Source organism: Cebidichthys violaceus, unplaced genomic scaffold (genome assembly GCF_023349555.1).
Source record: "Cebidichthys violaceus isolate CVI_PGR_0920_01 unplaced genomic scaffold, fCebVio1.0.p SCAF_187, whole genome shotgun sequence".
Lineage (NCBI taxonomy): Eukaryota > Metazoa > Chordata > Actinopteri > Perciformes > Stichaeidae > Cebidichthys > Cebidichthys violaceus.
The window spans coordinates 92,768-158,927 of NW_027176358.1; the positions used below are offsets into that span (position 1 = coordinate 92,768).

The following is a 66,160-nucleotide window of genomic DNA, read 5'->3' on the forward strand; positions in this document are numbered from 1 at the left end:
TTCTCTCTAGTGTCCACCAGGGGGCGACTCCTCTGGTTGTATAGAAGTCTAGTCTAAAACGACTCTACTTCTCTCTTGATTTATTCAGCTTTGGTTGTACTTAACTTCACCCTCTGGTGCCAAAAAAAAAAAAACCAAGATGGCGACGGCCTCGAGGCTTCAAAACCACCGCTCTCATCCACAGTCTGTGGTTCCTGGTGGAGAACTCCTCCTGTAATGTTGGCTGGTTGACAGCAAGCGAAGAGCAACTCGACAGACACTTGTGTGTTTGTTGTGACAAACCTAACTCTGAAATATGATTTTAATATTAAACAGCGGCAGATGGCTCCTTCCAAAAAAAGGGCAGGAAGACGAGCCTCGGAGTGTGTGCAGACGCAAACAGGAAGAACTTAAAGAGGAGCGACTGCGAATATTCAGAGAACATTTTTTGGAATTCAACTCGGTGGGAAAGTCCTGGGCGACATCTTCACGCTCCGCTGTTTGTGTTTAAAGCGGCCCGACAGGAGAGGGAAAGGTTTCAATCTGACGGAGAGGGCGAGTCGTGCCGAGCCACATGTTTTAAATGTGAGTTAACGTTGTGTAGCTGTAACATGAGGTGTGTTTCATTTCCTGAAGCTGTCACTCTTTCTCCAATGACCTCACTCTGTGTGTGTGTGTGTGTGTGTGTGTGTGTGTGTGTGTGTGTGTGGGGAGGCCCTCTATGACCGAGGGGCTTAAGTGGCCTCAGAGACCCCAACCACCATGTAATCACACACACACACACACACACACACACACACACACACACACACACACACACACACACATATGTGCCTTGAAATTTAATGATCATGTGAAACATATAGAATGTGTGTGTGTGTGTGTGTGTGTGTGTGTGTGTGTGCAGACTAAACACTGACCTACATTGCTATTTTTACTGATTAGACGTTGTTCATAATGAGACCTATTAACATCAGAGCTTAAATACATACACACACACACACACACACACACACACACACACACACACACACACACACACCTCAGTGGTCCATGTAAACCTCAGAACACACTCTCTGTCTGGTCGAAGGCTGTGGGTGATGCTGTTGTTGCAGTTAGAAAGGTAAGTTTCTTTTCATTCACGTTTACTTCCTGTCATCTGTTGTTAGTCTCTTCCACTTGCACCTGACACACACACACACACACACACACACACACACACACACACACACACACACACACACACACACACACACACACACAAAACAGTGTTTTTCTTAAAGAAGATTTCAGGGGCAAACAATCCAATCCACTTTAAAAAAAAAAAAGCAGATGCTGCCTCAAAATGTTCCTTTTTTTCTGTGTTCTGTAAAAAATCAAATGTCTCGTTTTAAGTCTTGATAACATCAAACACTTTATCTGGTCGTCTCTAATTTCCGGTGTCTGGCTTTTGGATGCATACGGACAAAAATGAATGCAAATGTTTTACTGAGGCATTACCTTCATTTTATTTTGGAGGAAAAGGATGCCGGGCCTCTTTTTGTGTTATTCATATGTGTGTTCAGCACAGCTGGAACAACATTGTGTGTGTGTGTGTGGCAGAGAGAGAGAGAGAGAGAGAGAGAGAGAGAGAGAGAGAGAGAGAGAGAGAGAGAGAGATGTTTACTGGAAACATGAGTGCAGAAAGAGAAAGTGTGTGGAGGAATGTATTTCTCATGTACTTGTCATGTTCACATACTGTACAGCGCACTGATGTCGCCCTTTTTTCCGTTTCCCCCTTTCATTTCATCCGTCCTTTCATCTTCTATCTCAGTCGCTACACGGGAAAAACACTCTCGCCGTCATGTGACGAGCTTTTGAATGATTGGGGTCAAACCCTGACCTTTATGCTGGCGAGCATTTCTTATTCCCACGTGATTTTTTTTTTTATGGATGGCGTATGAATCGCACGCCCCTTCCATGCGCGTCATGATGCGCATTTTGAGCTTGAGTAATTTCATCACGTTATCGTGAAAAAGGGGGTGTGGTTACGTTTAGGCATCAAAGCCGGTTGTATTGAAACCGATGTGTAGGACATAAGAGGCAGAACCGGTACGGTAATGTACTCAATGCGGACGCAAACGAAAAACGAGAGCCCACAAGTCTAAAAACGGAGCTTCGATGTGAAAGAATATCTTTAAGATATGCAAAAAGAGGCTACAATGTGACACACGCTACACGATAGCGACATAATGCATCTAACCTTTAGATAAAGCTGATCATAATCATCAACCATAAAACTAATCTTCCCCTTTGGAGGAGTAAAGTCCAAAAATCTTAAATCTCAAGGTTAAGCTTAAATCAGTCCCCACAAAGAACCACGCACACAAACAATCACTGACATTGTACAACTGGCCAGGAATCGCTTGTTAAAGCAAATGGCGCTTGTATCGTTTATTATACCAGACATTAAAACACATTTCATTTGTCCGGCCCGGTTTGAAACGACCCGTGAACGATCGTTAAAGCTGACATTGAGCCAGCGGTTTACGGACTGAACTTCACTAATTGCGACGCCGCGCGACGAACTTTTCACTGTTTACTTCTAACTATCACAGTCCTTACCGACGCTCTGAGAAACTTCTCTCCCACACACACACACACACACACACACACACACACACACACACACACACACACACACACACACACACACACACACACACACACAAAGTGGGCAGTGGTCTAGAAAAACCCAAATGATGCTAACTATCCAGATCCTCTTAATGATGCTAATGTCATTATTTCTATGGGAGATTAATGAGAGCTATTTATAGCTCATTAATCCATATTGAGTAGGACTGCAGATTAATTTGTTAATCACGCATCAAATACAACCGCTGCCCCCGGGCCGCTGACTAAAGCCTTATCCCTCTGGCTGAGTGTGTGTGTGTGTGTGTTTCTGATAGTGCCCACCAGATATCCCCGCCTCCAGCCCTGGCTTCTCTCTGTCTCACTTTTTTTTCTTTTTTTTTTTTTTCAATCGTCTACCTTCTCATCACGCCCGGCTGAGCGTCTCCCCGGTCCGATTAGCCCGTAGCCCGTAGCCACTAGCCCCGGAGACTCTGGGCCTCGGCGCTGAAATCCAATCCTTCCGCCTCCGCTGCGAGCCGCTTCGCCGGATATAGCGACTCGGGTGAACTCGGCCTTTTTGCACGCTCGGTGAACGTGGCCTTGTCGGCCTTCTCTCCCTCGCTCTAGAAGCTTCTGTTTTATTTGAAGCTAACCTTTATTTATCGGACCGAGCAGCGTCTCTCCCCGCCTCACAGAAAAGCGTCCCGCTCGAGACCCCGGACCTCTTTTTAAAATGTGTCCGTAGACTAGATAATGAACTACAAACACGGGTGGCTGCATCACTTCCACAACGTTTTCTCTGCTGTCATGTGAAGTTTGTGCCACAACAGCAGCGATGACATTATGCAGCTGGCACCGAATATCACACGACAAGAGAGGTAACAGGAAAGACATGCGTCGAGGTGTGGTGCTCCTTTGCAACAAGATGCACGATTTGTGACGACAACCCATTTAAAACCCACACCCTGATCGTTATAAGGAGGCTTTTAATGGTGGTGTTTCTGTAAAATACTGGACTTAGTGGCACAAACATTTTCATTTAACTGAACATATTTGCTTTTGTAATAATCCAGTTCTTGCATTTGAGGTCAAATATCGGTATTGAATTTAAAAAGTGTAAAACCTACTTTCACTTTGTGTTACTGTAGAGTGAACTTCTTTTCTCGTTTTTTCAGTTCCTTCTTTATATGGTGGACTGATATTTGCATGACATACTGTTTCTTCCTTTTTTTAATGCGTTTTGTGTGTGTGTGTGTGTGTGTGTGTGTGTGTGTGTGTGTGTGTGTGTGTGTGTGTGTGTGTGTGTGTTTTTTTTTCCATGACGCTAATGTTGTGGAAAAAAAGCAAACACTGAGCACAAAACTTCAGTCTGGGAGTCCATCCATCTCTGATGGATCACAGACCTCAAAAACTATTCTCCCACACACACTTCATGGTGTGATTTCAGACTAAAGTGCATGTGTGTGTGTGTGTGTGTGTGTGTGTGTGTGTTCTATTATTTGGGCTGAAATATGAAAATTGCCAAACTTACTTCACTGTTTTGACACACGGTTCAAATAGAAATAATATGTGTTTCAAATACTTCCAACCGGCAGAATAAAGTCTCATGGACAATAAATAAAACCGACAGCGCTACCTACGCTCAGACTTGCCGTGTTGTACAGAATGCATATGGTGCGACACACATTGTAAAGCCGGACTTTGTCCTTTAACCCTGAAATCTCTTCGCTCTCGTAGTTTTAAGAATCTCTTGTCCGTCGATGATGAAAAGCAGAGCGCAGGTTTTACGGCTTGTGCTGCACTTTGTTATAATCCCATTCCTTTGGATGTGGGGAGTGGTTTTTCTTTTTTTTCCTTTTTTTCTTTGCGTGTGGACATTAGCACCGGCTTAACCCTATCACAATCAATTTTCTGTTGCTTTCTGGGAAACGCTGCTTATAGTAGGAGGGGTGGAGGACGATAGATTGGGTGAAGGGGGGTGAGGGGTGAGGGGGGAGGGGGGGGGGGGGGGGGGCACAAACTCCAAATCCACAGAGAGAGATGAGACAATCACAGAGACAGGGAGGGATTTCCTGTCCCTCTCCAGAGGATCGGACTGGTGTTCCTAATAACAAGCTTACCCACCCTCCCCCCCTCCCCCTCCTCTCTCCTTTTGGTGGATGTGAGGGCAGATCATCCCACTCCGCTTTAAACACACACTCTGCTCAGATTAACACACACACACACACTCCAGATGCTGTTGTCGCCTGGGGTAAAGCCAATGTCAGACCCTCCCCCCCCCCAACGCCTCCTTTGTTTATGACTGGACGTCATCGTCTTCTACCTGCAGGCCGTTTCTGACCTCTCCATGGTGGTGGTGGTGGTGACTGAGGATGGTGACGCTCCAAACAAACGCAGGGACACGGATAACAACGAAACAGGCTTTAATGCCCCTTTTTTTGGGGGGGGGGGGAGACTTCAGGAAATGTATGAAGTCCCCATGAAGGGCCGAAAAGCACCAAAACTGGAAACGTGAAACCACAAGAGAAAAAAGTCTAAAGGCAGCCACGCTAGTCTGTACAGTAATGCTTTGGGTTAAATGCTAACATCTGGACGCTAACATGCTCACAACGCCAATGCTAACATACTGTTTTGCATTGTCACCATCTAGCATGTTAGCACTCACTCAACATGTACTGATTAGCACCAAACACCTAAGGCACACCAGCTGTTTATGTGGTGTTTTATAGGTAGAGGGAAGTGAACTCAAAAATAACTTTATCGACAATAAATTGCACGCATTTGTCGGCCTAATTGTGGAGGAGTTTACTGTAAAAAATGTACGAGACCTGCCCAAAACCGAGACATTGATTCACAAAAACATAAAAAAAACCTAAAAAAAACGTGGTTCCGCCCACCAAAGTCCTTTGATTCTCTGCCACCTCCGTGTTTCTGTTTGCTTTGGGGAAGTGAAACTTGAGCGGGGTGGCTGGTTCAGAGGTGACCCCTGACCTGTGCCAATCACTTGCTAAATGCCCTTTTTGGACACACTAAGCCCACCCACATGTCAAAACAAGACACAAAAAAAAGGAAAAGAGAAAATATTGCAACTAAAAAATAATAGTTAAAGAATTCAGAGTAAGCAAAGAGACAGATTTTATGGCTCTTGCTTGCAATTCCTACAGTCATTTTGCCCTAAATTCATATATATAATTATTTATTATCAATCTATATCTCTGCACCAGCAACACATCTTGGCTTCTGGAATTCAGCAAAACCATAACAAGCACAACATGAACACAAGACGACCTTCCACCTTCTCACACCTCCATCTTGGAACGCACCCTTTGGACACAGATTGAATCGCGCCTTTCTCAGGCAGCGCCGGGGGCCAGAGAGCGGATAGTCGTCATAACAGACCAACGCTGTCGGTGATGGGACTCTCGGGTAGCCGCACACGCACGCACGCACGCACGCACGCACGCACGCACGCACGCACGCACGCACGCACGCACGCACACACACACACACACACACACACACACACACACACACACACACACACACACACACAGATGTTGAGAGGAGGAGGAAGGATCACTCTGACCGAGACTTTCTTTTGAACTGTGTACAACTGGGGCAGCTTTTTCTCCTTTTCAGAAAGCAGTGGTCCCTGTTCTGCACCAGATACACATTTGAGTTTATTATTACTTGCCAAGATTCTGAGAACTTTCCACTTTATTATTTTTTTTTTGCATCACTTTAGATTACTAAAACTAAAAAACGCATAAAAGCTAACAGAGCTGACTCTCTGACTGCTTTAGTACTTCTACTTCTCCGGCCGGTTTGTTATATATATATTCACAAATTCTTTTTTTTTTTTTTTTTTGTCCCACAAACTCCCCGGTGGATTGTTAAGATAGCCTGGCAGTAAAGCCTCTCTAAAGTAACAAGTATTAACTGCAGGGGAGGGAGAGGGAGAAAAGGGAGATAGAGGTGAGGATTTGTGTAAATGGGGAGGGAGAGAAAGAGGATTTGTAGCATGTAAAAGTGAGGCTTGGAAGCTTGAAACCCCTCTCAGCTCTCAGAGGAATCGGTTTTGGGACAGAAAGTCCCCGTAATGGAGTCTGAGAGACTCAGAGAGAGAGAGAGCAGAGGCGTCTCACGAACACACCCAGACACTCTGTGTGGGCCGTGTCCTCCATTAATGATCCACTGCAAATTGATCTGAGCTGAACAAATAAAGTAAGGACAGCCAAAAATAGTCATAATGCGAAGCATAAGATGCAACTGAAATATGAAAGTGAATCATTCCGTCCGAGGAAGGAGCCCTCCCTGCGGCCTCCGCTCAGAAAGTCAGGAAGTGCGCGTCTCGGCTTGGCGCAGCAGGAAAATATGCATCACAGGTGAAACTGATATGATATTAATGATGGCTCTGTTCCATTTAGGTGTGCCAGGAAGCCACGCCAGTGACGGCCCCGAAAACCAGCACAATAAACGCTATTAGCATGTTAGCATTAATTAGCACTAAACGCAAACTACAAGTGATCCCGAGGGGGAACATGAATGCGTGAACTGAATTTCATGACAATGCATTCAACAGCTGTTGAGATGTGTCGCTCGAGGAAAAGTCAGGATTGCAAAAAGTCAGTTGGGTGCATCCTCTGAGGACCATGAGTTTCTGTAGAAGACTTCATGGCATTCCAACCAGCGGGTGGAAAGAACGACTCGACGACGGACCGACTGCAACGTGTTCGCGGGCTAAAAATACAAAACATTAGATGCATGAGTAAGAGAAAAAGAAGAGAGATCAGAAAGATGGGATTAAGAGAGAAATGTGCGTCTGACTTCTTCGGTTTTAAGAGATTTTTGCAGTGTGAAACTGGAAAGGAGCTTCCAAATCTACTGTCTGTGTAATCCTGTTGGTCCACCTGTCAGTCATGCATCCCGGCTCTGTGCCTCTGAAGACACTGAATCATATTACGGGACAACCTGTACAAGGAGAGATATCGAGGGAGATCTTATTAGGAAAGAAACTGCCATCCACTTAATGGATTTTGGTTTTATCCATTAAAGCCTACATTGTGTTCCGTTATATTCTGTTGAATTCAATTCTATTTTATTCTGTTCTATCAGGCGATTTGATGGGGAGCGTGGGAATACAGCGGCTGAAAGGGGAAACTCAGCGTTTCCGTTTAGATCCATCAAGTTCCACTGAACAAAGAAGAGAAACTGCAAGCGATGGGAAAGAGAGAGAGAGAGAGAGAGAGAGAGAGAGAGAGAGAGAGAGAGAGAGAGAGAGAGAGAGGGGTAATGCATGTCACAAGGCCACTGAAGGACAAGTGAGGGAGACGGATAGAGAGAGAAGTGAGATAAGAAATTAGTTTTTTATTCAGACAGCAATTTTTTTTTTCATGACTCAATTTGTGTTTTAGGGGCATTTCCTTTTTTTATCACTTTCATGGCCATTTTATTTAATCATCACATAATTACACTTCTGGATCACATCTTGGTAATTCAATTCTAAATTTATACTAATAACACTTACTTAATATTTAAATTATAATATGCACATTCCATTCTTCTCTGACACTAATGCAAACTGGCAGCAGCCCCTGCAGACTGTTTGTTGAAGTGACCCCCAAAGTTCGTTCGACAGGCAAAGAGCAAAAATGTGAAATGAAAGTAAGAAGTCAATGATGACTTTTGGTTTCACACGGGTCACACACGTCCTGTGTCTGCGTTACCGTCCATCCATCCCGATACCTCCTCCACCTGTCGCTCTTTAAACTACGTCACCTGACTTCCTACATTACGTTTTGCAGGTATACCAATGACCCATAGACTGTATATAAGAAGTAGACGTAGTCATCGTGATCCATTACATTTTACATTACATTACAGTCATTTAGCAGACGCTTTTATCCAAAGCGACTTACAATAATCCATTGGTTTGTGGACCGCCGCTTTGAAGCCTCGAGTTTGGCGATTTCGCCGTCGCCATCTTGGATTACGGCCACGTTGTTGTTTTTTAGCAGCCAATAAACGGAAGTCACCATATTTGGAATGTGGAGGAGTGACGTAGCGACGCCGTATACTGCTCTACAACCTGTCAATCACCGTGTAGCCCCGCCCCTAAAGCATCCCCTGCTTTATGGTGTGTTTGACTCTAAATGGAGCATAATGTACTAAATGAACATCATGCTGTATTGAAGAAGACTGTAAACTAGAGATTGAGGCCATAAACTCATGTTGACAATGTTTTAAGACCATTGCATCTTTTAATACAATTCATTTGCACGTCAATGTTTTTCTCCCCAAACCGTTGTTTATGTCATAAATAACAATTTTTTTGAATTTATTTTAGAATGAAGGCATCGTGAAATTAAATAGTTAAAGCTATATTTATGAAGGATTATAAAAACAACAACCTCCTTTCAACCTTTACAAAGGCAGTGCAGACCAGACTCACCCCTCCCGTCCTTAACTTTCACAATAAAAGCCCTAACATTCGCAGGCCAGTATTTTTGCACTTGCTCATTCTTCTCATGAATCACCCACAAAGGCCAACAAGACAGTAAATGTGAGTAAATGTCAACTCAACAAAGTGACGTGAGCAGGGAATTTTTTTTTCCCCGCAGCTGTGGACCGAGGAATTCTTCTACTGTGTTGGGTCACACCGACTTCCGCCTATTGAAACAGTAGCAGCATGTAGCGCACACACGTCAATAGAGCCCTGTGACCGGCTGACCTTTGCCTTCCTGTGGAGCCGATGGAAACTAGTGACCGGTCCACAGCTGGACAACGGCGATTTAAAACGGCACGTTTAAAAACTCCTCAACGACGCTTCGATACACAGGTTTTAAATGCATGTTAGTTGGTCAAAGTTTGGATGGATCAGTTGATTTTTATTTGTTCATTTATTTATTTATTTTACATTTAATTGTCACAAAATCAGCTGCAGATGTTTATGATCCACAGAGAATTAAGCTTAATGTTTTTCATGTAGCGCCACTGTGAAGCCAAACAGAAGAAATATCAAAATCAAATTAGTTTCTGAATAAAAGTATTTCTTCGCTCACAACACCAAAGGTAAACATTAAGAGAGAGACAAACACACACACACACACACACACACACACACACACACACACACACCACCAGATTAGGGGATACTCTGAGGAATTGAAGGGTTGTTGCTAGGGATACCAGGGGATGGACTGGAGAGTCCTGATTAAGGATTGGCTAGATGAGATTAAGTGTCTCCTAACACACACACACACACACACACACACACACACACACACACACACACACACACACTACTCTATCGCAGTGGTCTTCTAGATGTGAGCAGGGAGGAAATCCTTTTACGGAGGTGACGTTTGATGTGCGCCTCAATTCCCCGGATGTAACAAATCAAACGCGGTGGGTTGAAGATAGCAGACGGCCAGCTGACTATAGTGTCAGACCGGTGTGTGTGTGTGTGTGTGTGAGACCGTAAATGCCACAACAATGAACTCACTAAGTGTTCAGGTCTGCGTCAGACCTGTGACCCATATCCTTTTGTACACAGCGTGACAATGAAGTGACCTCACTTGTAACATCACAGAGTAATTTGAACGGACAAAGCTGAGTTTCCCAGTTGTTTGTTGTCAGTCTGTGGCGAAGACGGAGATGTTTGTTTGCCAGTGTGAGTCTGACACTTAACCTCAACCTCTGGTGTTGATATTCATGGCTCCCAGAAGATAACTCCTGACGTTTTAGATTGCCATGAAACTACTGTCACAAACCGGGCCGAACGGCCTTGACAAAAAAGGGAGATGCATTCAAATGAATCAGTTTAACAGTTATTTATTAGGTTTAAAAGTAACAAAGACAAACATAAACTAACAGTGACATGTGAAGTCAGTAATTTCAGCAGTGTTGTATAGTGTCGAAACCAACCATAACCTGAACCAAAACCAAAATGGATGTCTTGAGTAGGAGAGAGAGGCCAACTGAGGATCCAGAGGGTTTTTATAAAGGGTGCACAGGCCCAGTGTTGTTCATGGCCTCAGGTGTCTCCACTCTGCCTGACGATCCTGTGCCACACCCACCTCCACGGAAGGCAGCCAAACAGGCACACTACTGAGTATATTTTTGCTCCCCAGAGGATGAACCCTTTCTATTTTGGACATTTACTATTAAGCCAAAGTCATACTTTCCGCGTCCAATAGTATGTGTAAATTTAGCAATTTGTAGATATCGCCCAAAATCAATTTGTGGGTAATTCAAGTGGATGGATCAAACAAAAACAACGGGTCTTTCACCCAGGAGACTGTTGCTCGTTCCCCGTGTGACTTGAGAAGTCAACGTTGATTTATTTGTCATGTAACTTCTCTACTTAAGTAATCCGACCACGATCTTCTTCTAAAGTTCTAGTTTTTCTGCAAAGAAGAAGTTTATCTTGAAAATACTGTAGGCGCGTAACGAGCGGATATTGACCTGCGTTGCTGTACTTCTTTTAAGAAAACGTACGAAAAATGTGAACCGTTGCGTGAGAATGTGTTGGGCTTCCGAGCGACAGCATAAGCAGAACATCTCAGATCCTCTTCTGTTTAAAGAACTACATTTTTGATGCGTCACTCTTTCATTGTGAAGACCTGCCAGGTGATCGGATGACAAAACAGACTTGTGTTGCAATTAAATAGATTCCTTATACTTGCATGCAGCTGGTGAAATAATAAGAATGAATGGCTGTGGTGTATTTTTCCAACAGCGTTCTGAAAAGGAGAACCATCCAGGAGTATTTAGCGATTGTACCTGCATGTCAATTTGGTTGAATATATTCATGTTTGTGTGAAAAGTGGTTCGTTGCAGCCGGAGGGAGAGCAGTGAGCTCGAAACGCGTTGCCTTCCTATTTGCATGTTATGTTCCAGTCGTTCTTATCTCCCTCCTCGGCTCTGTGTGCCTTTGTTGATTTGTGCACATCAGACGCTTCGACAAATATTTCTGCGCTCTTTGCAAACACGGAACTCCCAATTTTCCTTCTGTTGTTTCTGTTTCAGAGAGAGAGAACCGTTTTTTGACATGCATTTGTTGATAGCTACCCCGAATAATAAGGTTCTGGTGACACGTTAGCATGAGCTTGCGTGTGCGCTAGCGTATCTTTTGTGTGTGTGTGTGTGTGTGTGTGTGTTTGGCAGGAGGCAACAAGGGCAGTAAGAGCAGAGTGGGGTTTTATGATGAAATTCAGTGGCAATTTGAAGTCTCCAATCATTGAACCAGAAAGTGAGAAAAATAGGGAAAGGGGGAAAGGGAGCGAGGTGGAAAGAGGGGAAAAGGTGGGAGGAGAGAGAGAGAGACAGAAGGAGGATGGGTAAGAGCAAACAAGAGATTGCGAAAAAGAGGAATAAAGTAAAGAGAGAGAAAGATAGAGAGAATTAATGGCTTCATCATACAGTAAGCTAAGAGACAACATGAAAGCATCGCCTCAGCCTGTTTATCATAAAAAAACAACAACACAGTGTGTGCGTTTGTGCCTCTGATTGCACTGTTGCAAGCTTTTTGTGTGTGTTTATGTCTGTCAGTCTGTGTAATTACTCTCATTCCTCTCCACACAACAGCTATAGCTGCAGGTTTCGCCGAGTTGACATTCAAGCGCTTGTGATAAACAACTCAGTCAGATTTGTTTGGCCCGGCTCGGCACTCCGCGTGCTTCTAGGGAGGGCATTTGAATCGCATGCAGGGGGGAGGAAAAAAAAAAAAAATGGAGAAAACACCAATAAAGAAGAAGAAGGAAAAAGGCAGCAGTCCTAGAGTCTGGGCACTAGTTAGCACCGTTTGGCAAGGAGTGAGGAAAGGTTGCATCATCAGAGAGACGGGGAGCGGGAGATCACCTACTGAACATCAAAACAGTTTAACCTTGATGCTCTCCGTATCACAGCTGCGTGACCGCGCGTCAAAAAGAAAAAAAAAAAATCCTGACCTTGAAAGTGAAATCATTTCCATTTCAATGTTTTAACACATTTCCAAGACGTTCTAATCCAGAGGACGTATACGGCGATCCCCGCAGCACAATTTGGTTCCTAGATAGTAACAAAAATAAATAATATTCCCCTGCCTGTAGACACATGATTAAAAAGGGAATAAATAAATCAGAATACAAGCTAAATAGAGAGGTAGAAGGGAACAAGCACACAAAGTATGAATATAAAATACGACAATCATTGTTTCAAATATAGTGCAGGTGATAAATAATAAAATACACGTTTCATATATTGTTTTCTCTATAAATCTGACATGTCACACAGACGTAGAGTTCCTCTAAAGAGGCTCCATTTTCAAACCAAAAGAGAAGGAGGAATAACAAAAGGAGGCGTGCGGAGCATGTTTATTTCTCCCTCTCTGCCTCGGGCGGTTTAAACTGAACACATTTTCTGTTGCACTGTGAGTTCATTTGAATTCAGTCATTTGAAAAGATAAAGTATTTCTCTGTCACTTTTTTTCTTTTCTTTTTTTTTTTTCCTCTCCATTTCAAAATCGGGCGCTCATTCTTTTCACCTTGTTTGCCGAGTGCTGCCCAAAATTCAAACAAGGAGGGAAAAAAAAAAAAACCCCCAACGCATGCCAGTTTCACGGTTTTGCATCTTAATGCTCTACGCTGCGGTGTGAGTTGGTTTTCTATTGCCTCACTTTAAAAGTCGAGCCTGTAAACAAAGTGCCGGGCTGCGATGCTCGCTGTGTGCGGCTGTAAGATGCTGCAAGTGCCGTGTGAAGAATGTCTAAACATTTGAACATTTGATGTAAGGGACATGTTGATAGTAGACGTATTTCCATCAACAGTGGGGTGGCGATGATTGGCATCTGAAACCACTGTTAGTACATCTGCGATTTAAAAAAAAACTATGACCACATTTCCCATTAAAATGGAATCAAACCAGATGTTTTTATCACGTAAAAACCCTGATGTATTACGGGGAGTGATACTGGAATCCAAGAAGGCGGACAATCATTCCAATGAAAATTACTCATACAGTGCATATGCCAAAAAAAACATTTTCTGTTGTGCTTCGAAATCCCATAGAAATAGCTTTTCAAGACACCATTTAACCCATTTAACCCTGGTTTAAAAATGTATACAGAGTTATAACCCTGTTTGTCATCCGTGTAGTTTTACAGACATCTCTTTTATTAAGGAGGTCTACAGCTAAATGTTTTTTGGGGCATTGTTGTGGTTGCAGTATCGTAGCGGCCAAATGGGACAAGTTAGCAGCCAGACTGACTTGCTGTGTCAAATCCAGCTCTCTTAGAAGAAGAAGAGTCTCCCTCTTTTTGTTTTGGTGTCGTAAACTGGCATCAACGTCCTAAACCTGCATTCTCTCTAGTGTCCACCAGGGGGCGACTGGTCTGGTTGTATAGAAGTCTAGTCTAAAATGACTCTACTTCTCTCTTGATTTATTCCCTCAGTAAACATTGTAAACATGAGTTTATGGTCTCAATCTCTAGTTTACAGTCTTCTTCAATACAGCATGATGTTCATTTAGTACATTATGCTCCATTTAGAGTCAAACAGACCATAAAGCAGGGTAAGCTTGAGGGCGTGGCTACACGGTGATTGACAGGTCTCTACCACAGCGTCTGGGATTTGTCCGTGTTTTTGTCTTCCAACTTTAACCCTTTCACGGTGTGTTTTCGCTTAAAAATGCCATTGGATTTTACTCAGCCCCACCCTCGTGTGTCACTTCTGGTTGCGGAAAAAACCAAGATGGCGACGGCCAAAATGCCGAACCGGAGGCTTCAAAACGTAAGTCCACAGACCCATGGGTGACGTCACAGTGACTACTACCACTTCTTACAGACAGTCTATCGTATTAGAGGAAACGCTCTTCACCAATAGTACAATGCTCAGGGAATTGGACGAAATGCTTCTCAGGCTTTAATTTAAAGACATTACATGTCATTCGGACCTCTTTTACAGCTGGTGGTAGATTCATTAAAACATTTTCTTTTGTCATTTACCAGGAAAGTCTCTTGTTTTTCTTGAGATACTCCTGGAAAAAAACCCCCCCTCACAACAGAAACATCCAGAAAACAGCAAGCAGACGATTTGATTAGGCAGCATATCGAAAAAATACCCAAAAAATGATCAAAACCCTCCGTTCCTCCAAACCCTCTCTCTCATCCAGCTGTGCGTCTGGCTTATATGTTATCATGCATCTGTCAGTTTCTATGTTTCTGTGAGTATCTTTGCATGTCCGTGTCTCTCTGTGTATGCACACATCTGTCAATGTGGTTCTGTCCATGTTTGTCGACACTATATGTGCGAGTCTCTCCAGTCCTGCTATGTTCTCCAGTTTGATGTGAATGAGGAGTGACTCTGTTAAAAGCATTAACATTTTCAAACCCCGAATCACTAATGGGGATGTTGTTGGGGAGGAGAGGCATTTCGGCAGAACGCTGCATTATTTAGCATCCACTAGTTAGCATCCTCAAAGAAATGCACACACACACACGCACACACACACACACACACACACGCACACACGCACACATGTGTTTTTCACACTTTTGATATATGAGAAATACGGAGATGAGAGCTCGGCAGAGCACATTAAAACCACACAATCACAAAATGTCTCCATAATGAGGCAGAAACACATACGCACAGATTTCAATTCACAGTGTGCAAAGGAAAATACACACATTTTTTTTTCTGAATCAGACCTCAGATACACACACACACACACACACACACACACACACACACACAAAGACACACAGAGATATCCTTAGACGTCTCGTCATTGATTCAACCTCTGATAGGTTTCGGCCACAGAGCGGAGGGGAGTGATGAAAGACAGGCGCAATAAGAGACAGACAGGTGGGAGAGACGTGGAGAAATGGGGGAGTGAAACAAGACGAGGCAGCGGGGAGGGGAGTCGGTGTGAGAGACATTTGTAGGTCCTTATCTCTGGGTTTTAATGGGGATGTTGCATATGAATTGTGCATGTGCGTGCCATCCTTCAGCCCCACCCTCCTCTTCTCACCCCCCCCCCCCCCCCCCCCCCACACACTTCTTTACCTAAATATTTATCTTGAATGTTCAACACCTACTCAAGTCCTTTCTAATAAAATCTTCAAACTGCCTTTTCGACTGCATTTATCTGTGTAAGTGAAAAAAAACAAGATGATTTTCAGCCATGCCAGCAGCGCTGTTTGGCAAATCTTTTCAAGGCAACCTTTTGATGGAATGCCATGGACTTTTTCATTCATGGTCCCCAGAGGAGGACGCATGCTGATTTTGATTTTCTTCAAGCCCCACCATGAGGTTGACATTTGAATGGTTTGCCATGACATTTCATACACATATTTAATTTCCTCCGGAGGATGAATTGTTATCATTTGCCTGATCGCTGAGGCTTTCCACCATCAGGTCAAATTTTTTCAAGTCCTTAAAACATGTAAGCTATATAGCTTGTTAGCAGACCTCTGAATTGATAATCACTTTTCAAATAATTTTTACTGCAGACAGTTTTATATGTCATAACGTAAAGCACAGGTGTCATTTTAAAAGCATGCAGAATACCAGAGCACTCGATATTGGATCGCCTCAATAAAATGCAGCCATCGTCTGAGCTCATCGTCATCAATTACACCTGTGCATTTTGTCTGTTTATGATATGTCAGAATAGCTGCTAAGCCGCTTTATCTTTTTTATACACAGCCTGAACTTTGACTTTACCTTATCAATTCTTTTCTCAAGAAAATGAACACAAAGAGACACGAAACAACTACAAAGAGACTCAAAACAACTACAAAGAGATTCAAAACAACTACAGAGACACAAAATGACCACAAAAGACTAAAAATGACTAAAGTGATTCAAAGCAACTATAATGACAATCAAAACAACTACAAAGGGACTCAAACAAACTTCAAAGAGACTCAAACTAACTTCAAAGAGACTCAAAACAACTACAAAGAGACTCAAAACAAACTTCAGAGAGACTCAAAACAACTACAAAGAGATTCAAAACAACTACAAAGAGACACAAAATGACCACAAAAGACTAAAAATGACTAAAGTGATTCAAAGCAACTATAATGACACTCAAAACAACTACAAAGGGACTCAAACAAACTTCAAAGAGACTCAAAACAACTACAAAGAGACTCAAAACAACTTCAAAAAGACTCAAATGAGTGAAAAATTACACAAAACAACTACTATGAGATGCAAAACAAATACAAAAGTGACAAAATAACAATAGACCAAAAAGAACTAAACAAAGCAATAAGAAAGTGACACAAAACAACCACAAAGAGACACAAGATGACCATAAGGAGAAGTAAAACCACAGAGAGATGCGTAACGACTACAATTAGACACAAAACCACAACATAAAGAGGCTAAACTACAATAACGCCTGTGTGTCTTTCTCCTCTGTAGGAGAGGTGGTGGGGCCTTTTGCATGCTTGTACCCGGGGGCCCATTGTTTCCGCCCATGCATGTGAGAGAAAAATCCTCTTCTGCCTCCATAAAGTACAGTAAGGAGGCTGAATAAAGAGGTGTTGACTAAATGGCCATTCAGCCTAAATATAATGTTAGTAGAAGAAGATTTGAATTTGTTTCGGTAAATGTGTTTATTATATACTGTTAATATAAATGCTTACAAGTTGTATACTGCTCCTTTGTTCCATCATATTCCTTTTGTTTTAACCCCCCCCCCCCCCCCAACCCCCATATCTCTCTCTCTCTCTCTCTCTCTCTCTCTCTCTCTCTTTCTCTGTCTGTGTCACCCTGAGGCGATATTTCACATTACCATGTACATCAGTCATAGGAGCTCTGGTTAAATGCATCTTATACCTCTCTGCAGCGGACACACACGTTTATTAGCACACACACACACACACACACACACACACACACACACACACACACACACAGTCACATACACTCACTCACACACACACACACACACAGGTCATGTAGAACTCAGTCATGCATGATGACAGATCCTAATAGCTGTTACTTGTCTACACACACACACACACACACACACACACACACACACACAGAAAGCCCACACAAATGCAGTACAGGAAGGCTTACAAACGCACACACACACACACACACACACACACACACACACACACACACAGATCATGGTGGCATGGTAGAGTGTACACGCAGACATGCACACACACACACACACACACACACACACACAGAAACAGAAAGCTCATCCAGAGCCAAGTAATGTTGACAGCGACCCTGCTATTTTTAAAGGGCACACTTCACAAGATATCATCTCCTCATCATTTGTCCTCAGGGATCTTTGTCTATTTACACAACACACACACACCCACACACACACACATGGTAGACACACACATATATGCAAGCATTGTATAGGCACACAAAAACATGCACACAGTAGGGGTTAATGTCCCATCTCTCCGGATCTGTGTGTCGTAACAATTCAAGCTGGTGAAAACTGAAATGACGTTTTTTTTTTTTTTCTTTAACCGAGGTCATGGGAGTGTTAGGCTTTTTTCTTTGTTTGCCTTGACTCGATTTTCACATCAATTTCAGAGTGCAAAGAAGATTTTTACGTTAAATTTAAAGTAATGTGGTCAATAGAAAAGACAACAGCAGCTGCTGCGTCAAATCAGCCACCTGCATCAGAAGACTTGATTCATTTCTGGTTTTATTTATAGAATAAGAACGTCACATGCTCTTAACTTATTAAAGGGAATTTGTAATTCTCCATTAATACTAAATGAACCAAATGATATACTGTCGCTAAACAGAAAACTGGTGCTGAATAGCAGCAGTATAGAGAACGGCTTAAGCTGTGTTGATTCTAGGTTCAAACTGAAATTCCTTAATTGTTTGAGCTTCGAAGAAACAAGAAGTCAAAATGTGTGACCGAAAGAATGCCATAGATCAAACGTGCAACTCATCGATTGTCAAAAAGGAACAACTTGGCCATCTTCCTAAAATCCTGAAAACATTTTAGTAATAAACATTTAGTAATTACTTCACTTCTTAATGAAAGCTGTTTGCTGTTATCAGTATTCGTGGCAGTCATGTCTGAAAAGCCCAAAGTGCGCGTTGGGCGCCTTGTTACAAAAATGTGCAGGTAACTTAAAATACATAATAACCTCATTTTTGGCTCGCGCACTCTTGTGACGACGGATACTACTGTGTATTACTCTTCCGACGCATGTGAAAGCAGTGACAGCTGATGTGCTTTAAAGATGAATAAGTGACGTTATGAACTTTCAGATAGAGCTGACTGACAGCCAGTGGTGGAAGAAATATTCAGGCTATTTTTGTTCAATTAGAAATAGTCATACCCCAGTGTATGAATACTCTGCTGAAAGTAAAAGTCCAGCATTCAAAATCTTAAATTAAGGAACAACATTACTTTTGTATTCTTGAATTATCTGAATCTGAACATCGGTAAAGTTAAATTAAAGCAGCGACGTAAAAAGTTGCCTCCAAAATGTAGTGTAGAGTACAAAGTAGCATTAAATGGAAACATTCAAGTGAAGTACAAGTACCTCAAAATTCTACTTTTTACTACTACTCTACTTATATTCACCCCTGCGTACAGCATAAGGGGATTCTGGATAGTTCTGCTTTTCAGACACAGAAACAAACAACAAAACAAACATCTGCCTCTCGGTCTAATCTGTTATGAATTGTTGGCTGTGATGAAGAAGGGCATCCTCAGTTTGCCTGAGGCAGCCGGTCTTCTGTTAGTCTCTGTTGTAGAGAGACGTTTCCCTGCTGTGGATGCTGCGTCCTGGGCCGCAATATCTTAAAGGCAATTATTTGATCTCACGTTGTTTTACAGGTTTTCCTGGGTACCACCAGTGTCTTTTGCCTTATGTTTCTCTCAGATACAATTACATAAAACACAATCTGTATTGCTGTCTGTGGAGACATCTGGCAAATCTAAATCAGACTGATTGTTGGCTGTTGCTTTGTTACTCTGTCGTTCCTGAAATCACGGTGTAACTTCCAGAGCAACAAATCTTCAAAGAGTTCATATGATATCTTACTAGAAGCTATTTTGTTACTTTTTGTGCAACACGAGCGATCAGTACGCCTGCACAAGCCCATGCGATTGGTTTAGAAAAAGATCTGGGTTTGGGTCAAAATACCAACCTAAGTAACGGAACTTAAGTACGTAAATTACGTAACAAAAAAGTAAATGTTGGCTTGGTCTCTGCCAAAAAGTTGAGACCCTCAATGGTCGCTATCTACGTAGCAGAAGGGGAGGGACCACTAAACTTATTTAGCGTATTTTCCGTCCTGTGTGAAACACGGGGCACACTCAGCAAAAGTAAAATCAAGTTCATTTTTTAATTTAACAATTGTCAGCAGATATTTCAACGGGGGGGCGGATGGCAACAGCCATGTTTGATTAGAGACAGAACTACTGTGATGAAATTCACGCACAATGCAAGTAAGTACAAAGTGTACACAGTGTACTACATAGAAGTGTACTAACAGAGGAGTCCAGATTGAGACACAGCATTGGTTGAGGCAGTGGATTTGTCTGCTCTGAGGTTGTCAAAATTACATTTACACTGGGGATGTCAAGATTTTTACCACAACTGAAAATACTAAAAATACAATCTTATATTTCCTTATCACTGATGGTAATATCTGAGTTCATATTCTGGTTAATAATCCTGTGTATCTTTCCACAATTGTTGTGATATCAAAATGTCATACTGCGACATCCCTAATTTCCACATGTATAATCATAATCACACACTTGCAGGATAATGTATACAAAAGTCTGGATGTAAAACAATTTTAAAAGTCAAAATAGTCAAAAATAGTTGTCCACATGACAGATAAAGATCAGTATTAGTATTATATGTAGAATAAGATTCCAGTGGTGGCTGCGTAGGAACGTTTACAATAACCACAAATGAAGAGCGTTGTAAAGCTTCTTAGATACAAGTAGGGGGAAGGTTGGGAACCACTGGGTTAAGGTTTGGGAATGGTTTTGGTTACAGTTAAAAGAAACCAATGTTGGTTGGAAACGAGAAACAATGGGTCCTTTGTTTGCATGCATGATATTGGCTTTCAATACATCTGCTCAAGTGTATATATTGAATTTGATATATAATCCCAGTACGTTTGATCCAAATGCACAACTAAAGAAATGCAGCTTTTCACTGGAAATGAATGGAGCGTCTGATGCAACAACGCAGCGAGGAAGTCTGTAAAACAAACATTTTTGATCACTGTGGTGAAATTTACTGACTGACATTTACATAAAGCGTTTCTAACAGCCTTTTATGCGATAGTGAGGCGATTAACAAATGTGTTGCAGCGCGACTAATGAATCGTGACTGAAAATACATGCTGAAATTATTCAGTGATTTGCTTGTGCAGTAATACGCATGGAAACATTGTTCTGAAGCATATGAGGGCGTAGAGCGTTCTGAAGTAAAGCTGCTTTTGTCTGTTCGTGTGAGATTCTAGTCTTGCTTGTAGAAAGTGTAATTTGGGATAAAATCATTTAGAAACTCTGGATGAATTGAGTGTTGAATACTAACGGTTTCTAGGTGAAAACATTTAAAAACACATTTACGCAATCAGTTCCTTGTAAGTTTAACCTTAGATTCAGTTTTCAGCACCTTTCAACAAAAAATCATGAAATTAAATTATTTAAGAAAAGAAATATAAGGTAATAAATATCAACATGAATGTCAAAATACCCAACAATGACTTCAATGTCAAAGTATACGCCGATGATACGCAGCAGTTCAGAAACGTCATTAAATAAAGTTTGCACAACATTTAGGTCTGAAAGTACAACTCAACAAGAGGAATTCAACTGAAGAGCAACATATTCAAAAGAAGCAGAAAGACATCTGCTTGCATTGGAAAGAATTATTAGCGGCTCAACCTCCTTTTTCATGCACCATATCTTTGCTTATAAAACTGAAGTTGGGAGGAGTGTACTTAATGAGAACTGTTCCCATTACGTCTTGCTCAAATTAAGTTTCAGTTTTTAATCCACTCATCTTTATCCACAGTTATTTCTTTTTTCCTACCATCCTTTTGAATAGTGTAATTAATTTTTGAAATTTCCTTTTGATAACTTTCGTTTGTGTGTTGAAGTTCCCGTTCACTTTCATATGTGAAATGGTGTGACAAATTAACGGCGCATGTTCACATGGAGCTTCAGATCAAGCGATTTGCCAAGGACACATGGGGGACTTTGGAACCACTTCACAGTTTTTTAACCTTATCTCTGCTTTTGTCATCTGATGACATGCCTTTAAACTCCACTTCACTTGTCAATACTCTCTTTATGTCATAGCCAGGCTCTGTTCACCACCCAAAAATCCTACACCTGATGATGCAAGCACGGGCCAAACGGCAGCAAGAAAGACTCATTCCAGCCCCAAGACGAGAAATCGTTGTCTTTACCAGATAAAACTGTGAGATTTTGGAAAAAAGGAGCTAAAGTACCATTTTAAAAGGAGGGAAACTAGAGATTTTCTTGGTAGTCCTCATCCTCTGACTGTCTGAACAGATAAAGGACTATGGAGGGAAGAAAAATTTGACTATAAATGCTAAATGTTTTGGTGTGTAATGACGCCTTTGATGAGAAATTGATTGAGATACAGTAGAACTGTGTTTCTTTAAAGCTCGATGTGATAATTAGGGATAATACCGATACACGGGATGGACAGAGGGTCCGATTTCACAACTGCAGTCTGTTATCTGCAAGTACCAGGCAGCACGCTCTTGTGTAATCGAGAGATCAACAGTGTGTGGACCAAACACAACGCTGAGAAAAGAAAAACATGGAAGGAAAAAGAAACTCGCCTAATGAAAGCCAAATCATGTGGTACGACGTAAACCCTGAATCCCCAGGTGTAAATTCAGCAACCAGTTTATGTCTATGGTGGCAAAAACCTTGTTGAACAAATAAACAAAAATGTAATGTTAACTGTTTCTTTGTCTTTATCTTTTTTTCAAACCACACCAATCACCAAGCCAATTCCCTTGTGTGTGCAAAGATGACAATAAACCGCTTCTGATTGAGATTTTGATTTGCAAAAAATGGTTTGTGGTTATTTGTGTGATCTGGCCCTTTAAAATATGAAGCACTGCTGGCTGTATAGATAAAACAAACTGCGTGGAAAAGGACTTTTATTATATCATCAGCTATTAAATATTGCTCCGTCAATCAACACTTTGATACGTGGGTTCTCAGAGCGACCCACCTTCACAGCAGCGTTTGCAGCGGTGAATCGGGGTGCTCCGTGTTATTTTGTCTACCCTCTGAACATGCTTCTAAAAATATATATAAAAGCATTGTAGGTGTTAATGATGAAAGCGGCCTCTTTATGCAGATATAGCGCCGTTAAAAAAGATCTGGCACGTTAGACGTTTGCCTCTCTCTGTCTCTCTGTCTGTCTGTCTCTCAGTCCTCCAGTCCTTGATGTTCGACTCCCAGCGGTCTTCTTCCAGTCAAACCACCAGTGGGGGGATATCACCCGTTTCCTTACATGTCATGAGCGCAGCGAGGATGCAATTTTTTTAGTGCCAAAGTGTTTTTTTTTTTTTTTAAAAAGAAAAAGTAGGCCAAGAGCATGAGGATTTTTGAAAAGACAGAATGACAGAGAGACTCAGAGGAGGGGAGGAAGAAGAGACGTGTAAACAAGTTTCCATCGTATTTGCGACGTTTGTTGGTCGTTTGTTTGTGGGACAACCGTCACTCTTGTTCACGTCGAAAGACAACAGACAGCCGACACGAGGACAAACTCTTTCTCTTTGCTGCTTCCTCTCTTGTTCCTTTTCTCTACATACACACACACATCACTGGCTCTGCCCGGTTCAGTTTGATCATCTTTAAAAGGTACGGTATTCAAAAACCATCAACACTTAAAGTTAAGAGGCATGAACAATACATATTAATACACACAAACCACAGATTATCAATTATGGTATATTAAGTTGATTAGAATAATGTTGGGTGATAGATCAAAATAAAATAATAATACATTTTCAGACGCTTTCCTTCAGGCTTCTTCTTTTCTCTCTGGTGTGTCTCCGTCATCAAAGTCACCAGTCTGTCCCTTATCTGTCTCAGCTGACACACACATTTGCACACACACTTTCTGACAGAGACTTTTTTTTCCCCCTGAAGTTAGATATTAGTTCTTTGTCAAAAAAAACCCCAAATAGATGACACTCGTGTAAAAAAAAAAAAAAAAAGCGTTGTTCACCGGGGAAGGTAAAAACCAGAAACGTGGGGAAGTAAAAATGTTACTTTGTTAATACGACCTCACAGAGAGAACGGCTGCGAAGGCAAGCGAACGTCTCTTAAATGTGAAGGCGGAAACAACACGTTGACCTCTTACAGGTGATCAGAAGATACAGCCGAGCGTTGCTTCAGGTAACGGAAGACGACGAAGTAAAAATCCAAGACGGCCGGTTTTGAATAATGGATCCTCAAGCTTGAGGGGTGGGTTTCTTTTAACCACGACGGTGACGACGTCACGAACCAAAACGCAGACTGTCCAACAGAGGCGTCATCAAACATTTGCGAAGCAGATTTTTTTTTTTTAGTAAATCCTGCATTGTTCTTCACTGCTGTCGTTAGCACACTGCTACATTTGTTCGCGTGTTACCGCCGCTAGTCTGAAACCCAACGGCGGGATGCGAAAGGCGTCGCTCGGACTCAATCCAGTCTCACCTCGCCCTCACCGAATACTGACGCCTGGTCAGCGGCGCCACTCGGCATCTGAGAGCGTCGCGATGAAAAGCACCCTTTAGCCTCTGTGTGAGACGCACTGGGCTTTCAATTTACACCGATGTGAAACTAACATCTGTATGTGTGATAGCTCACTACATAACTTCATTTACGTAACAAACATACTTGTTTTAACAGGCCATATTATTTTCCTAAATTTTATTTTTATTTTCCTAATATTTTCCTAATATTTTCCTAATATTTTCTTAATATTTTCCTATATTTTATTGTTATTTTCCTAATATTTTCCTAATATTTTCCTAATATTTTCCTAAATTTTATTTTTATTTTCCTAATTCACAACAATAAAAACATTAAGATTAACATCCGTACATTAACTACTTCATTTACGTATGACGTTTTATTTACGTAGTTCTCATTTTAATCTCTCTTTAATCTAGTCCTAAACATAACCAAGCAGTTTAGTCGCGTGAAGATATACGTTGTAAGTTTATTTTGAAAAGACACTGCATGCATGTAACAAGCGGCAACTGTACGTTTCTTGAGAACGTCGAGAGTTTATTTTGAAAACTAAACTATTTATGTAATAAGTGGAAAGTGACGCGCGGTCCCTGATTTATTCCCTACGAACTGCTGCGTGGCGATACGATGCCCTGACGCATTCCAAGATTGATGACGGAGGGGAATTTAGAGCGTCCTAGTTTGAAGCAAAGGGCCAATGACCTGTTGTATTTTAAGAGCTGGGAGTGAGAATGGGTTTGTCCACTTGGGAATGCAGAAAAAAACAAAACAAAATTGGAACCGACGCTGCTCTAAACCACCAATAGTAGTCAAAAACTCCACAGCTCAAGTAGTGTCAGTGGCTGTTCCTGATCAGAAAAAGGTAAAAGGACATTTGCTATTGTTTTGAAAGTCAGCGACAAAACAACCTTTTTGTGCTTCAGTTTGTGGAAATTATTGAGAGATCCTAGACAATCCACAACTGCTGCAATAAGGGGGGAGGAATTCAAAGTAAATGTTGATTTTTTCATGTCATGTTGATGATCGGCAGTGCTGCTCCCAGATGTGAGGAAAATATTCTATGAGTGGAGCTCAAACTGCAAATAACACGAGAGCGAGCAAACAGAGAGAGAGAGAGAGAGAGAGAGAGAGAGAGAGGGAGGGAGGGAGGGAGAGAGGGAGGGATGGAAGTGAAAAAGACAGGACTGCTGTTGCCACAGGAGAGGTTTCATGTAAAAACACACACGCTGGCTTTCCTGTCCAATTCGCCAAATTACTGACGAACAACTCCCCCTAAAGAGAAGAGAAGGGGGGGTGAGATGGATGAAGTGTGTGTGTGTGTGTGTGTGTGTGTGTGTGTGTGGCGACAAGATCTCTCTGTCAGATACACTCACACACACACTCTCTCTCTCAGCCCTCTGAAATATTTACTAGCCTCATGTGGGGAAATCTCTAAGGATTATCCCCAATAACCTGTTTAACTTAATCCTTATCTCAAACACATGAATAATAAATCTCCCCCCACCCCCCCCACTCCCCCCGTCTCTCCCTCTCTCCGAGGAGGACTGAAAAGTAACGCCTCTCTCACCTTCCTCTCCATCTCCCTCCCTCCCTCCCTTCAACTCCCTCACACACTCACTCCATCTGCTTCATGAACACGAGCCGGCTGCTTTCTCTGCCTCTCCGAGCGTCTTTGAGCTGTTCTGACATATGCGCTCCCTCTCTCTCTCTCTCTCTCTCTCTCTCTCCAGCTTCTCTGCCTCTTTCCTTTTTTCCCTGTCTTTTCAACCAATCCCCATACCTCTCCATACCTCTATATATCTCTCTCTCTCTTCCTCCCTCACCCCCCCCCTCCTTCCCTTTTACAGGACAGGAAAAAGGAGCAGTAGCAGGGTGCACCAGCGGAAACTGACCACAATGACAGGGAGAGGAAGTGGGCAGTGACCTGTGTGAGAGGGGGACTGCGGTTTGGACAGATGTGGTTCACCACTGGATGAGAAAACCCACATCAGAGGCGACAGGAGGGGGGAAAAAAGAGCCAAAGAGCCCTGGAACCTGTTGGAGGAAAAACCTCAACAAACCTGGTCGATAAACACCATTTTTACAAAACTTTGAGAGAAAAACCGACAGAAGCAAGAGCGATATCTCTGAGTGAACTCCGGGATTCATTCTCATTCAAAGAGGAATCGACCTCATACTTCGTCATCAAAGACTTATCCTGTTTTTTTTGTTTTTTTTTAATCTCGAAGAGGATTTTGTACAGAAACCCGGTGAGAAACCAAGCGGAGAGGAGAAATCCCTGCCTGTTCAACAACACCTGCTGCTCTCTTTCAACATCAGAAAAAAGGAGAGAGAGCGAGGACAGACGCGTAGTCGGAGGTGGTTTTACTCCCTGCTGAGCATTCGACCACCTACCGGCCACTAATCTCTACCGCGACCTGCCACATTCATAAAGTATAACCTCCAGTCTGACCGCGCAACAGAGCGCCTTGAAGGATTTGGGCATCATTTCGGTCTGATTCTACTTGGCTTGGACCATCTGTCTGTGTGGTAAGTTTCCTTTTTTCCTTCTATCTTGAGAAACACTGATTGTGCAGGTGTGTTATGTGTGTGTGTGTGTGTGTGTGTGTGTGTGTGTGTGTGTGTGTGGATAATAAGTATAGGTGCTGAACAATTACACGGATAGATACATCCAGAGCTTTGCAGCTCAGCAAATGAGAGTCTGAATGTGATTAAAAAGCGGTGTAGAGCGGCAAATTGTAACCCAGATCCTTTGAAAAAAACCCCACTCCAGGCTACCCCCCCCCCCCCCCCCCCCCCCCCAGTCACTCCAGGGTGAAAACGCTCATGAATACCGGTCAAACTGTCTCCAAGAAGGTACTGAAATAACTTGAAATGATGGTCGTTACCCCCTTCAAGGACGTCCACATATGTCACGCCAATGATCCCGGACAGCTGGAGATTTGAATGCTGTAATTGAGCGCTGTTCCCCCCCCCCAGAGGGCTGGACTGTCATTCCCGGAGACAAGACTGCTGCGACCATTAAGACGATACCGGTATGATCTAGGACGGAGCGGGACATTTTTTTAAGAGAAAGACAGAAGATAAATCCACCAGGAGTTTCATCTTGGAAGACTCCTGTCAACTTGACGTCAAGCTGCTGCGGCTATAAAGTATTGACGACGCCATTTAATATTTGCAAAGTGGTCGAGCGGTGTCATTTTTGTCAGCTGGAGAGTTGCCTGCTAGTGTGTGCAGAATGTGTTTATAGCATACCGGGGTTGACATAAATGACAATAAAAGATCTCAGGGGGGTAGTCGGATCAATTCTGGTGCCGTGGTTATAACGTGGAGAGCTGTTTCTGTTATTCTGTCCACCCCCTGTGTGTGTGTGTGTGTGTGTGTGAGAGAGTAGTTCCTCTTTAGTGTGTGTTTTTTTTCTTTGTGGATCTGTTCTCCATGGCCCCCGAGTGACAGAGGTGATTTGATTTGGTTGTTACGTCGAAAGCCTTTGATGCAACTAAACCCAGTGGTCTAATTCCTGGAGAGGGAACTATCAGTGAAAATCCTTTGGGTGCCATCTGGGAGACCTCACCCTCCCACACACACACACACACACACACACACACGCACACACACGCACACACACGCATAAGATTCATGATTAGAGCCATTCATTCAGATATATGTCAGAGTGCTTGACAGGCTGTCCAGCTGTGGCGATGTTAGCGCAGCTGAAGTCGCTGATTGCGGCTGAAAGACCCAGTTGGGGTTTTATTTTCAGGGACTGACCTGTATTCTGCACTTTTTTTACGCAACATGCCAACGCTTCACCTCGTATCGGAACACGTTTGAAATTTAAATTGTAATGCCACTTGAACGTTTCCCCGATTGGTCCAGAGGCTTTCAAATGCTGGCCTGATCGGAGAGAGATTTTTTTTTCTTTGCGATGTGCTGGTTGAACTAATGAGAAATAATCGTGTAGCTACTTTATGTACATGGTTTATAAGATAATTCAGTATGTGCTGTGTGGACAAGAAAAAAACATCATATCCCCCCCCCCCCCCCCTCATAGTTGGGCTCCTTCAACATTTTCACCACTCGGATGTGCCGTGTTGGAAATGTTGCCTTCGGCGGAGTCAGGGGCTGACAGCTGAGCCAAAACCAATGTGGATAACACGCTAGGCTTTAAATTATTTTCAGATGGCTGTTGGTTATTACTGTCAGATTTAAAAGCTGGCCCACATCATTCACAACAGTCTCGCCGTAATGAAATCTGATTCGTCTGATTGTGAAAGTAAAATAGAATTAACTAGAATGGCTCTCGGACACCAATCAGAGCATGAAGAAACTCTGTGACATGACAGTGTCAGTGAGGACACCGTGTGTGTGTGTGTGTGTGTGTGTGTGTGTGTGTGTGTGTGTGTGTGTGAGCGGTTCCTGGTGTGACTTGCTGGCAGACAGATTGTTAGAAGCTGCTTTGTGATTAAACATGTTTTAATCTCAACAACAGACACTATTCAGCGGTCGACCGTCGCAGATTTGAAGCTGTGGAATCACCTCCTGTGCCACATAAGCCGTGTTTCCATTCACACATTTTGATGTGTCGCGTTGAGCCGCGTGAAAACAAAAGCAAAATTTGATAAAAAAAACCCCACAAACTCTGACGTAGCGAACATTCATTTCACGTGACCGATTAGCTGTTTCTCATATATTCTCATGCTTGTCTTCGTCTCCAGCATGAAACATGGACAATACTAGCTGCCATTAAAATGTTCACAGGCAGATTCCCGCCATGCGTAGCCTACAGCGCCAAATTCTGACCATGCTACCCTATAGCCGAGTTCATGCGCTTCAAGCGGGAGATGTTTAAACTGTTGCTCCTCCGGTGCTCGTCAGAATTAGTCCTGATTAAATAAAAGGTACAGGTTCCTCCTCTGGGGAGAAGTTTCGCAAATGTCAACCTGTTCCATTATGCAGCAGGCTATCTCGTGTGCAAAAGTACACATTTTCATGTCAGGGTGGTGCTATAGAGAAAAAAGGTCATGTGATCATCAAAGTCAACAGGGTTCATCCTCTGGGGACCAGGAGTAGCCCTGAACAAACTTCACGGCAATCCAGCCAGTAGTTATCTCTCTCTCTTTTTTTTAAAAACGTTCATGTTTTGGTACGAGAGTGGCACGTGAAGATTGTCCTAATTGGAAAAGGTTCATCCTCTGGGGAGCGTGAATTAGCTCAATATATATAACACGGTCATCTGCTGAGATTTTGATATTTCTCTAGTGTTGGATTGGGTGTAGTGGCCTCAGCATGCCGATAGAGTTCAGGGGCTCACCAAGATCTTTAGGAATCATTCTGTAAGGACTGAGTGAATATCCAACAAACACACATAACACTCCATTATGACAACCAAATGATAGATATTTTGCCCCGGGACAAAGTCCTCTGAACTCTTGACAGATGAGAGACTAACAGATTCATGCTTTAGACGAATCCAAAAACAAAAGCACGCAATCTTATCAAGTTATAGGCCAGAGGAGTCATTTTACCCTCATTAACTTTTATTTCAATCGAAGGATAATCTGCATTTAAGAGTTTTTATTTCTGTAAATCGACTTACATCAATACATTCGCGCTCGTTGCCATTTTTCTGGCTCTGTCACGGGAAGACGAGGTCCCCAATCTTCACTTTCGTCTACGAAACTCTTGATTGACTCTCTGATGGCCGTTTTCAAACACCAGAATGGAAGGTCTGGAATCTACGCTCAAATTCTCATTATTTTGGAGTCAGCTTTTTTTGTTACTGGTGCGGATTCGGATGATGGGTCGTCAGATGACGATATGAACCACTGATCCACCACGCCACTCGTATTTAAACCGTCATACATAAATATTTACACATAATGAATAACTACATCCCTTGTCCTTAAGATGTCAGGAACAGAGCCGAGTTGTAGTTCCGCGGATGAACTTCGACGACCCCTTCGGGCGACCGGCAGAACTATGAAAGTCTTGTTGACTCGTTTCTACGCCTTAGCCTTTGGTTGAGTGAAACTAGGTCAGACCTGTCTGCCAGTCACAAAACATCCCGGAGAATGACAACTGTATCTCAGCGTCTTGTCTGCCGCCGCTCCTCCGTCACACTCACGCACACACTCCCTTGCCTGCGGACAATGTACAGATGTAATTACAGATATTTCCTGGGTGTTATTTATTCTCCGTACCTCTGAAAGATGCCTTTGATAAATGCTGCCGTAAATAACTTTGTGTAATCCTGAAGTAGGATTTGCATGCATGACACTTGCAGTCGAGTTGCACGAATAAAAAAAAAAATGACAGGTATTAACAACTGTTTGAACCAAAATCTAAACTTTGCGTACATCTTCTTGATCATCCTCAAGATTTTACAAGTCACAGTAAAGGGTTTTTTTAAAAGTAAAAAAAAGTTGAATTGCCACTACAAAAAAGAAAAGGTGTTAAATTGGTGTGTTTATCCTTCACACCATCTTCTAAGTTGCTAATCCGCTTTCAAGGCGAGGCAGAGATGAGTGACGAAAAAAAAAAGGAACGAGGTGAAGAGGAAAAAGGTGAGAAAAGAGAAAAAAAGGTGGAATGACAGGCAGGAAACAGAAATAGACTGTGTGGAAAGTTTTCACCTTGAGTGATTCAACTGACGAGAAGTGGAGACATTTAAGAGGAAAGAAACGATTGAGAAAATGGGACGGAAAGAAAGAGACAGACCAGAAGTGTGAGACAGAAGACGAAAAGAGAGACATGCCGTCAGCGGCTGAATACCAGGAAGGGTGTGTCCACTCGCTAATCGTGACCCCTCATTAACGGACCCCACGGAATTTCCCAGAAGGCATTGTGTTTACACTTCCTGCTTCTGATAAAAGGGAAGGAGTAAGGAAATGCACTTTTTGAAAAAAAATGCCCATTTAGGGAAAATGCCCCCAAAGGGTTTCTGTCATCACAGAAATGACTGTGTGTGTGTGTGTAGTAGGATGTTGTTGAGTGAATGTGGGTAAGACGTTTGATGTGACGGTCCAGCTGAGTTACACTGTGTATCAACTGGTCTTTGCGTAATACCAAAACATATATTTCTATAATGTCCCCAGATTACCTATCATTCATCCAACGAACATAATGTAATCATAGCAACCTAAAACGTTATCACATGATGTTGAACGCTGCCTTCAAATGGAGTCGTGTTTATCGACGAGTCGTTCACGAGTGCTGACGTGTTTGCTGATGTTGTCAGAAATGGGGGAGGCCATAAAAGTTCATATTTTATATTATTTTATTATTTTTCTCCCTCTGTCACTGTGCTTTTGTATTTCCCGCTCACTAGCTTGCTAAACAGTTTTCCTCGGTGGCTTCTGGACACCGACGGTAACGTTAACATTGGCGTTGACTAGCAGCTGCGTTTTCACGAATTAACCAATTGAAGGCGGAGAATATTGTGGACACGAGCTCCCGTGTTGTAACCACAAGCTCACGAGGTCCATTTTGAAGGCAGCAGTAGACGCAATGTCAATGTCTTAGTGCCCAGTAGCAATACGAAACTCCATACAGTTTGTAGTTTACAACTAAAAGCAAACAGGTATCCAGACAAACAACAGACAACCCATGAACATCTAAAGTACTGATGCATGAATTCATCCATCACAACAATATGATTTTCTCTGGTTATCTCCAACCACACCTTTGCTCACAGTACAGTAATATAAATCCAAAAATGACACTTATTCCCGTGAATAATTAAAGGGTTAGAAATGTTTAACTTGTATAGACCAGCCATCTGAAACAGACAAGTCTCAAATCGAGGTCTACCAATAACATATATTTGAGAAAATCCTCCCTCTGACACAACATTTTCATATTCGATCGCTTACAAATGTCGTCAGGCTCAAGTTAAGCTGTTAAAACACCTATTTGTCATATTTTGTCCACTTACTATAACGATGAAGAAGGCGACCTTTTGCTTCGTATCGTCATTCTGAAGGTTCACGCACGGCTAACGTCGTTACGCATTTCATGTGACATTACTTCGTCAGTGAACATCATCCAACTTTTTGGTTTGGAAACGGGACACGGGCGCCACGTCCCCTGAATCCTGTGTTTGTTTGACCCGTCCAAAACCTTCCTCTCGCCCCAAGTGGACTCTCTCGCTCTTGAACACTTCGTCAGTTGTTCTGCTTCTAATAACGGCGGATGTCACGTGCGTCGCTGTTGAGACGCCGAGGGCCACAAGCGTCGCTTACTTGACGCCCTGGGAGTGAAACCAGTTTGCATTCTTGCATTTTAATTTTAAAAACTTTGCCGAAAACGTGTTAATAAAGTTTGCCTCTCAATCTTTTCACAGCCCACAAGGCTTCTTTACAGAGTCACTATCGGTGTAAACATCTGGATAGCAGGTTCTTTTCGTTTCTTTTCCTTGAGAGTCATTTCAGGTCTTCATGTTTTTTGGAAACCCCTGCGTGAGAACATACATGTGCAGCTTTGTTTGTCCAGACCATGTTGAGAGGAAGGATATATTCGTGGTGACCCACAGTAAAAGATTAGCGCGGTGAGGAGAAAGGACAACGTCGGACACAGCCAGGAAACATGCTTTGTCTCAAACAGCAGCCAAGTGAATGTGTTCAGGTTAAGTAAAAAAACAAAAAAATCACTCTGTTACCATCAGAGCGTTTTGAAACAAAATGGACAAAAAGCAAAAGAGCAGCGGGAGAGTTTAACTCCACTGAACTAAACTAATAAAAAACACGACATAAAAAGGAGATATAACAGCTGAATGAGCTCAAATACATGGCCGACACAGCGATAAAAGAAAGAAATGACCTTTAAAGATATTTCCGTTGGAGGAAGTATTCGGGGAGACCAACGACAGTTAACTGTAACGTCCAACCAATTTGCCCTTTTCAAGAATATGATGTATCCGTTTTATTTATGTGAGGATTAATATTTTATTTATATGATACAAGTTTAATCAAAGATAAAAGGAGAACCCTTTTTGCATTGCCCCTCTCATTCCGTACATCCTCATTTCCCTGTTGTTGTGATGGTTTGTGACTCTTTTTGGTGGTGAAATAAAAAGTGCACTTTATTGTCAGAGTCATAACTAACAGAAGTATCTGCTTTGAAATGATAGAAAGACACTTTTTAAGGAATCATATCCACCGTTTAGATGTTCCCAGTCGTCCAGTCGATACCGTCTTTGACGCATTACTCTGGCTCAGAACATCCCATCAATACGGCCGAATGAGAGTTCGCCTAAGGCACCCAAAACACCGAACCCCACCGCTGTTTGTAACCGGTGTGTTAGGCTCCTGAAGTGTTGTATATTAGAGATGTGACGGCGAGATAGAGACGCACATCCGCGCATTAGGAGCTTGGGCGTGAACTGATAAATGGCGTCAATTCGTCAAGTTAATTCAGTGTGCAGAACGAGTGCGTCTTGAGTAAGAGGAAGAGGCGTGAGAAGGTTATTAGCGAGTGAGATTGAGATGTCAGAAGGCTACTTTGTCAATAAATTTAGATTTAGTCGATATCTACTGGCATTACACAGACTTCCATTCAGAGGTCCACAGTAAATTGCAATAAAAGACGCTCTTCTGTTTAATTAATTTAGTCTTGAAAGGAAACCAAACAAAGACAAAACACAAGAGGAAAAAATAAAACCCCAACAAAAGGACGTGAACTAAAGGCCAACAAGCACTGTTGAGTCTTTGTTTGAGCTGATTTGTGGGGGAGCCGTGTGAAGAGGTCAGGGGAGGTCAGCAGAATACGAGATTAGGCCATTAGAGGGAGAAGACTTTGTGCCGGTATAATCCCCTCATCGTAATCTCTCTTACTCCCTCCCTGCCGCTAATGGCTGCGAGACAATAAGATGCACTAATCTGTCTACGGGGACGGCGCAGGGCTGCGCTGAGATATCTACTGGAGTGCAGAGCACATATAGACTAAAATGTTTTGAAGATTATTTCCCTGGCATTTCTGCTTTATTAGATAGAGCCCAGTGGGGGGGGGGGGGGGGGCAGGGACCATGGGGGAGACAAAGTAGCAGACAAGAGTGGGAGAGATAGTGAGAAGGAGCGAGAGGGAAAGCTCAAGTTCACTAGACGAGCTGGTGTTTGTGTGCCTTATGCATTTTTATTTTGGTTAAATAGTGCTAAAATGGCCCGCAGGCACGAACTAGTGATGCAAGGCGGTGAAACGATCGCTAACTCGTGATCAATCAAAAGCCATTAATCAGAGGAGGTGCAGGTTCGCTTTAGATTTCACCAAATTTAAACTTCAATACGAAGCAGACGAATTTCAACCCCATTGTTGGGTTGAAAATTTCCAGTTGAGTACATTTCCCCAGGTTTCGTGGGGTTGGTTGTTTCGTGGGTTCGTCACTTTGGTCCGGACTAAAGTATTTCAACCACTGGGTGGATCGTCATGTCATGCTCTAAAGAGGATGAACCCTAATGGCTTCGGTGATCCCCTGACTTCTCCTACAGCGCCACCAGCAGTGTTGCTTTGTCTCTAACGAGTGGATTGCCGTAACATGTTAAATGCAGACGGTCGTGTTTTTGTGAACTTTGTGGTGAACCCCCGTCCAATAACCTCACAGCACCACCCAATGTGGCTGTAGACTCCTGTCTCTTTATTTCTCTGCAGACCAAAAATAGCCTCAAAAGAAATCATGGGTCTATGTAGATGTGGACTTTTTTAAAAAGGTAAGAAGACACAAGCTATGAATTTAAAGGCTTATGCCAAAACACTGCATATACTATAAGGATTTTAAAACTAAATTACTACAAATTCAAAGGTAAACAGTAGAATTATGTTGTTTATTTAATGAAGCAATCTACCAGGAATGTGGGCTGGCTTTTTTTTTTTAGTTTTGGAACAATGTCGTTGCCAGATGACGTTGCATTAAATCACAGCAAAAAGTTGAGCCAGATTCACATTTTCTTTTTCGCCAAACAACAGCTTGCATTTGATTTGCCAAAGCCCCCTGCGCTGACACCTCTGTCCTTGTTGCGAATGTCTGTCACAAATGAACCGACTCCTCCTTCTCTCCTGATCCTAGATTTGAATCCAGAACTGGTATCGGCAATAAAGCATTTCACTGTGTTGCACCCAAACTCTCTTTTTATCCCACGATTTGATGTGCTGTATTAAAGGGGAGCGTAATAAAAAACGATCAAAAATTCAAAATGTCAAACAGTCCCTTCATGGTGAATGGCCTTTCCAATGGCTGATAAAGATGGACATCCTAAGTGGTTTTAATGTCAGCTCCTCTCTCCGCCTGTGTCCGTCTGTCTCTTTCTGTTTCTGTCTCTGCCTCATGCGACGCCAGTGGGTCAGAACCTAAAATGGGTCACAGGCCTATGTTTAATAGATCCCCATACGACCACATTAGTGATATGCCTCAGCCCAGGTCCCATGATGGGAGGGGGGGGGGGCTAAATGTTTCATTTGGGTCCCAGGCTGAAAAGGTTTAAGAGCCCTGGTCCTCAATGATAGCTAGACCTCAAGCTCAGCGGTGGCCTGTAAGGGGACCGCGAGTCCTTGGCCTTCACTCCGAGCCTCACCCTGGCACAGTGAAAGGGTCTGTCCACAGCTGATAAGTGGTTTTAATGTGATCTCCTCCCTCTTCTTTTTCGCCCCCTCTCTCCTCTCACATATTCCTTTCTGCATCCTCCCGTCACCCTTATTCGTTCTTTTACCCCCTCTCTGCACTCTCCTCTTTTTCCCCTCATCCCTCCCTATCACTTTCTGTCCTAGATGATGGCTTGGCTCCAGCTGTGGACTACGGGGCTTATGGCCATTATGTCCGTCTCTCTCGCTGTTGTGGGAGATTCTGGCCTTCCGGCGGTGGAAGGCCACGTTGAGATCGTGAAGAAAGAGTCCCATCCGGTCCTGTTCAGGCAGAAGAGAGATTGGATCTGGAACTCCCTCTACGTGGAAGAGGAGAAACCTGCGCCCGCCGCCTACAAGATAGGACAGGTAGGACGCTCATTCAAACCAAAGATCCTCCTCGTGTTTCTGAGTATTTGTTGTCATTGCCATTCAGTCTTAATGCTGTAGCCAAGAATCTGGGGCAATGACTTGTTGCTAACCAGCTCTTTGATGAATATTTGAGCGATTTTGCTCGAATACTCAGTTTATTTGTGGTAAATTTGCTGGAAGTTTGTTGATTTGAGTCCTCACTCCAGCTGTGGGGAAAAAAAAAACTAAGAGACACTCAACTCACTTTTTTCCCCCTTTCTCAGCTGAAGTCGAGCCAGAGAGTGGAGGTGAAGAGCTTCAAAATAGAAGGTGAAGGAGCAAACACCATCTTCACTGTGGATCAAAAAGGAGACCTGTTTGTCACCAGATCTCTGGACCGAGAGGAGAAGAACGCGTACCATTTAACCGCCAGGATGTATGACGGGAACAACAAGTTGATAGAGGATTCTGGAGACTTTGTGGTCCAGGTGACGGATATCAATGACAACACCCCAGTTTTTCCCGGAGCATATAATGGATCCATTACGGAGAGGTCCACGATAGGTGAGTAGAGTTACTGGCTAAAAAAGCTATAGCAACTGTTATTGGGAGGGTGGTGGATGGGTCAAACAAACACAGGACTTTCACCCAGGGGACAGCTATTTGTGTCCCGTGTGAAACCAAGTCAATGTTGATTTAATGCCTCATTTTACGTAAGAGAGCTACGCTGACTGTTAGCTATTCACGCTACTAGTTACGGTTGTTACCTGACATTGTTACGTTGATATTTATACACAAACCCTAACCACGTGGCATTGTGCATTTCTGCTAACACAGGACTTTCACCCAGGAGACCACTGTTCGTGTCCCAAGTGACACCACAAAAGAGACACTGACTTTACACTTGTTGCGTAACAATACCTAAAGAGAGTCCGCTACGACCGGTTGTTATTTAATTACCCTAGTTACAGTTATGTGACATTGTTACGTTATTATTTTAACACAAAGCCTGATCTTTTTTTCTCACCTTAACCATGTAGCGTCGTTGCTTAAACCTAACCAGTTGCTTCACAACGTTAGACATGTGTGCATTTCAAGGATGATATGATGCTGATGTATAAAGAATAATGCCAACAATTTTCTTTTTTGTGCCCATATCATAAATGAAGCAAATACTTGCTGGAAAAAAAAAGTTGTTTATTGCTGCAAGTATTTGACATTTAACATCCAGGGATTTTAATTTAATTAATTAAAAATAGACTGAACTGTGAAAAGTGTGGAAAAATAATTAAACAACAATGTCAACACCTGTCACAATCATTAGCACATCCTGCTGGGGAAAAAAAAAATGGCACATTGGTGACTCATAATGTTGTGTTAATCAGTTCAACAGTGTTCAAGACAAGAACATTTGGGTTGGACATTTTTGAAAAGCCGCACGTTGCCTTGATTGCTGATACCATTTTTCTACAATTCATGTTCTTTATCCAGGAACTAAAGTAGTTGAGGTGAGGGCAACCGACGCGGATGACCCCACCACCGCTAACGGAGAGCTCAGGTACTCTCTGACCCCACACGGAGACTTCTCTGCCTTCGAAATCGACAGCATCACAGGTAGGCTGGCTTCCTATGACGTCCGACATGACCGTTTCATCCTGCTGCAGCTTTGTCTGTTCCCTTCACAAAGTTAATGAAGGCAGAGGTGTAGATGATTCGAGCTATTTTTACTCGAATGTGAGTCAGAGCTGACCTCAGAGATAACACCCCTCTCCGGCTGTCTGTCTCTCTCTCTCTCTCGCTGTCTCTCCGCAGGTGTGATCAGCTGCAAGATAAACAGTCTGGATCGGGAAACCAAGAGCCAGTATGTGGTGGTGGTTAAAGCTCAGGACATGAGAGGAATGGCCTCCGGCAGCACATCCACCACCTCCGTCACCATCACCATCGCCGACACCAACGACAACATTGCTTCTTTCACCCGAAGTAAGAAATATTTCAGAAGGAAAGGTTCATAGGAACATATTTAGAGGAGCTATATTCACAGCGATGTCTGTTTTTCCTGTCTGCAGAGACGTATGAGCTGCAAGTTCCGGAGGACCACAAGTTGAACGAGAAGATAGGCACTCTGGAGTTGGAGGACAGGGATCAGATTCAGAACAAAGAGCCCATCTTCAGCATTCCAACCGAAAACAGCAAAGTGTTTAGCATTGAACTCAGCAGCCCCAACAAGGACGGCAACCTCATGCTCAAACAGGTAGGAGGCTCAAGTGGCAACAAATGAATAGACGACATCTTAGGGCTAACAACTCAATTTGATGCATTTGGATTTTTGTACTTTTTCACCTTTTCTGCTGTCTGCATTTGTGAGTGAGCTGAACACTGGTACACAGCCCTCTTAGATGGACTCCAGCAGCTCTTCACTTTACCTTTTTGAAAGATGTGATGGCTTCAAGTGTTTCTGAACTTTATCTATCTGTCGGCACCCAGTCTCGCATACTGCTGGAACCATCAGCCTGATATTTTGTGCTCACATACGTAGGACGTCTCGTGTTTGCCGTGATTCACAAGTTGTTTAGTCCTCGCTCCTCTTAACCTGCTTCAGTAGCAAAACGGATTTCCCGCCAAATGGCTAGGCTAAAAAAGAAAAAGCCTCAGCTAGTCTGTTGTAGGCCACATTTTGAATTTTGTCATGCCTCAAAAATGTACATTCATAGAAAAGTTTGGTCTCATTATGAACCAGAGCATCTGCAGATTAAATCCATAACCAATATGTTATGATCCACTAAAGAAAAGACATTAAATGTACCATACATTAGCAATTTGTTATCCTGTTTAAACTTACATACTCACACTTCCAGCCCCCCAAAAAACGGTGGGTTTAATGTTCATTTTACATTTTTCAGGTTTTTCAGCTTTTAATTCAGAATGGTAGGAAACTCAAGGCCACAGTGCCCTGACAGGATATCCATGACTTCAAATATGCTAACGTTTCAATGGTAATGGTTTTTCGGTCAAGACTCCCTAAACACTGTCCAACACATGGCAACCAATTACATAAAAAAGTAGCTCTCCTGGTGAGGAGAGCTACTTATGCCTGAAGGAATTCCTGCAGGTTTACTCACACTGGATTTTGCTCCTCAGATAAAAGTATTTGCGACATCGGAGAGCTGAATACGTATTCCAATGAACCGAGCTCTGTAATAGCCACGGCCTGGAATTCGAATCGCGCCTCAATCTCCCCCCCCCCCCCCCCCCCCCCCCCCTCTGCTCGACTCGCCCCTCAGCTCTGCAGCCCCCTCTCATCTTCCTCACCGGCTGTGTTTACTCGCGCAGAGAGTAAGCCAGCCATATCGTCCTCACTGCGGTTAAGGTCTTATTCTTGTTAAGCTGTTTACGCATGCCTTTGATACCCTGCGACTGAGTATTCCTGTTACCATGAATAATCCAGTTAACGGAATATTCCTGCCTACCTGTGGTGTCCCATCCACAGATAAAAAAAAAAAAAAAAAGAAACAACATTTAACCGAACAGTGGGCTATTGCTTATACAGGGCAAAGGAAAACGATAAGCAGAAATGTGACGGTAAGCAGAGCTCGCTGCCATATATCTGTTGACATGAAAGAGCATTTCGTAACACTGTGCCTAGTCTCAGTTCGTGCAGACTTTGAAGAAGTGAAAGGAATGAGGTGTTTTCACGCATGAAAACATGTTTAACACGGAGGGAAAATATGGCACTTTTTGCTGTGTTTCTTAAATCCAGAGTTTTTGAGCCGAACCAGGTTTGTGACATTTAGAGCCTTTTAACACCTGCAATCGACAGCCGTCCTCGGTGAACAGACGCATGTGTGAATGCACCGAGGACGACGATGTGTGGCGCGTTTGAGAACATAAAAAAAAACTAAAAAGAAGAAGAAGTGCAAATGCACTTGTGTCCCCGGTCTAAAAATAAGAGCAAGATATATGGAAATATACAGGAGGATTCAAAATGTGGAACGCCTTCACTTCATCTATGGATATTAAGTGTTTACTGAAGTAGTGAGACGTTAAAAGTTAAGTCTCAAAAACGTGACGTTGATTACGTTTTACTGCATTTTGACAAGAGAACATCTAGGATGTCATTTAGGATTTCCAGGTGCATCAGATGCAGACACAAAAATGAGCCGAGACGATTTCGAACCGTTTGGGAAACAGATAATCGTCTTAGAAGTCCGTTGGACCTGCTCTGTTAAACACTGTAACATACAACTCTTGACAGCTTTCCTATAATAATAGAACAATGCTCAGTGTGCATATTTAGGGGGAGTCGTCTTAGCCCCTTTGGCCCTCAGAGACAACACAAACAACAAACAAGAGCTCCAAATATAAGCTCCAAATGAAGTGAAATCCTGATCTAATTACTGGTTCTTGACTTGCTGTTGGACTGAATTCCCGGCGAACTCTTTCTCGGACTCTCAAGGCTCTGGACTACGAGACGACGAGCAGCTACACCTTCACCGTCCAGGTGCGAGAAAACCTGAGAAACCTGCGTTTCCCCGCGGACAACGCGAACAGCGCTGTCACCACGGCCCAGGTAAGCGTCACAACAGGACATCACGTGTCGCCTCTAAGCCATCGGCCCGCTTTTCATTCACGTTGTGACGGTATGCATTGTAGAGACGAAGAACAAACATTTCTCGTCGATTTAAATCTTTAATCTCGACCAGACGCGCGCAAATAACAAGCGGTGTTGACAGGTGAACATCAAGGTGTTGGACGTCGACGAGGCGCCGGTCTTCTCGCAGCCCGTCTACACGTTCACCGTGGAGGAGGAACGTATCGTGAGCAACGTGGGAACAGTCACAGCCAGAGATCCCGACAAAGCCAAAAAGAGCATTCGGTACGATGCTGTGCAAAAAATACGCAAATGACAATAATGCAACTAATCCTGCATAGCGGCCGTTACGCTGATCTCTCTCTCTCTCTCTCTCTCTCTCTCTCTCTGGGTAGATACTCCATCTTAGACAAGGACTGTCCAATCAGCATCAACCAGCTCACCGGTCAGCTGTCCACCCTGAGGATGCTGGACAGAGAGCTGGAGGCCACACACATGTTTCAAGTTAAAGCACAGGAGGAGCCGAGTGGTGCGTCTCACACACTCACACACACACACACACACACACACACACACACACACACACACACACACACACACACACACACACACAGGAATTAAGTTTATTAATCCTGTTTCTTTTAAACAAAAGAGCCTCAGATAAAAAAAAAAAAAATCGAAACCATGTGTTTTCTCCAACGACGGTTAATGTGCATACAGGGAAGGAGTTAGAAAGGCCCAAAAGACAGCGTGTTCTCTCGTTGTTCACTGAGCAGCTCCTCAGGATTTATCGCGGGATGGGAGTCTAACGCATTAACAGGGATTTCTTTTATAGATTTAACACATTGCATCAACACCTGGTCGACCCACACGGGAAGGAGCGAGAAAGCAGGAGAAAAAAGAAAATCACATTATTGGGTCTCTTTGTTCACTTGCAGCCTCCAAAACCAAACTATATATTTTTAGACCGGCAATGAATGAAATCTAGAGATCTATTTTAGAGGCTTGTCACGATGTTTAAGGAACACAATGGTCCCCCGAGCTTGACAAGGTCCTCGATATATATATACATACAGTACATGTGCTGTACTAAAGATAGTTTTAAAATCTCTGAACAAGAGGCAGGAAAAAGAGAGAGACCCGCACATTCATCAAAAGAAGGAAATACTGAAAACGTCAGCGATGTAGAATAAGTGTAAAAGCTGCTTTAATGTGACAAAAAAAAAAAAAGAAACAACAACTGCCAAAACAAAAAAAAAGCTCATAAATAGAAATCCTTTCAGGCACTTGACCTTAATCAGCTCCATCAAAGACAGAGACACACAAACCTGATCAGCTCACATCAGCCCGTTGAGGTAAATGACAAACAAGCTGTGTGAAGTGAGTCAGACAAAAGTAAGACATTAAATACGACAAACACGTTGATGGAACATGGAGAATTTGTCAAAATGTATAGTAGTAATGACCAGCAACAGATCAAAAGATTAAGAGTTGATTGTTTCTCCACCTGTGTTCTTCAGTCCCTCTTCTGAACGGGATGATTTATGTTCTCTCCACGTTAGCGTTAAATCAGATCACGGTGAGAGTCACATGTGAGGGTTTCTCTTTATCCTGCAGCAAACGTTTGCTCTAAGAGAACCCCTGCAGGCAGATCACAGATATGTCTGTTTCCACTGTCGGCACATTGTGAGGTATGACGGTATGATGGTGAAAATGTAATCACGTGATTATCCAGGCCACAGTAATTCACAAAAGTAGTCCGATAATCATAAAAATAAAAGTGCTTCAAACTCTTAAAAATCACTTTCCTTCACATTAAGAAACAAATATTTATATCGCATCAAATACGGGACACTTCTTTCTACAGTGAACCTCCTTTCTAGTGGGAAAACAAACAATCTAAAATAAAGTAATCATAAATAAATAAATAGGTTTCCCCCCATAATACAAATTCCGCAATCCGCAATAAACTTGAACATCGATCCGAAACACAAAACTGCAGTTGATTAACCGCTTGCTGCTGTCTGTCCCTCCGCAGGTTTGGAGTCTTTCGTGAAAGTCAACGTCATAGTTCAGGACATCAACGACAACAAGCCTGAGCTGACCGTGGATGAGATCTTCGTGTGTGAGAACGACCTCACCGACACGGTGAGGAGCACACAGTATTTATTGTGCATATATCTGGGTGAAAACAAACACAGGACTTTCACCCAGGAGGCTGCTGTTAGTGTCCTGAAGGAAACCCAAAGTAACGTTCGACTTCTTGCTTTTTAAATAACGTTACGTAAGAAAGTCTGCTACGGGTGGTTTGTTATTTAATGTGCGATATTTGCGACGACGCACAATCTTTGAAAGATGGGCAAATGTAATACGTCAACCATGTGTGCATTTTAGTAATTGTGCTAATTTCCCCCCAAAAAACGATATGCGCTGCAGACAGTTAGACAAAGTCGGTACACGGGATGAATAGATTTGTTGTTTTCCCTCAGGTGATAGGAACCTTGCGAGCCACAGATAAAGACGACCAGCCGGCTTCCTTCAGTTTCAGCCTGGCCAGCGAGAGCTCCAACTTCTCCATCAAAGACTACGGCAGTAAGTCTTTTGTGTGCGCCGAGCATACGTTCACCTTCATATTCCCCTCGCTCGTTGCTCTATAAAACGGGGCTCTCAAGAAGAGCCGGCCTTGGCACTTGTTGCTATGCAACAACGGAAAACTCCATTTGAGGGCTCGGTGCTTTGTTGCTTAAAAGTTAAAAAAAAAAATGATTTTAACTTCTCAAAGCATGCTTTGGTTCTCCCAGCCAGACGGGGGGGGGGGGGGGGGGGGGGGGGGATTTAGAGAGCCCGTCTGGGACCGTAAGTGCCGTCTATAATGCACAACGGCAAATATTGAAAATAATGAGAGCAAGTGGCTCGGTGGAGCTGGAGATGTATTCTGAACTCATCCCCAGCTAAGGATGTTAAAGGAACATGCCACACGCAGCGCTACTGTGGCGCTTTCTTTCAATAAAACCATGGAGAGCACCGACAGGCCTTGTGCATGAGAGGACGCACATGTTGCTATGTGTGTTTACTGTTTGAATAGATTCAGGGCTTTACATTATGTTCTGAGACATAACAGAACTACTTCGGCAACAGCTACAGCCGAAATACAAAAAAAAAAAAGCTTATTGACTAAACATGGTGGCGCTAGAAGCAAAATCATCAATCGGGACGCATATGAAGCGTCAGAGGATCGCCAAAGTCTTGGTGATTCATCATCTGGGCACCGCGAATATCTGCGCCAAGCTTCATGGCGATGTGTCCGAAAAATAATGACTTTTATTATTCAATGTGCGACGGTGTTTTAAAAGAATGGCGGCCAACCTGCGTCACATGATCTTTTCTTAAACCTAACGAAGTTGTTTTCTGCGAAGAAGGAAGTTTATTTTGAAAAGACTGTATGTGCGTAACAAGTTGCTGGCTTTCGTAGGAAAACGCACACAAATCGAGGAGGAGCTGTTTCATAAGACACCAATACGAACAATGTTTATCAGTTGTGTTCTACTCTTTCCATCGTACTCGACATGAAAAGAGAGCTTTCTGTCACCGAAAGATTACTCTAAATTCAAAGCAGCGTCGACAATCAGTAGATCCGCTGCCATTTGGGAGTAAAAATGTGTAGATATAAATATGCAAGTTAGAAAATGTCAGATCGAATAAACAGACTGTGACACAGATGATGGCGTGAAACCCTGACGGAGGCATTCGCTTTGATCCAGACATTGATATTTAGGCAAAAGGTTGGTGCTCCGTTGCGTCAGATATCCAAAGCCTATTTGGGTTATTCAGCTTAGGACACAAAATGGCACAAGTAAAACAGTTTTCATCACTTTTGATCATCACGCAGCGTTATAAAACATGAAAGCCCCAGGAAAAGAGTTACCAACTGTTCTAGTCAAATATTAAAAGTCTGAATAGATGAAAGCCTTAGGTAGTCAGATGAAAGATTTAGGTGAAGTGTTACTATTTAATTTAAGTGAAACTTGAAACGCACTGAAAGGAAGATAAACAGAGGTATGAAGCCATCCATTTCCTCTCTGCTCGTGCCTGGAGGGGTTGACATGTTGAACCGATGGAGAAGGGAGGAAGAGGGAGACGGAGGAGAGCAAAAGGAAAGACAGATGAGGCAGAGGTGGAAGAAAAAAAGATGAAAGGAAGCGAGACGGAGAGATCGGGATTAAGGGAGACGGGTAACATTAAAGTGAGACCGTGTTGAAATGCAGGCAAATATTAAAAAAAAAAAAGGAGAGAGAATGATGAAGAGCGGTGAACAAGAGAATAAAAAGAGAGAGAGGAGAGAAAATGAGAATGAGTTGGTCGTAGAATGAGAAAGAAGAATAGAAAGGAGAGGAGATGAGGACGTGATGAAAGGAGGAAACATCGTTCAATGAAAGGAGAGAAAGAAACAGAGGAGAGAAAGATAATAGCAGGCGGCAACCTCCGGTTCTAACGAGTGAAGCCGATGTAGAAGTGTCTTAAAGCTGCATTCTCTCTAGTGTCCATCAGGGGGCGACTCCTCTGGTTGTATAGAAGTCTAGTCTAAAATGACTCTACTTCTCTCTTGATTTATTCCCTCAGTAAACATTGTAAACATGAGTTTATGGTCTCAATCTCTAGTTTACAGTCTTCTTCAATACAGCATGATGTTCATTTAGTACATTATGCTCCATTTAGAGTCAAACAGACCATAAAGCAGGGGATGCTTTAGGGGCGGGGCTACACGGTGATTGACAGGTCTCTACCAGAGTTGTACACGGCGTCTCTACGTCACTCCTCAAGTTACCAAACATGGTCACTTCTGTTCTTTGGCTGCAAAACAACGAACAACACGGCCTTAATCCAAAATGGCGACGGCGAAAAACCAAATTTGAAACGTTTCAAAGCGGCAGTCCACAAACAAACGGCTGACGTCACGATGACCACGTCCACTTCTTGTATACAGACTACGGATATTAGAGATATTGATAAACGAGAAGGGGGAAAGTGAACTAGGAAGAAGGAGGAACAGAAAGGGCAACAGCCGAACAAGGAGACAGATAGTTTGATAAGTGCTGGTTCTCCCCTGTGCCCCCCCCCAAAAAAACCCCATCTGACAGCACCTCACCTCACACCACTTAACACACACACACACATGCAACAAGAGCTGCAAAGTGAAGGCTTTTAAAATATTCATCCACTACCAGCTCTTTAAAACTTGCTTTCATTACTGGGGGACCCTGAAAGACACAACAGTCGGTGTAGCCGCACAGCGAAGTGACAAGCGACTCGCTGTTCAGGACCGCGCAGCCACACCGAGCTCAGCGCATCAATAGCAGACAGACAAGAGGAGAGGAGGAGATGAAGAGAGACTAATGGGATGCGGGAAGAGAGAGAGAGAGATGGAGAGAACAAAACAAAAAAAAAAAAATGTAGAGAGGACAGTGGGAAAGATACAGAAATCCGGAGGGACGGATTCAAACAAAGAAGGAGCGGGAGACGAGACGGGGAAGAGGGACGAGATGAAGGGAGGACAGAAGCTGTTTTCATCTTTTATTCAGTTAGTTAAGGCTTCTTCTGTACGCATGTCCTCCCACACACACACACACACACACACACACACACACACACCGTCAGCGACTGCATGTTGTCTTGGAGACAACAATGGAGACTCGATCACAGCGAGGTCGTCTGAGCGAATCGTCTTTTTTTGAGAGTCAGACATGTTGAACTTTCGGTAAACGGGTCAGTTTACTTCATCTCCCGTAGAATCCTGCCATTTGGGAAATCCGTCACGTGTGCGACGTGGGAAGTTTTTTTTTGTGGCAATCAGCTGTTGTGGCCGTGATTTTGACTGACCCAGCATGTTTCCAGCCAACCTCACCTTACCAGTCTTTCTAATGGCCATCAGGGGCGACTCCTCCGGTTGCAAAAAAAGAGGTCCGATTGTATAGAAGTCTACGATAAAATGACTAAACGTTGCGTAGACAAAGCTCGTCAAAAGTAGCTGTTAAATGTGTGCAGGTGGGAACCATTGATTCGACCCATTCATGCAGGTGTGGAACCAGATGTTCTCTAAAAATTCAGTTTCCTTGTCAACCAAATAAAACGCTACTCTTTTCAAAAAGGAAAGCCTTTCAAATATATAGCTTATCGGTCGCTTCAGTGATGCTGTGAGACCCCTGATTCGGTGGAATTAGAAATGTCCTCCTTTCACGAGACAGATATATATAAATTCAAACTCAAAGTCCAATATGTGCAAATGTCAGCAACACCCAGGTTGTTTTTATTCAAACCAGAGCTGAAAGTTCAGCAGAGTGCGTCTTGGTACGTTTGAGTGTTTCGCAAGGGGTCTTTCCTGCCATTGTGTTGGTGAAATTCCTTCCAGCGGTGGGATGTTGTGGAGAACGGCTCTCCCCATCGTCTCAGCAGGAAACCTTCTGCCTGCCGGGGCTTTGAGTAATGGCTGTATTGTCGGTCGGGCCCTGCAGGGAAAGACGTTCAGCTCGACATGTTCGCTTCTCTTTCATTTCTGTTCTTCTTTTTGTTTAGTTCCCTTTTGGTGCTTTTTTTTTTTAACTTTTCGCTCATCGTGTATTTTGAGAAAGCCTTTTTGTCTGGCCACCAATTAACCACATTACATTCAAATGATTAGGGGCCATATTGTCTACATTGTCAATAATATTCTCCTCTGCAAAGGAGATAGCAGTATGTCGAGAAATTACAAAATGTCTCATGAAGGCACTATTTCAGGTTTTTTAAGATGCTGCCATTATCTATAATCCTAAATGAGTCAAATCCTAAATGTACCAAACTGACAAGATAATCACAAACGATCTGTCTGCCTTCATGTGACGACTCTCTTCTTCTTCTTCTCCTCCTTATATCTTGCAACAGACGCTCGCTGTATAAATAGACTTTAAAGACTATATACAAGGCAGGTGAACATTAGATCCGCTTCAGCGAGACAAAGTGATGACTCAGACAAATTAGACATGGATTTTGCAGGAAAGGAGAAGGGTGAATTTGTGTTGAGGTGTCATTTTGTACACTCACCGTGTGTATTTATATGCTCCTTTCTCACAAAGACAGCACGGCAGACATCACGGTGAAACAGGGCCCGTTCAACCTGGACGACCCCAAGGATTACAGCGTGGATGTGCGCATCGCTGACGGAGGGCGGCCCGTCCAGACCAGCGTCACCAAGCTGGCAATCAAGGTCTGTTTGTGTGTTTTTGTACAGGCTTGTTCTCACTCACCGTTCCCTATTTATACCTTCGGAAAAAGCAACGCACTGTGATTTTGTATAGAACCCTGGTAATACTGAGTCAAGACAGGCAGAGCTGCCTCGCAGTCGAACACCGGACTGGAGACAGAAGTTTGTGTCCCGTGTGAAGCCAAAAGACAACTCTGACTTAATTGACCTTAGGTGAACCCAAACCGCAATCTTTACCGAAACCCAACCAAGTACTTCTGAGTGTGTTGTACGCTCTTTATTCAGTCAAAAAGGCAAGGTTGGTAAAGTTGAGAAACTTGCAAAAGTACGATAGATTTCCCAAAAAATTATCTTACAGGAAAACGGACCCAATTTTGCTAGCGGCACAAGCTCCCAAAAAAAAAAAAAGAGGCTGAATCAAGCAAGATAGTCGCCAAATCGGCAAAACTGACACTTCTTTCCTTTAGGCCTCGCTCTGAAGCCCCTCCCCTAAAATGATCATATTTAGACAGGCAGGTAAATGAGAAGATTACTAACCCTGCCTTTACATACTGTGAAACTCTGAATTTCTCACATGCAGTGTATAGCTCAGATTTCACTGATGTAGTTACCGATCGTTTGTCCTGCCTGTCGTAGTCGTGTCGGTGCGACGCCAGGCGGATTCCTACGCAGTGCAAAGCCGGCGCTCGGAGGATGGGAGTGAGCGTTCACGCCCTGATAGCCATTCTGCTCTGCATACTGACCATACTGGGTAAGTTTACGTCTCTTTTCCTTTCTTCTCTTTCTCCCCTTTGCTCCTTCGCTCGTTGCTCAGATCGTCTGCTGCGGCTCTTCTCGGAGATCATCTGTCAGGGTTGTGGAGACAATCCTTTTTTTCTTAATATTTCTAAGAGTGCCTGAAGAAACTTCTTCTTTTTTTTTTTTTTTTTCCGGTGTCCATTGTTTCATCTTCAAGAGCACCTTGAAGGCTACCTCTAACATTTCTACACATCAAAGTCTTTTACTGGTGTTGGGGGGGGGGGAAACTGCATATGTGGAAAAACTTGAATAACGCTTTTTGTCACTCCAAAAAGAGCTGTGCCGAAGCTAATATATCGCCTCAAGTGATGTCACTTGAGTCCACGTCGGTTGGAGTTAAAGACTAAGTTTGGAAATAAATAAAAAATTCAAAGTTTAGTTAAAAAGAAGTGAGCTCACCGGACCTCCTCATCTCTGCTTGAGGCTAGATGCTACATTAGCCGCTGCCAGCGGAACACACCTGAATCTTCAACAGACCTGTAAGTGGTCATGTTGCATTGTGGGTAATTAAGGTGGCAAGTTTTGGACTAAGGAATAAGAAAGCTGATGTCTCTGGTTCTGCTGTATAATCCTGTCTATGCTGTCCATCGTGAATATATGAGCGCGGCGCTAAATCGCTGCAGTGCGTAAGATTTAGTGGCATCTAGTGGTGAGGCTCCAGATTGCAGCCAGCTGAACCAGCCAGTAGAACACTGCTTCTCAGTTTGGTTTGAAGTTGCCCTTTAAAAGTGTTTTTTAAACTTCTGTTTATCGTGTCGGCAATTATTTCAATTTGATCCTAAATTATCCTAATCTCCGACTTCATCTTTGTTGTTGTTGGAAGTAGGAAATCTGTTGGAAGTAAACAAAATCCAAAACGCAAGTATTCCAACCAAGCAGAACAAAATAAAATGTGCCACTTCCTGTGAGGCTCTGGGTTTGTTTAGCGCACCGGGAGTCAGTTTCCTGTTTCTGCGTCACATGGGGTTTCACCACAGCCCCGCCCCCTTTTCGAGAGACTCGCAGCAGGTCTACGAGTCTATTCGCTCAACACAGATTATGAGCGATTCTTTCACTGCACAGTCACCAAAAGGAAACATTGGACCCATCTTTCACAAGCCACACGTCTTCTGAACATTCTGACGCTGAGGTGACATTTTTCACACGGACAGATCGGGGGAAGATTAACTCTGTTGGAGACTTTTCTCCGTCTCTGAAGTATGAAGACCCTAAAAACACACCCAGAGACGGTGGGGGGGGGGGGGGGGGGGGGGGGGGGAAACAGCGACCTTTCACCCAGGAGACCGCCGTGAAACGAGAAGCCAACGTTGATTTATTTGCCGCGTAACTTGTGTACTTTAGTAACGGCACTTCTGTAGTCACTTTAGCCCAAACGGTGATCTTTACCTTAACCTGACTAAGTAGTTTTGTTGGCTAAACCTCACTGAGTTGTTCCCGGTGAAGACGGAAGTTTACTTTCAAAAGACGCGGGGAAATAACTTCTCGTAAGATATCATAGGAACCGTTGTATGAAGATACGTTGGGCCGTTATCTGAGAAAATATCCAGATACGTTTCGCAAATATAACCCGATCTGCTTTCATACCTTCCATGACCACGCCCACTTAGGGGACAGGAAGTGTATACCGTTTGAAACGGTGGCGCTTGTAGGTGATGCGTCATCAGAAGATGCATCATCTTTATAACAGAGCATCTTTTGGGTTCATCAAACATTAATAAAAACCGGGATATTCATGAAATGTTTGTAGTGTGAATCGGCGACGGAGAGCAAGAAAAAACAAACATTTCGTTGATTGTTTGTGAATCTAAGTCTTCTTAAAACCCCGCGGAGGTTTTAATTCACGACGACGCCATGGGCCCCGTGTGAGTGGGGCATCGACACTGATCCACTTGCCCTTGCTTTGCGATAACTAAGGTTTGCGTTTTTTGCAGGGGGGGGGAGCATTTGCCCCTCCCTTTGTTGTTGGTTTTATGAATAATGCAGCGACGGATGTGGAAATAATGCCTGCGGTTGTGAGCTCAATATTCTCTTTGATATACCTTCGCCCCCTGCTCCTTCTTTTTTTTTTTTTTTCTGGGGGTAAAAAAAAAAAAAAAAAAAAGAGACACTTGTCATGTTGGATGAGAGGCGAGTCAGAGATAGTTGGCCAAACAAGAGGGAGCTGGGATGAAGAAGAAGAAGAAGAAAAAAAAAGACACGGAGGAGTTAAAAGATAAAGAGGGATGGAAGGTGGAGTGACAGATGGAGACAATCGTATATATCTAGACTGAGATACGGGAGATGGAGAGGGGGGTGAAACGGGCAGACAGATGAGAGGAGAGCTGAGGTGGAATGAGACCGACTTGAGTGACGGAGAGAGACAGAAAGAGGTTAAAGAAGAGGGATGCCGAAAGAGGAGGATTGTGGGAAAAAGCGGCAGAAGAATGGGAGCGGTAATGAGGAGAGTTTATCAGGTCTTTAGGTGCCGTCTGCTTATCAAACACCGCCAAACACTCAACCTATTAACTATTAATATACTCCTTCACTATCGCGCCTTTTCCCCTCTGTTTTTTTTTTTTCCTTCTTCCTTCATCTCTCTCTTTCCTCTTTCTCTTCCCCTCTGGGTCTCTCTGTCTCTCTCTCTCTCTCTCTTTATCAAACACCCCCAACACAGGCCAGATTAACTATTTAATGCACTTGTCATTATCTGCCAGGGCCCAAAGCAATTTACCGTGCTCCCCATTCACAGACGCATTTTTTCTCACAAGAACTCTGGGTTTTGACACACGGAAAGATTTTTTTTTTTTTCTACAAAGAAAGGGCTTCTTCTTCTTCTTCTTCTTCTTCTTCCTCTTTTCTCTCTCCCCTCTAAGTCTGATATCTCCAGAGCTTATTAAACTGCAGAGCATGTGTTGTAAAAGATTAATCTGTTGGTTTCCCAGGCAAACTTAAATTAGTCCCGCTCGCCCTCGACTAAAAGGCATGGCTAATGCCGCCCGTCCGCCGAGAGAGAAAGAGGTTCACATCGGGACCGAGGCTCGAGGCCTAATCTAACGTCAGACGTCCCCTTCCTCCCTTCAGCCGTCTCCTCTCCTGATTTCCTCAGCCGCCGCGACTTCTCCCGTTTCTTGCGCTTTCCTCTCCTCCCCTCAAATCGCTGACAGCCCTTCTTATTTGTTCCTCTTTTTTTCTTTTTTTTCCCCTTCTCATTCTTTCTCTTCCTCTCTCCTGCTTCCTTGTCCTCATTACCTCATCTCTATGGCTACTGAATTTTCAGGGCGTAAGCAAGAACAAGAAAAAAAACTTTCATCCCACGTTCTTATCTTATTTCTTAATTCGGAACGGGAGAAATGCGACGACGGTATTTGCGACCCTTACAGATTTACTTCAAATAACCTGTAAAAGTTTATACTTTATGCATTTATAGATTCAAAGTCTCTTTTATTCCTTTGACCTTTTTTTCCCCAATTTTCCTCACAGTTAAGCTTGTAAATGATCGCTGGGCCTATTATAACCAGGATGTGGGCGTTGCTCAGACCAGGAGATAAAATCACACTGGTGTTGCCGTCTTTTATTCTCATTAGGATTATTTTAAACGCGTTTATTCTTTATGACTTTGACTGTTCTTGTGGGAAGAAAAGTTGTTAAAGTTTACAGTCCTTTAAATCAGCCGGGCAAACTGCATTTGATAAACGTCCACGCGCTCAATAAGTGCTTCTTTCTGAATTCTTTCTTTCTGCCGTGACAAATAAACAACACGGAAATGCAAAATACTTCCCTACGAATATTCTACGTCTAGGGCTTTTATTGTGAAAGGTAAGAACAGAAGGGAGTGGATCTAGTTTGTGCTGCTTTTGTCACCGTTGAAAGGAGTAATAAAGTTTGCCATCTTGGTTTTCGGACTCCAGAGCCTCCGTGTTGCTGTTTTTCATAAATATAAGTGCAGCTCTCCACCCGAAAACTGTCGCCTTTGTCTTTGCGTAATATTCACCTCCTGTGTGAAAGTATTCGTGACAACAACAACAACAACAACAGTTAACAAAAAACACACTGCTAAACGTCCCCGGGTGTGTCAAGGCCCTTCATAGGACTCAAAATAAGACGTGTGTCTCCGTGGCGTCATCGGTAAACATCACTCTGATGCTTTTATTTTCTTATCCTTCTAGTGTTTACTCTCTTTACTCCTTCCTGTTTCCCCTCTTCACCCCCCATTTCTCTCTCTTTCTCAATTGTTTATTTCTTTGTCACCTGCCAGATCCAGCTTTCCTTCCCTTCCCTTTCTTTCTCATTTCCACTTCCTGCCTTGTATTTACTGAATCTCTCTTCCTGCTTCTTACGCTCCCCCCCTCTTTCTTTCCGTCTCTCCTGTTTTTGTCTCTGGCTGAGTGGATTCATCTGAGGTTTTCACGCTCGAGGCGAAACGTCTCAGACACCTAAAACCACCCGCTCCTCACTCTCTCCCCTCGTTCTTGCTCTTGTTTTCTAGTCTCAATCCCTCGTTAGTGTTCCACTTCCCTCACTTGTTTCTTGTCCCCATTCTTTTTTTTTTTTACCCCCGTTTCCATTTTCCTGGCCTAATTTCACACTGTTGTGGTCCAGCAGGACAAACTGTGGATGTTTTCCACGTGCAATGAAGTGTTTTACACCGTTCCTCTGTTACACATGATCTATACATTCATTTATGTCCACTCAAAACCTAAATCTACGTTCTTCTTCCACCCCTAAAGTGAGCAAACGATTGCATGAATGTGTTCTAAAACAAGCCTGTGCTCTGCTGCTCTTCAAGTCATCGTGATCCTGTTCGTGATGAGGAAACGCTACCAGAAGGATTCTCTGGCCAGTCTGAAGAACAGCGGGGAGATTCACGAGCAGCTGGTCACGTACGACGAGGAGGGAGGAGGCGAGATGGACACTAATGGGTATGTAGATGGAAAGAAAGGAAAAAGAAACACTCAGACTATAACTGGAATGTGCTGACACAGTTTCATCCCGTTTCTTCTTCTCACACAGAGTTTCAAAGATTTTTTTAACCACAAAACAATCAACAATAATTATGAATTTAATGTCAAATGATAAAGCATTTGTTGAAGATCTAAATTCACATTAATACTCGTCTTTATGTTGCCTGCATCTTGATAGTTCTATATTTTTTTCAATGTAGTGAAACAAATATCTTCTTTATTAATGTGTCTTTATTTTATCGACGCTCTACTTTTATTATTTTGCACTTTATATTTAGAGAACCATAAACTCTATTAACCCTCAACATTTGCAATATTTATTTGTCTTCGCTGTATCCGTCAATTTGATGACCCAGTTTGCCCAAAAGAAACGATTAAAGTTTAATCTAATCCAGATCTAATCGTATCTATATTTACATAGTATTAAAACCATACATAATCCCTCTACACTATCCATAGTAACGGCACCATGCGGTCTAAAGACACGGTGGCTGAAAGAAGTGAAGAAGTGAAGGACAGAGTCAAGAAGGAAACACTATATTCCTGTTCTCATGCAATAACGTATATTTAGATTGAAGGCTTTCTGAATGATCGTTTTGAAAACATACAATTTTACGTCCTAGTTGTGAAACCAGGACATTCTGATGTAGCATTTCAAAATAAAAGCCCTTCAAAATCGCATGCATGAGCTAATTTCAAATCATGACTTTTTTCATGAGATTTTGACGACATGCTATACTATGAGGGTTGAATATTAGATCAGATTTTTCAATGTTTATCTGGCTTCTTTTGGTCACATCTAGGACCAACAGCATGACTTATTTCAAATGCCAAATTCCCAGAGTTCACCAGTTAACGTTCCTCTCTCTCTCTCTCTCTCTCTCAGCTACGATGTCTCCATCCTCTCTTCCGCTTGCCACGACGGCTCCCTGCTCCGTCACCCGGACCGCCACCCCCACCCGCACCCGTCTCTCTACGCCATGGTGCAGAAACCCCCCCAACACGCGCAGCCCACCGCCTGTAAGGGCGACATGGCCGTGATGATCGAGGTGAAGAAGGACGAGGCGGACCACGACAGGGACGGCTTCCCGTACGACACCCTCCACATCTACGGCTACGAGGGGCCGGAGTCTTTAGCCGGGAGCCTCAGCTCTCTGGGGAGTTCCTCCACGGGATCGAACTTGGATTACGACTTCCTGAACGACTGGGGTCCGAGGTTCAGGACCCTGGCCGAGCTGTACGGCGTGGACGCACCTGACTACTACCATCAATACTGATGGAGACCATCTGCTGATGAGCATATAGGATGCCAAAATACACACACATTGAAAAGAGCCATAAAAACACACTCACACATAGACACAGGTATGTAGGAAATACACACACACACACACACACACACACACACACACACACACACACACACACACACACACACACACACACACACACACACACACACACTCGTAGAACCAGGATTTGACGCCGTCCATTTAGTTTCAGTTTGTGTTTTCGGAGAGCTCTTATTCTGACGACACGGCGCCCCTTTTTGTCTCCTCCTCCATCCGAGGAGATGTCGGGAAGGTTTTTTTCAAAAAGTAACACCATAGGACATGACGCCATAGGAGACAGTGGGAACTATAACCGCCTCACAGATTGTGCGAGAGGATCGCTTGTTGGCGGCCAGCGTGAGATCCACAACCGTGAGGATGCTTTTATACATTTCTGTCACAGTGTTGTGAAGTCTGACATCACGTTAACCTGAGAAGATCTGAAAGTCCAAATCGGACGGAGCTCCACGGCGGGCCAGTCAAGAGTCTATCTTGGGTAATTGACGGGTGAATCGGGTCACTGCTGGCCAGATATTCAAATTCAGTTTATGTCTCAAAACACCATTTTGCTGCACTGCACCGCAGATTAAGTTCTGCATCATGTCTCTTCAAAATGTGTTATTTGTTCGCACCTATACTGACCGACACACCTACCGATGACGCATATTTCTTAATATCTGCATAATCTACATTTGGATCAAAATAGACATGGCCTACATTTTTTTAACTACAAAAAAAAAAAAAAAAGAACAAAAAGTATGCATAGTCTTATTAAATCAAATGTTTACGTCATCGTGTCATCTTGATATGAGCTCATTTATGTATATTGGCTAATATAAGCATTTTTTTAATATCAATGGAAGTTCATTTCTACTACTGGGGATGCAAAATGGTGCATTTAAAAACAACTCCTTGTTGATTTGAGGTGTTCTGTCCTGCGCCTTCTCTTTCATATCGACAGCCTGTAATCTCTCTGAACTTTGATGTGGGTTGTTTTGTTGTTGTTTTTTTGACAAAAGGGCCATAAACACGGCGAGAGTGGGGTGATTTTAGTTTTGATCTGAGGTCGATGATTTGATTTTTAAATAAGATATCGCTTCAGGGGGTTTATTGTTTGAGGTGGGAAAAAAAAGCTGAACAGCCACGAAACTTTTAACTCAAAAGAGGTTTGAAGTGTTTGATCGCAGCGAGATGCCAGTTGTGTTCGCTTTATCTAAAATACTGAACAGAGTTGTCTTTACGGAAAGTTCAAGTCACGACACAACATCAGGTGTTAGTTGTCTGAAAAAGTTGAGAAAGCTGCGTCAAAAGTTCCTGATATTACAGCAGGTTGTTCAAGGTAGAAACCGTCTTTTTTGGATCCTGAAACCAACCCTCCGATATGATGAGGAGTCGTTTTCTAAGTGAGTCATTTTTGTCCATTTTCTCATTTATCTTCTGCTCTGAGGAAAGAGAAAAAAAAATAAATAAAAAAGACGGACTGAAAGGAAACGGCACCGCTGCCGCTCTGACAGAATTACAGCGCGTTCCCGGGTCTTATTTGACAGAACTTATCATCACAGTTATTGTTGAGATGAAAAGCCCTAATTCTCAGAGGCCTACTACAACAAGAGTCATTCAGACAACTCAGGAAGCGGCGAGCGGTAAAAGCGGCCAGTCGGGCCGTTGTGATGGCTCCGAGGTGACTCCGATAACTTTAACCTCCCATCCTTTGGGGCTACTGGCAGGTCAGAAACTCTACGATGCAACATTTGCCAACAAGGCAGAAATGACTTCATTGATATGAGAAGTCTACTCGTTGGGTTACATTGTCTAAAAGAACCAAAACATGGATACGTACTATACTTTCATTTTGGCTTGTGGTTATTGTCAACAGGACTCATTTTGCATTCATATTTTTGATAATTGCCTTTTTGTGGATTTGAGGCTGAAACTAATTATTATTTAATCTGCTCCTCTTTCAATATTTGATGTAATCTATGAAATGGAAAATGTCCACGATGAGCCCATTGAGCCCAAAGATGCCTTTTGATGAATGAAGATATTCAATTTGCAATAACATAAAACTGAAATAAGCCGCAAAACTCACATTCAAGAAGCTGGACGCCGGCAACATGTTTGTCCAAATTAGCTCGAGAAGGGACCCATTAGCAAGATAGTATTACAATAATTCTAATCATGGGTTATCCCTTTCAAAGATCATCTACTTAATTCATTTGGGTTGCCAGGTTGTTGCCCCCCCATTTAAATGGCAGATCCCTTCGATTGGGTTATCTTTAATCCTCTTATAACGTAGAGGATATGATGTATGATGCAGGAACAACTGAACCCCGGCGATCAGGGAACTCAGCAGCATTTAGACAATACCTACAGACATTCTGGCTTATCAGAATCAGAACGTTGCCCATTCAAGGAACTTGACACGGTGGATTCTTATTGTGTGAATGAAAGCTCTGGAGGTAAATCATTCATGAAAGGTCATAAGATGCGACATTTAAATACGTTGTTCTGCCGAAGACACGGCCACATGTCCTCAGGACCGCCCCTTTGTTTTTAGAAAATATTTAATTTCATTCCAGTTCAGAGAATATCGTTTATTTGTTCTCCTGTTTATTCTGTTTTGTTTGGACTTGAAGTTGTTTCTTTAAAGCTCCTTGGAATGCCACTTGACAAACGGTGGATACAATAGCTGGAAGCCCTCTCAATGCTTTCCTGTTGGGTTCATATATATATATATATATATATATATATATATATATATATATATATATATATATATATATATATATATATATATATATATATATATACATGAACTTAGAGCAGCCAGTTCCTCCACCTCACTCTCAGTCTCTCTCACATTCTCCAATCCTCCTTGTTTTTGCCTCACCGTATCTCTACCACACCTTCTCTCTCATCATTCTCTAATCAGTTAAACCAAACAGCGGAGTCAACTTCCTGTCCATGTGAGGGGGGGGGGTTGCTCCCGCCCCTTCCTGTCCGTGTTATCTCTCCCGTGGGCCAACACATTGTGCTCACTTCCCGTTAGCCCGGGCTGGGAAAAAACAACCTTGGAGAGGAAAAAGGATCGAGGCAAGGAGAAACATAGGATGGCAAGAAGCAAGGAGGAAAGATGAAGAGAACAATGTAGAGCAGCGATGACTTCTCCAGCTGTGCAGAAACCCTTCAGAGCGAAGACACATCGCACACGCGAGAGGCGCTAACGCGCTAACACGCTAACACGCTAACACGCCACGTGTACAAATCGATAAAGATTAGCCACAGTTGAATCTTTAAATTCACGATAGGCAACTCCTCACTTTGTTGGCTCCGGGTGGCAGAACATTTTTAAGTAGACCATTGCTTTTGCAACCTAGTTCCCAGAAAAAAATTGTTGTCATTCTACATTTCTGCAAACCACGGGGTGAGTTGAGCGTGAACACGTTTCGTGAATGCGTCTCATTTCCGCCTAGCGTCAGGCTAGCAGAAAATTACGTGGTTAACTTTTGAAACAAGTGACAAGGTTTGGGCAACGAAACTATTTAAGGTTAAGGTTAAAAATAAGAAAAAAAACGCATTAAGTAGCATTAATAAATAAGCACCCTCTGAAGACTTTTTTTAACGGAACATTATTTAGCATGACGTAACAAGCGCTAGGTCAACGTATACTTTGGTTTCAGACAGGACACGAGGATCAGTCTCCTGGGTGAAAGTCCTGTGTTTGTTTGTCTTTGGAGGACTTTCTTTTGTCTTGTTTTACTTTTTATTTCAATCACGGTTGTTTGATGTATTACATCATTTGCTCTGACCGAATGCAGAAAAAAGGTCCACATTCAACGTATCCGTGGTTTGCAGAAACTTACAATGTCCCTGGGCTGGATTTTGTAAAGAAAAAATACTTTTAGTTTAACAAAAAACTTTTGAAAGCTCTTATTACTCCTGGAGGCATTTATTGAACAAAGGATGGCTTACTTTTCTGGCTGCCATCTTTGTTTGAGCCAGAGAATGGAGACTCACCTTGTGAATCTAACTGGAGGGAATATGTTTCTGTCCTGATGTTTCAGACCTGTCAGTAGCTCTCCAGGAAACGATATTAAAATTGTTTTTTTTTTTGCATTTTGTTTGTATGTTATCACCATTATCTTTAACTGTGAACGAAAAAAAAAAAAATGGGTGTTGTTGAAATCTGTAGCTTGTAGCAGACAGAGATGCTCCATTATCTACTCTCCTAACAGCAATAAGTGTTGTGTTCTTTGGGTGAGAAAATGTGAGACATTTGGAGAGGTAGATGGGTAAATTTGACTACAATTTTAGGCCAGCAGTGTTTCTGTTCTGTTCCAAAACTCTATGTTAAAAAACAACAACACTTCACACATACATCCATGCATCTAAAAGAGAGAGTTCCAGAATACATCAATCATTCAATTAAAATTCCTTATTATCCTCATTATTGTGCAGCTGCAAAATGACTGAAGTAGCGTTATTTAACATCCTAAAAAGTGCCATTTCTAATTTGTTCAATGGTTTGGATCCAGACAGTGGAAATTAAATCAGGTTGGGATTCAGGCACAAAACACGTTTTTTTGTATCTTTATGTCAAAGAAACAAAACGCCCCACGTGTATCGAAATATTATCTTGAAAAAAACAGACCTTTTAGGTGATTTTGCTTTAATTTCTTTTTGTGTATCCCATGTGTTATTTGAGTGACATGTACATAGGAAAAAAAAAAAAAACGTGCCTAACGATGATTTTCCTCCGGCCTCACCTCCTTTACTTGTCGCCTATGTTACTGTATTTAGAAGACGTCAAGCTTGACACAACCTGTCGTTTATCGCTGTAAAGTGAAAGAGTCGTCGTCGAATGGCCGCCTGAGTGAACATGTGATTTACCGTTTGTGTGTGTGTGTGTGTGTGTGTGTGTGTGTGTGTGTGTGTGCTTGTGATTGTGATTGTACCCATGTAGATACACACAAATGGGTGTCAAAACCAAGAAGAAAAAAAGAGAAACCACGTAGAAATACATGTGTAAAATACAGTAAGGGTCTCCGAGGGAGCAACATGTGCCTTTATCCTTAAACAAAAATACTGTAATTCATTTTTTTGATGGCGAACACAATGTTTTATATTTTGTTTTTATGGTGTATAGCAACTACTTTTTATTACCTGACATTTTTGTAAGTGTAGAATAAAAATAAACACTACAATAAGCTTTGTTGTCTTTGTGTTTGGTGTTTCGAAGTTCTACAACACGCTGGCACTTGGCAAAGAAAAGTATATATATATATGTGTGTGTTTCCATGTGGAGAAGTCCAGCTCCGTTTCTTTGTAAAATGATCCAACATGTCAATTGTTACACATTGTGAGGCGGCGTGAGGAACAGCTCTGATCTCCTTCAACCTTGATCTTTGACATGCGAGTCGGAGGAAATCCTGTTTTTCTCTTTTCCTAACCAAGTGTAAATTCACCACAGGTTCACGCAGTTTTATGTTTTATTATTGCGGGGTGGGGGGGGGGGGCAGTGGACTGAGGGGGTCGGACCTCCGTATATGTGATCATATCCATATGAGGACATGATGGCCGAGTGTACAAGATCAGAAGAGAGAGATGGAGAGAATATGAAAGGGAAATACCAAAGTGACTTACGTCTTGTGTTGACATCCAACTGAGACTATATATATATATACACACACACACACACACACACACACACACACACACACACACACACACACATATACACTTTCAAAGAAAAAAAAAAAAAAAAACATTTCTGAATTTGATCCGGCTGACAAATCTTAAATAGGAGAAGGTGTGATTGTTTAACATAATGTTGTTATGTGAAGCCGCGTTCCCGTCAAGTCCTATTACCTAAACGTCAAAGTATCTAATTTCTCTTCCTGCCTCACAAAATGATCCACGTGAGCGCTCACGTCCCCCTACTCCCGCCTTTGTTTCTGAGAAAGAACAGTCCGTCCTCATTAGAACACATAACGCCATTTTTCTAGAGGGAACGGTGAACATCAAGACCATCTATTGTGTCGATTCGTTGTCCATTCAGACGGCTTTTTACCACGTCTTCCTCTCTCTCTCTCTCTCTCTCTCTCTCTCTCTCTCTCTCTCTCTCTCTCTCTCTCTCTCTCTCTGTGTGATGCTGTTCTGTCCATTCATAGCAGCCACCTGTTGGTTTGTTGTTGTGTGAACCCTGGATAGTAACTAAATACATGAAGTTACCCTCCCCTTAACGTCTGTTAGTTGTGTTTTTCATGTGTGAAACCAGGACTCTTCCGTAAAAAATAGGTTTTAATAGGAAATAAAAATAAATGTAAGGTTTCCTACTCGTGCAGTCGCTTGACACCAAGCAAAGAAATATGCGTTATGTCAAATACAGCCGTTTGGTCTTCACTGTCTACACTGAAACCTTAAAAAGAAAAGACGTCTCTTGATGTTTCATGCACTTGAGGTTGTGTTTAACGTCTTGGAATGTCCTGTGTCGGTGCCATCTCCAGTTGACCCCCCAGCTGAACATAACTTTTCTAGCATGTTTTATCACCCGCTTTAGTGCAATATCACACTGTCAGACTTAAGTATTTACGAGTGTTGTTTCGAGGCGTAAAACCTAAGGTTGATGAAGGACATGGGAGGACACGGAGGCTGCCCCCCCGAGACAGGAGTGAAACACGTGTGTGTGTGTGTGTGTGTGTGTGGAACAACAGGCTTTAAATACCCAAAGCCGCTCACCGTCTCTCAGGTGCAGCTCATTTCGACGGCTCACCCCAAGCTGCAGTAAATGAGCAGAACGAGCTCAGCACAGGTAGATGGGGACACCCAACCTGGAACATCTGGAACATCTGGAACAGCGCTTTAAAGAACGACCATACTCTTTTGAGCATTGTAAAAAATAAAGTAAATGCATTCAGGGGACACTTCTCGAGTAGCGTGTTAACATTCATAACATCCAAATCTTGAAAAACACATGTTTCCAAAAAGCATTTCAAGCTGAGTTCTGACCCCATCGCATCTGACAGTGGAAGGATTCCATGCAGTCCACCATCCAATTTTCCTCATATTTCCTTTATGATAGCCCTGTCTACCATCTAATCAGGAATAGGGAATGTTTTTTTAAAAAGCTTTCACTGCGTCATCAGTTATTCAGGCGAGGACGACGGCTGGAAGATGTGACTGATGTCTGCAGGAGTGAGACTGAAAGGAGAGAGAGAGAGCGAGAGAGAGAGAGAGAGAGAGAGAGAGAGAGAGAGAGAGAGAGAGAGAGAGAGAGAGAGAGAGAAACGACGATCGAGAGAGGAGAGCGGAATACTTCCATCTCGTCTTCCCTCCTCCCTAGACCTCAAGCTCCACTTCGGTGGACTTGTGGCGAGAGGGTGGGGGTGGTGGTACAAACATTACATTGTGGTCCAAAACTCCAAAACCCGGACTATTAAACTGAGGCTCGCTTTATCCTTGAATACGATTACATGGAGACTGCGAACGGATAATCCTTTGAAGCCTGATCAAAGAAAGTCTGAATTTTGAAGTGGGCCACAGTTGAGTGTTTACATGCAAAAGCAGTTGATACGGGAAGCTGTTTACATGACTACGGCATGTAATCCAGTTAGAGGATGCTCTGCGTCCTGTCACCAGCACTTTGTGTCTGTCAGCATGACAAACATCTCAGACGAATGGGAGCGAGTAGCACACCTGCCTGTGCACGTTGCAACAGCAGAAATATGATGTTTACATGCACGTGGCACGTGATTTCGGGATATGTGCAAGTTTTTAGGGGGTATTTTTACAACCTGGCGTTCTCTTTTGATACCTAATTTAAACGCCGTCTCCTTTTACTGCAGGAATGTGCCTTCATTGGGGTCATGTGAACAACAAAACACCTTAAATTTGGTTACACATCATGAAATATATTCATTTTTCTTCCTTTTTTTTCTATGTTTTAGTGTCAAAATGCTTTTTTCCCCAAGACCTTCTATTGTACATATTCCCACGTGACCCGACATATGTTTCTGCATGACGAGATTCTACATTCATGTGCATCTACACACTGAGTGTGTGTTTCCTTCTGTAACGTAGATGTCGGTTCGACGCGCTCCCAGTTCGGAGAACCAAGACAGGAGTACTGGTACGGAAGGCTTTGAAGAGAGCGATATAACAGCTTCAGATCCCCGTCAGAGAGCCACCAGACTCCATTGACAAAAACAGTAATTTCACCTCGCAGAACACAACGTTTACATCCAACCCCACCTCAAAGAAACCCCATTGACATTAACAGTGACTCACCAGTTCATAACGTTACTGATTAGCGTTCTGTGGTAACCTATAGGCTGAGAACGCAGATGGAGTCAGATGCCAGTTATGCACAGAAGTAATGTCCATTAACTGTGATCCTGAATGAATGAGGGGGAAATACAGAAAAAGCACAAATTGCTTTACAATGTTTTTACTTAATGTGGCCATAAAATTGAGATCTTTATTTTTGGATGCATAAAAAATAAACTTCAAAAGGAAAGAAAAATGTATAGTTTGGACACTAAATGTCTCATAAAGAGCAAAATATAAAACACAAGACACTGTGGTTTATGAACCATTTCAGTAAATACAAAACTATTGAATGTATCAATGCACCTGGACTACAATAGTTGGGATCTTTGGAAACATTTGGAATCCGAACAAGAATTCAGAAAACATTCCATTAAACAAGAAATGTCCAAAAATAGACTGTGAGGTTTAAAGTCTCTCTGTCCACTTCAACAGCAGGAATGTCTTCCATTGTCAGAGACAAACCGATGTTGTTTCTGTCTATAACCTGCCAGCTTGTCTCCTTCCTTGCCCACATCTGTCGATAAAATCTCCTAAATAAAAACTCTTTTGTTATTGCAGGAGAAGAAAAAACTGTTTTCTTTGGGGTTGTCTGTGCAAATATTCCTCTGTGGTGAAACACAAACATCTACCGACTAAACACTGCGGCACACACAGGTTCTGGCCTCGTACGCTTATATCGGGATTTGCATTTGGGTCTCTTTTGTTTCACGGTCTGTAAAGCAGATGTGTGTTTTTTTTTTTTGTCCTTTGTCAAAGGCAGACAAAAAAGCTGTGGCATGTAGCTAAGGAGGTATGGCGTGTCCAGATTTGAGGGGTTCAGTTCCCCGTACTCGTAAGTCGATTACTCAAACACGCCAGCGCCCGTTCCCCGTGTCGATCGCCCTCTGGGAACAGGCCTGGTCCTCATTCCTGGGTTTGGGGAAGGCACTGCAGTCAACCATCACAAAAGCTGAGCTGCATCAAACATCCCGCTGACACGCCGACAAACAAACCCCGAGCTCGAAAACAAAAGCGGAGCAGGAGCTGCGGCACACGTAGACACCGGCGAGGTCCAACGTCTCACCGAAGGTTCGATTCGAAAAGGACGAAAATGCCGGTAAACCGATCAGCCGGGGAGCTGTCGGCGATTTGGGCTACGCGGCGCTGAAGACGGATTTATCGGCGGCTGTGATAAGAAGCAAGACGTAAAACACAAAAGGGCGATTTCAACAATGACCGCAGCTGACTAACGTCCTGTCTTGGTGGTCGCTTCTCAACAATGCGAAGGGGAGGATATCCCCTCTCCTCGTCCTCTCGGGCTCTTTGTTTGCCCCCCTCTTTGAGTGGCAGCAGGTCGATTCAGTCGGCAGTAAAAATGTCGGCGTTGTAGGTTTCTGCAAAACCACATGTCGACGGAAAAATGTCACGCCGGACACGAACGGCGGTTTCCTGGGTGAGAGTCTTCGATTTAGTTGGACCCAGCCACCCTCAACACACTGTCACGACACACTCTTTAATATAGCTTAAAATAAGGCTCACTTCATTTACGGCGCAAACATGTTTTCAACGTGTCCGTTGTGGTTTTTTTAGAAATGTACAACGTCAACAATTTAGAACAGCTGACATTTAATGCAAATGATTCACTCTCTGCTGTACCTGAATACAAAACACCATTTCAAATCCAGCTTTACGTTCACCTCTCCTGCACCTTTGTGCAATTTGACAACAAACATGGATATGTGGTTGAAAATTGTAAGAATGTGTATTCATGTTTCCCCAATAGTGAAATAAATATCATATATAAAATAATGTAAAATGAAAGAAAGATCTTTCCAAGTACATTTTTAAGAAGACAAAAAACAAACATTTCACTGTCACAGAGTATTCTGGCCAAAAGAGAGTGTCCACCTAAGAATCAATCAAGGGCAGGTCTGTTGGTCTAATTAATCAAATGCGTATAATCAGTTCAGATCCTGATTATGAGCATGAGAAATGAGAACAGAGCATTTATGAACCAAAGAGAGAGAAAAAAAACAACCTGAAAAAAAGGCCAACTGACTCCTGAGACTGGCAGTTCTCTGTCGCCACACTGTGGTTCAAAGCTCCAAATACACGTGTTGAGTTTGCAGCTGATTTAAAAACAAATATTTAGTCTGATTTCTAAAATCTGTAAAATAAAAGTTCATCATAATGTATTCCAGGACGCCATATGGCAAATGGTCCGCCAACACATAGAGGAGGACAATGTTTAGAGTCTTCCAAAATGGAGAAACTCAATTCAAATATCAGGACAGGACACGACTTTAGTAAGTAGTTCTTACAGGATTTTTTTTTTTAACCCTAACGACAATAAAATGTATGCAGTTTTGTCAGTAGATTCGTAAACAATGATTGAAGGATTTGCATAGAATTGACTCGTTTCCGAACGCTCAAAGGCTAAACAGGGTGTTTTTCAATTTGCTTGCTGCACAGGTTGTTCCTCATAACCATGATGATGGCTCTGGTCTATGCAAGTGTCCCAATGCAACTACATGGATCAAGCCATCACTCTTATTTCTTATTTCCTACTTTGACAAATCAAAATATATGCATTAAAAAAAGGGCCTTTTAAGACGCTATCATTTTTCCTCGCCAAACAGTAAAGTCAGCTATCGATCAA

General features: G+C 42.8%; 1 protein-coding gene across 1 annotated transcript; it reads left to right on the forward strand.

Moving 5' to 3' along the window:
• Positions 1 to 26,030: 26,030 nt before the first annotated feature.
• On the forward strand, positions 26,031 to 57,964 carry cdh5 (cadherin 5). The gene is made up of 15 exons (XM_068712966.1): positions 26,031 to 26,871; positions 36,100 to 36,321; positions 36,588 to 36,867; positions 37,795 to 37,917; positions 38,116 to 38,283; positions 38,370 to 38,554; positions 40,757 to 40,870; positions 41,034 to 41,176; positions 41,287 to 41,420; positions 42,930 to 43,039; positions 43,381 to 43,483; positions 47,998 to 48,128; positions 48,762 to 48,876; positions 53,689 to 53,821; positions 54,750 to 57,964. The coding sequence occupies exons 2-15, from the start codon at positions 36,100 to 36,102 to the stop codon at positions 55,138 to 55,140; spliced, it is 2,352 nt and encodes a 783-aa protein (XP_068569067.1). The 5' UTR covers positions 26,031 to 26,871; the 3' UTR covers positions 55,141 to 57,964.
• Positions 57,965 to 66,160: the final 8,196 nt, after the last annotated feature.

What these genes read in the sequence shown, in the direction of transcription:
- cdh5 (XM_068712966.1), top strand. Translation starts at nt 36,100, where the DNA reads ATGATGGCTTGGCTCCAGCTGTGGACTACGGGGCTTATGGCCATTATG. An exon ending in GCAACCTCATGCTCAAACAG is followed by an intron (nt 38,555 to 40,756) that starts GTAGGAGGCTCA and finishes CGGACTCTCAAG; the next exon opens with GCTCTGGACTACGAGACGAC. An exon ending in CTGCATACTGACCATACTGG is followed by an intron (nt 48,877 to 53,688) that starts GTAAGTTTACGT and finishes CTGCTCTTCAAG; the next exon opens with TCATCGTGATCCTGTTCGTG.